General features: G+C 47.9%; 1 protein-coding gene across 2 annotated transcripts; it reads right to left on the reverse strand.

The window, feature by feature from the left end:
* Positions 1–26,038: 26,038 nt before the first annotated feature.
* LOC147081158 (uncharacterized) lies at positions 26,039–60,246 on the reverse strand. 2 transcript variants are annotated; one of them, XM_085980927.1, is made up of 2 exons: positions 59,648–60,227; positions 26,039–29,791 (listed from the first exon to the last, which is right to left on the reverse strand). In XM_085980927.1, exons 1-2 carry the CDS (start codon positions 59,662–59,664, stop codon positions 27,877–27,879), a joined length of 1,932 nt encoding a protein of 643 aa, XP_085837053.1. In that variant the 5' UTR covers positions 59,665–60,227; the 3' UTR covers positions 26,039–27,876. The 2 variants fall into 2 exon arrangements, 1 of the variants encoding a protein (XP_085837053.1); XR_015076815.1 differs by lacking the exon at positions 26,039–29,791 and adding an exon at positions 43,459–46,450 and having other exon boundaries at positions 59,648–60,246.
* Positions 60,247–61,218: the final 972 nt, after the last annotated feature.

A 61,218-nucleotide genomic window follows, 5' to 3' on the forward strand; every position in this document is an offset into this window, starting at 1 on the left:
CAAGAAACTGGAAAGTACTGCAGTACAAAGGTATCTGGGGGTCCTGGTGCACGAAACTCAAAAAGTTAGTATGCAGGTGCAGCAAGTGATCAAGAAGGCCAATGGAATGTTGGCTTTTATTGCTAGGGGGATAGAATATAAAAACAGGGAGGTATTGCTTCAGTTGTACAAGGTATTGGTGAGACCGCACCTGGAATACTGCATACAGTTTTGGTGTCCATACTTAAGAAAGGACATACTTGCTCTCGAGTCAGTGCAAAGAAGGTTCACTCGGTTAATCCCGGGGATGAGGGGATGGACATATGAGGAGAGGTTGAGTAGATTGGGACTCTACTCATTGGAGTTCAGAAGAATGAGAGGCGATCTTATTGAAACATATAAGATTGTGAAGGGGTTGGATCGGGTGGATGCGGGGAGGATGTTCCCGATGACGGGTGAAACTAGAACTAGGGGGCATAATCTTAGAATAAGGGGCTGCTCTTTCAAAACTGAGATGAGGAGAAACTTCTTCACTCAGAGGGTAGTAGGTCTGTGGAATTTGCTGCCCCAGAAAGCTGTGGAAGCTACATCATTAAATAAATTTAAAACAGAAATAGACAGTTTCTTAGAAGTAAAGGGAATTAAGGGTTACGGGGAGCGGGCAGGAAATTGGACATGAGTCTAGGTTCGGATCGGTCATGGCCCTGTGGGTAACGGAGCGGGCTCAGGGGCCGTGTAGCCTGGTTCTGCTCCTACTTCTTGTGTTCTAATTCTGTTAGATTCAGGAGATGGTTCTATTCCTGTTCCTGGCTGGGGTGGAGATCACCTTTTACAGAAGGTAGGTACTGTAGAAAATATAGGGACAGTGATCTCCTGGACGAGTTTCGATCGCCTAGATGGGTAGGAGAGGAATTTCCCAGATTTTTTTCTCCCAAATTGGCCATTGGGTCTCTATCTGGTTTTTCGCCTCTCCCAGGAGATCACATGGGTTCGGGTGGATGCAGAGTGATAGAAGATTTGAGGTTAGGATCAGATCAGCCATGATCTTATTGAATGGCGGAGCAGGCTCGAGGGGCCGATTGGCCTACTCCTGCTCCTATTTCTTATGTTCTTATGTTCTAGTCAGACTAGATGCGGGAAGGATGTTCCCGATGGTCGGGGAGTCCAGAACCAGGGGTCACAGTCTAAGGATAAGGGGTAAGCCATTTAGGACTGAGATGAGAGGAATTTCTTCACCCAGAGAGTGGTGAACCTGTGGAATTCTCTACCACAGAAGGCAGTGGAGGCCAATTCATTAAATATATCCAAGAAGGAGTTGGATATGTTTCTTAAGGCTAAAGGGATCAAGGGATATGGGGAGAAGGCAGGGACAGGGTACTGAGTTTGGATGATCAGCCATGATCTCATTGAATGGCGGAGCAGGCTTGAGGGGCCGAATGGCCTACTCCTGCTCCTATCTTCTATGTTTCTATGTTTCTCTCTTGCTTTGCTTAACAGCCTGGGATACATTTCATCCGGGCCTGGGGATTTATCCACTTTGAAAGATGCTAAAGCCCTTACTATTTCCTCTCTCACTGTGATTATTTCACCTAATATTTCACACGCCTCCTCCCTGATTGCGATGTCTGCATCGTCCCTCTCTTTTGTGAAAACAGACACAAAGTGTTCATTTCGGACCATACCCGTGTCTTCCGCCTCCACACATAGATTACCTTCATGGTCTCTAATAGGCCCGACTCTTTCTTTAGTTATCCTCTCGCTCCGAATGTATTTATAAAACATCTTTGGGTTTTCCTTGATCTTACCTGCCGATATTTTTTCATGCTTTCTGCTTTCCTAATTTCCTGTTTAATTTCCCCCCCTGCCCTTTCTCTGATCCTCTGGGGATTCTGTGGGATTGAGCCCTCGGGGACTGTCAGAAGCCTCCCTTTTGTTCTTTATCCTACCCGGTGTGCCCCTTGACATCTAGGGGGCTCTAGACTTGTTGGTCCCACCCTTTCCTAATTTCCTGTTTAATTTCCCCCCTGCCCTTTCTCCACTCCTCTGGGGATTCTGTGGGATTGAGCCCTCGGGGACTGTCAGAAGCCTCCCTTTTGTTCTTTATCCTACCCGGTCTGCCCCTTGACATCTAGGGGGCTCTAGACTTGTTGGTCCCACCCTTTCCTCATTTCCTGTTTAATTTCCCCCCCTGCCCTTTCTCCACTCCTCTGGGGATTCTGTGGGATTGAGCCCTCAGGGACTGTCAGAAGCCTCCCTTTTGTTCTTTATCCTACCCGGTGTGCCCCTTGACATCTAGGGGGCTCTAGACTTGTTGGTCCCACCCTTTCCTCATTTCCTGTTTAATTTCCCCCCTGCCCTTTCTCTGATCCTCTGGGGATTCTGTGGGATTGAGCCCTCGGGGACTGTCAGAAGCCTCCCTTTTGTTCTTTATCCTACCCGGTCTGCCCCTTGACATCTCGGGGGCTCTAGACTTGTTGGTCCCACCCTTTCCTCATTTCCTGTTTAATTTCCCCCCTGCCCTTTCTCTGATCCTCTGGGGATTCTGTGGGATTGAGCCCTCGGGGACTGTCAGAAGCCTCCCTTTTGTTCTTTATCCTACCCGGTCTGCCCCTTGACATCTAGGGGGCTCTAGACTTGTTGGTCCCACCCTTTCCTAATTTCCTGTTTAATTTCCCCCCTGCCCTTTCTCCACTCCTCTGGGGATTCTGTGGGATTGAGCCCTCGGGGACTGTCAGAAGCCTCCCTTTTGTTCTTTATCCTACCCGGTCTGCCCCTTGACATCTAGGGGGCTCTAGACTTGTTGGTCCCACCCTTTCCTAATTTCCTGTTTAATTTCCCCCCTGCCCTTTCTCCACTCCTCTGGGGATTCTGTGGGATTGAGCCCTCAGGGACTGTCAGAAGCCTCCCTTTTGTTCTTTATCCTACCCGGTCTGCCCCTTGACATCTAGGGGGCTCTAGACTTGTTGGTCCCACCCTTTCCTAATTTCCTGTTTAATTTCCCCCCTGCCCTTTCTCTACTCCTCTGTGGATTCTGTGGGATTGAGCACTCAGGGACTGTCAGAAGCCTCCCTTTTGTTCTTTATCCTACCCGGTCTGCCCCTTGACATCTAGGGGGCTCCAGACTTGTTGGTCCCACCCTTTCCTAATTTCCTGTTTAATTTCCCCCCTGCCCTTTCTCTGTTCCTCTGGGGATTCTGTGGGATTGAGCACTCAGGGACTGTCAGAAGCCTCCCTTTTGTTCTTTATCCTACCCGGTCTGCCCCTTGACATCTAGGGGGCTCTAGACTTGTTGGTCCCACCCTTTCCTAATTTCCTGTTTAATTTCCCCCCTGCCCTTTCTCTACTCCTCTGTGGATTCTGTGGGATTGAGCCCTCGGGGACTGTCAGAAGCCTCCCTTTTGTTCTTTATCCTACCCGGTCTGCCCCTTGACATCTAGGGGGCTCTAGACTTGTTGGTCCCACCCTTTCCTAATTTCCTGTTTAATTTCCCCCCTGCCCTTTCTCCACTCCTCTGGGGATTCTGTGGGATTGAGCCCTCGGGGACTGTCAGAAGCCTCCCTTTTGTTCTTTATCCTACCCGGTCTGCCCCTTGACATCTAGGGGGCTCTAGACTTGTTGGTCCCACCCTTTCCTAATTTCCTGTTTAATTTCCCCCCTGCCCTTTCTCTACTCCTCTGTGGATTCTGTGGGATTGAGCCCTCGGGGACTGTCAGAAGCCTCCCTTTTGTTCTTTATCCTACCCGGTCTGCCCCTTGACATCTAGGGGGCTCTAGACTTGTTGGTCCCACCCTTTCCTAATTTCCTGTTTAATTTCCCCCCTGCCCTTTCTCCACTCCTCTGGGGATTCTGTGGGATTGAGCCCTCGGGGACTGTCAGAAGCCTCCCTTTTGTTCTTTATCCTACCCGGTCTGCCCCTTGACATCTAGGGGGCTCTAGACTTGTTGGTCCCACCCTTTCCTCATTTCCTGTTTAATTTCCCCCCTGCCCTTTCTCCACCCCTCTGGGGATTCTGTGGGATTGAGCCCTCAGGGACTGTCAGAAGCCTCCCTTTTGTTCTTTATCCTACCCGGTCTGCCCCTTGACATCTAGGGGGCTCTAGACTTGTTGGTCCCACCCTTTTTCTTTAAGGGAACATCCTTTCGCTGAACCCTCACTCGCTCCTCCCACTGCTCCGACACGGATTTACCTTCAAGTAGCTGCTTCCAGTCCACTTTGGCTAAATCACATCTCAGCTCAGTGAAATTGGCTTTTCCCCAATTGAGAGCTTTTATTCCTGGTCTATCTGTGTCCTTTTCCAGAACTACCCTAAATCTAACTGAATGACGATCACTACCCCCACAATGCTCTCCCACTGATACCCCTTCCACCTGCCTGGCTAAGGTTAAGGGGAGATCTGATAGAGGGGTTCAAGACCATGAAGGGTTTGGATCGAGTAAATAAGGAGAAACTGTTTCCAGTGGCAGGAGGGTCGGTAACCAGAGGACACAGATTTCAGGCAAAAGAACCAGAGGCGACACGAGGAAACAGATTTTAAACACAGCCAGTGATGAGCTGGAACGCGCTGCCTGAAAGGGCGGTGGAAGCAGATTCAACAGTAACTTTCAAAAAAGTGGGTAAATACTTGAAGAGGAAACATTGACAGGGCGAGGGGGAAAGAGCAGGGGGGAGTGGGACTAATTGGAGAGCTCGACCAGAGAGCCGGCACAGGCACGGTGGGCCGAATGGCCTCCTTCTGTGCTGTTTCATTCGATGGTTCCGTCCCCATAATGAGACCTTCTCAGCCCCGGTGTCCTCCAGGTGAATCTGCCCGGCACCCCCTCCAAGGCCAGTGTGTCCCTTTCTGAGGTGCGGTGCCTGAAACTGAAGGCAGTCCTCCGGATGGGGCCTGAGCAAGGCTCTGGACAGCTGAGGCATGGCTGTGGATATCTGGAGTTGTGGTGTAGACAGTCCGACCTTGTCAAGTTAAGTGGGTGGTGATCAGGAGCAGGTGCCCTTTCCTCCCAGGGTGCTGTCACACTAACTTAGGGCTCATGGGATTGGGGGTAATATTAGCATGGACTGAGGATTGGTTAACGGTCAGAAAACAGAGAGTAGGAATAAACGGCTCATTTGCGGGCTAGCAGGCTGTAACTAGTGGGGTCCCGCAAGGATCAGTGCTGGGGCCTCAGCTATTCACAATCTCCATCAATGACTTAGATGAGGGGACCGATGTATCCAAGTTTGCTGACGATACAAAGCTCGGTGGGACAGTGAGTTGTGAGGAGGACACAAAGAGGCTGCAAAGGGATATCGACAGGTTCAGTGAATGGGCAAGAACATGGCAGATGGAATATAATGTGGAGAAGTGTGAAGTTATCCGCTTTAAACACAAGAACATAAGAAATAGGAGCAGGAATAGGCCACTTGGCCCCTCGAGCCTGCTCCGCCATTCAATAAGATCATGGCTGATCTTGGGCTCAAAGCCACTTCCCCGCCCGCTCCCCATAACCCTTCACTCCCGTAACTTGCCAAAATCTGTCTCTCTCCACCTTAAATGTATTTAATGACCCAGCCTCCACAGCTCTCTGGGGCAGAGAATCCCACAGATTTACGACCCTCTGAGAGAAGAAATTCCTCCTCATCTCAGTTCTAAAAGGGCGACCCTTTATTCTGAAACTGTGCCCCCGAGTTCTAGATTTCCCCACGAGGGGAAACATCCTCTCTGCATCTACCTTGTCGAGCCCCCTCAGTATCTTATACGTTTCAATAAGATCACCCCTCATTCTTCTAAACTCCAATGAGTAGAGGCCCAGCCTGCTCAACCTTTCCTCATAAGTCAACCCCCTCATCTCTGGAATTAACCTAGTGAATCGTCTCTGAACTGCCTCCAATGCAAGTATATCCTTCCTTAAATACGGAGACCAAAACTGTACGCAGTACTCAAGGTGTGGTCTCACCAATACCCTGTACAGTTGTAGCAGGACTTCCCTACTTTTATACTCCAACCCTCTTTGGTAGGAAAAATAGAAAAGCAGAGTATTTTTTCAATGGTGAGAGATTGGGAAATGTTGGTGTTCAGGGGGACCTGGGTGTCCTTGTACACCAGGCACTGAAAGTTAACACGCAGGTGCAGCAAGCAATTAGGAAAGCAAATGGTACATTAGTCTTTATAACAAGAGGATTGGAGTATAAGAGTAAAGAAGTCTTACTGCAATTATACAGGGCCTTGGTGAGACCACACCTGGAGTATTGTGGACAGTTTTGGTCTCCTTACCTAAGGAAGGATATACTTGCCTTAGAGGGAGTGCAACAAAGGTTCACCAGACTGATTCCTGGGATGGGGGGATTGTCCTGTGAGGAGAGATTGAGGAGACTGGGCCTATATTCCCAGGAATTTTTAAGAATGAGAGGTGATGTCAGTGAAACATACACAATTCTTACAGGGCTTGACAGGGTAGATGCAGGGAGGATGTTTCCCCTGGCTGGGGAGTCTAGAACCAGGGGTCACAGTCTCTGAATAAGGGGTCGGCCATTTAGGACTGAGATGAGGAGAAATGTCTTCACCCAGAGGGCGGTGAATCTTTGGAATTCTCTGCCCCAGAGGGCTGTGGAGGCTCAGTCATTGAGTATAATCAAGGCTGAGACATAGATTTTTGGACTCTCGGTGAATCGAGGGATATGGGGATTGGGTGGGAAGGTGGAGATGAGGTAGAAGATCAGCCATGATCTTATTGAATGGTGGAGCAGGCTCGAAGGGCCGAATGGCCTGCTCCTGCTCCTATTTCTGATGTTCTTAAGAAAGCTGTTTCCTATAGCCTGCTGCCCCACGACAAATACACAGAGGATTTCAGTTACGTGGAGAGACTGGAGAAGCTGGGATTGTTCTCCTTGGAGCAGAGAAGGTGCAGCGGAGATTTAATAGAGGTGTTCAAAACATGAAGGGTTTTGATAGAGTAAATAGGAGCATGGGAACAGGAGGAGGCCATTCGGCCCCTCCAGCCTGTTCCGCCATTCAATGAGATCATGGCCGATCTGTGTCTTAACTCCACCCACCTGCCTTGGCTCCATATCCCTTTGCTCCCTTGTCTAGCAAAAATCTATCGCTCTGGGATTTAAAATGATTAATTGAGCTGGCATCGACTGCTTCCTGTGGGAGAAGGTTCCACACTTCTACCACCCTTTGTGTGAAGAAGTGTTTCCCAACTTCTCTCCTGAATGGCCTGGCTCTGATTTTAAGGTGATGTCCCCTTGTCCTCGACTCCCCCACCGACAGAAAAAGGTTTCTCTCTATCTACTCTACCAATTCCTTTCAAAATCCTAAAATCCTCAATCACTCCTTAACCTTCTAGATTCCAGGGAATACAAGCCTAGTTTATGTAATCTCTCCTCATAATCTAACCCTTGGAGCCCGGGTAACATTCTGGTGAATCTGTGCTGCACTCCTTCCAAGGCCAGTATATCCTTTCTGAGGTGCGGTGCCCAGAACTGTACACAGTGCTCCAGGGAGTTCCTGGGAGTTAATGTGCGTAGGTCGCTGAAGGTGGCGGGACATAGTGAGAGAGTGGTTAACAAAGCATATGGGATCTTGGGCTTCATAAATAGAGGTATTGAGTACAAAAGTAGAGACGTTATGCTGAACCTTTATAAAGCGAAGGTTAGGCCACAACTGGAGTATTGCATCCAGTGCTGGTCACCACACTTTAGGAAGGATGTGAAGGCCCTTGAGGGGGTGCAGAGGAGATTTACCAGAATGATTCCGGGGATGGGGGATCTTAGCTACAAGGACAGGTTGGAGAAGCTGGATTTGTTTTCATTGGAGCAAAGGAGGTTGAGGGGTGATTTGATAGAAGTGTACAAGATTATGATGGGTTTGGATAGGCTAGACGGGGAAAGGCTGTTCCCAGTAGTTGATGGTACAAGGACTAGGGGGCACAGAATTAATGTTTTGGGCAAGAGATACAGGGGGGATGTGAGGAAAAACTTTTTTACACAGCGAGTGGTGAGGACCTGGAACTCGCTGCCGATGGAAGTGGTGGAAGCGGAGACACTCAATGTTTTCAAGGGGAGACTGGATAGGCACTTGAGGGAAATAAACTTGCAGGGCTACGGGGATAGAGCGGGGGAGTGGGACTGACTGGATTGCTCTACAGAGAGCCGGCACAGACTGGATGGGCTGAATGGCCTCCTTCTGTGCCGTTATGACTCTCTGGGGTCTAACCAGGGCTTTGTATAGCTGTAGCTTATAAGGAGAAACTGGTTCCAGTGGCAGGAGGGTCGGTAACCAGAAGACACAGATTTAAGGTCATTGACAAAAGAACCAGAGGCGAGGTGAGGAGAATGTTATTGACGCAGCGAGTTGTTGTGATCTGGAATGCGCTGCCTGAAAGGGCGGTGGAAGCAGAGTCAATAATAACGTTCAATGGGGAATTGGATAAACACTTGAAGGGGAAACATTTGCAGGGCTATGGGGACAGAGCAGGGGGAGTGGGACTAAATGGAGAGCTCTTTCAAAGAGCCGGCACAGGCACGATGGGCTGAATGGCCTCCTTCTGTGCTGTATGATTCTAGGAGCCACTCCTAGAGTGGAGTGGTGCCTGCAGGGATTGCCTGGCAGGAAATTGGGAGGAGGTGGTGCACACGCAGACAGCACCTGATTTCGAGACACTGTCCTTTTAAAATTGGCCCTCCACAGGCAAGGAGGGACTCGGTCCCTTTAATGAAAATCACTTTGAAAAGAAGAGTCCCTGTCCCTTTAAGAGCCCTCCGCCCACCATTCCCACCTTTTTCGTAAAGTCTTTGAAATTAATAATAAAAGTTCATGCAGAAAAAATGTGAGTGTGTGTCTGACTATATTTTAGTGAGTATCTGTGTCTGTGTGTCTGTCTGACTGTATGTGTGTGTGTCTGTGTAGAATAGCATCATAGAATGATACAGTACAGAAGGAGGCCATTCGGCCCATCGTGCCTGTGCCGGCTCTTTGAGAGAGCGATCCAATTAATCCCACTCCCCCTGCTCTTTCCCCAAAGCCCTGTAAATGTTTTCCCTTCAAGTATTTACCTCAATCTCTTTTGAATTATAATATTGAATCTGCTTCCACCGCCCTTTCAGGCAGCGCATTCCAGATCACAACAACTTGGTGTAAAAATCTCCTCATGGCACCTCTGGCCTTTTGCCAATCGCCTTAAATCTGGTTTCTGTCCCTTCAGCCATTGGAAACGGTTTCTCCTTATTTACTCTCTCAAAATCCATCCTGATTTTGAACAACTCTATTAAATCTCCTCTTAATCTTCTCTGCTCTAAGGAGAACAACCCCAGCTTCTCCCGTCTCTCCACGTAACTCAAGTCCCTCATCCCTGGTCCCATTCTCGTCAATTTCTTCTCCACCCTCTCCAAGGCCTTGACATCCTTCCTAAAGTGTGGTGCCCAGCGGAAGCCTAGCCAGTGTTTTATAAAGGCTTAGCATAACTTCCTTGCTTTTGTACTCTATTCCTCTATTAATAAAGTCAAGGATCCTGTATGCTTTATTAACAGCCTTCTCAACTTGTGCTGCCACCTTCTAAGATTTGTGTACATACACCCCGAGGCCTCTCTGTTCCTGGACCCTCTTTAAAACTGGACCATTTAGTTGATATTGCCTCTCCTCATTCTTCCTGCCAAAGTGAATCACTTCACACTTCTCTACGTTAAATTTAATCTGCCACGTTTCTGTCCATTTCACCAGTCTGGCTACATCCTCCTGAAGTCTGTTACTATCCTCATTGTTTGCTACATTTCCGAGTATTGTGTCATCTGTAAATTTTGAAATTTTGCCCTGGATCCCCAAGTCCAGGTCATTAATATATATCAAAAAAAGCAGTGGTCTGAATCAATGTTCACGTTAAGTTGCGCGGCCACGCAGCGGTCTGGAGGTCCCGCGCAGCCGGCTCACCGCCCTATAAATGGAATAAACGCGCATGCGCGGAAATTTGAATGGGTCGTGCAGCCCGTTAAAGGGGACAGGCACCTCAAAAAAAGAGGGAACATTGATCCTAATACCGACCCCTGGGGAACATCACTGTTTACCTCCCTCCAGTCTGAAAAGAAACCGTTCCCCACTACTCTCTGCTTTCTGTCCCTTGGCAGAAAATTGGGAGGGGGAGAGAGCAAACAGCACCTGATTTCTCGCCAAGCACTCACAGGAGCAGAGGATTTGCCCTACTTTAAATGTCAGTCTCTTAAATATACATTATATAAAAAGGGAGACGCTGTCCCTTTAAAATTGGTCATCCATGGGGACGCGGTCCCTTTAATGAAAACTCATAGAAAAAGAGAGGGCCTGTCCCTTTAAGAGAACCCCCACCACGCCCATATTCTCTTAAAGTGCTTGAAATTAATAATTAAAAACGCAGAAAATTAATATTTAAAAAATTAATTGAGGGAGAAAAAATATTTTTACTCACATTTGCTCCCCAGGGTTTCTTGATTCTGTTTCATCAATTTAAAAATGAACTGCGTTTTTTATGATCAGCCATGATCGCATTGAATGGCGGAGCAGGCTCGAGGGGCCGAATGGCCAACTCCTGTTCCTATCTTCTATGTTTCTCCTTTTAAAACAAGTATCTTCTGTAAAATAAAATTATTTTGAGCTGCAACATGGGAAAGGAACATTAAAAATAAACTTTCCCAGGCTCACAGATCCTGACCAGGCCCCTTTACAAAATGGCGGCGGGCCGATCCCAGGCCCCGCCTCCTCCTTCGCCGCGATTGGTTGGAGGACCAAAGCCCCTCGGTCGGTCCTCCAGGCTCCGCCTCCCCTCGCTCATTGGTGGAGAGCTCAGTGTCAGTCGGTGCACGCTGGCGACGTCGTGACGTTGCAGGGTGGGCGGTTGGAGCAGGCGGGAAATTAAATTCATTTAAATTAAATCTCCCGTCAGCCTCCTCTGTCCCCTCAGCCGGCGCAAGCCCCGCCCCTCGGGCTCCCCGATTGGTTGGAGGACCCGCCGCCGGCTCGCTCCTCCAGCCCCGCCCACTGGGTGCCGCTAGCCCCGCCCCTCGGACTCCGCGATTGGTTGGAGGCCCCGCCGCCGGCACGCTCCTCCAGCCCCGCCCACTGGGTGCCGCTAGTCCCGCCCCTCGGGCTCCCCGATTGGTTGGAGGACTCGATAGCAAAATACTGCAGATGTTGGAAATCCGAAATAACAACAGAAAATGCTGGAAAAACTCAGCAGGTCAGGCAACATCCGTGGAGAGAAACTTGAGGAAGGGTCAAACCCGAAACGTCATCTCAAATTTCTCTCCACGGATGTTGCCTGACCTGCTGAGTTTTTCCAGCATTTTCTGTTGTTATTTTGGTTGGAGGACTCGCCGCCGGCTCACTCCTCCAGCCCCGCCCACTGGGTGCCGCTAGTCCCGCCCCTCGGGCTCCCCGATTGGTTGGAGGACCCGCCGCCGGCTAGCTCCTCCTGCCCCGCCCCGCTCGCTCCCTATTGGTGGGAAGCTGCCGTCAATCAGGCGGCGGGCCCTGGTGACGTGTCCCCGAGGAGATCACGTGCGCCGTCCAAGTGCCGCCGCTCGGTCCGGGGCCTCGCGGACTCTGAGGTTTTTCTATTTCTCTCGATTCTCTCCCGATCCACCCCGCGCCATTCTCCACCCAATCGGAGCGGAGAAAACTCACTTCGCGTCACCGATCGCGACTCTGGAACCGACACCAAGGCCTTTCCCCGGAATGGCCCCGCGCCGACTCCGTCCGGCAGGATCCGAGTGCGTAAGCGCAGCTCCGAGTGGGGGAGGGGGAGCTGGTCTCCTCTGGGCATGCGCGGTCATTACCCGTGGTGACCGGGAGGGGTCGCTGTGCCGGACTCGGCCCAAACCGCCGCTCCGTGTGCGCATGCGCGGAATCTCGTCAGTCAATCCACCAACAGCCAGAAGAGGTCGCTGGTGAGACCAGTGAAGGAAGAAAGACTTGCATTTATATAGCGCCTTTCACCACCACCGGACGTCCCAAAGTACTCTACAGCCAATGAAGTACTTTTGCAGTGTAGTCACTGTTGTAATCACAGAATCACAGAATCACAACAGTGCAGATAGAGGCCATTTCGGCCCATCGAGCCTGCACCGACACATATCCCACCCTATCCCCGTAACCCCACGTATTTAATCCCCCTAACACTAAGGGTCAAGTTATCATAGCCAATCAACCTAACCTGCACATCTTTGGACTGTGGGAGGAAACCGGAGCACCCGGAGTAAACCCACGCAAACACGGGGAGAATGTGCAAACTCCACACAGACAGTCGCCCGAGGCCGGATTCGAACCCGGGTCCCTGGCGCTGTGAGGCAACAGTGCTAACCACTATGCCACCGTGCGGCAGTCAGTTAGCGCACAGCAAGCTCCCACAAACAGCACTGTGATAATGACCAGATAATCTATCATTTTTTTCTGTTGATTGAGGGATAAACATTGGCTCGGACACTGGGGATAATTCCCCTGCTCTTTCCCACATTACAACAGTGACTACTTCATTGTAGTGCTTCATTGGCTGTAAAGCACTTTAGGATATCTGGTGGCACTATATAAATGCAAGTCTTTCTTTCCTGAAATAATGCCATGGGATCTTTTACATCCACCTGAGAGAGCAAACAGGGCCTCAATTTAACATCTCATCCGAAAGACAGCACCTCCGACAGTGCCGCACTCTCTCAGCACTGCACTGGAGCGTCAGCCTGGATTTTTGTGCTCAAGTCTCTGGAGTGGGACTTTGAACCCACAACTTTCTGACTCAGAGGCGAGAGTGCTGCCCACTGAGCCACTGGCTGACACTAAAGAGCAAGCAGTTCTGACGAATGGTCATCGACCTGAAATGTTAACTCTGTTTCTCTCTCCACAGATGCTGCCTGACCTGCTGAGTATTTCCAGCATTTTCTGTTTTTATTAAAGAAACGAGGGAGTGATTGCTGACAGGAAGAATGTTGGGTCGTCCTGCGCATGCGCACCTCCCTGGCGGCTGAGGCGAAACACCGACTCGCCCCCACCTGAGCCGCTCACGCGCACCAGATGTTGCGGCTCCGCATGCACGCCCGATGTTCCAACCGCGGGGTTTTGTGTGCTGAGCATGCGTGTTGCGGACCGATCGGGACAGGCGATTGTAGAGCAGGAGGGAGAGCACGGGGGCCATGAGCACATGCGCGGGACTCAGAGTCAACAGAGCACTTTCTGCAGTGCTGGGGCCTTGTGGGTATTACAGCCGCCATTACTGCTGATCCTTTCAACCAACCTGTGCAGCAGGTGGGGCCTGAAAATCAGCTTCACTGCCCCTAGGTTCGGAAAGGGGAAAATTAAACAACAGTTTGCCTCTGATCCTTTTCTGATCTCAATTTACAGGGTTATAGAAGTGGAGCAGTTACAGGCGGGAAGCTCAGACCAAACATCACGTCAAGATCTGACAGAGTCGCTGGATTCATCAGGACCTGAATATCATCGACCTTTGCACATGGAAGGAGAGAGCAGGGATCGCAACGCAGACAAACCGCACACGTGTTCGGTGTGTGGAGTCGGATTCAGCCGATCGCCTGACCTGGTGAGACACGTGCACCGTCACACCAGGGAGAAACCGGGTAAAGGTGGGGACGGCAGGAAGGGCTTCAGTTCCCCGTCTGCATTGGAAGTTCAACGGCGCAGTCACACCAGGGACAGTCTGTTCACCTGCTCCGTGTGTGGAAAGGGATTTGTTTGTTCATCCCACCTGCAAACACACCAGGGAGTTCACACTGAGGAGAGACCATTTCAATGTTCTGACTGTGGGAAGAGCTTTAAAAGCGCTCGGTATCTGAAGGGACACCAGCTTGTTCACACTGATAAGAGACCATTTCAATGTTCTGACTGTGGGAAGAGCTTTAAAAGCGCTCAGTATCTGAAGGGACACCAGCTTGTTCACACTGATGAGAGACCATTTCAATGTTCTGACTGTGGGACGAGCTTTAAAAGCCCCAGGGAACTGAAGGGACACCAGCTTGTTCACACTGATGAGAGACCATTTCAGTGTCCTAACTGTGGGAAGAGCTTTAAAAGCCCCGGGGAACTAAAGCAACACCAACTTATTCACACTGACGGGAGACCCTTTAAATGTTCTGACTGTGGGAAGAGCTTTAAAAGCCCCCAGGAGCTGAAGGGACACTGGCTCCTACACACTGGGGAGAGGCCGTTCACCTGCTCCGTGTGTGGTAAGGGATTCACTAATTCATCCCACCTGCTGGTACATCAGCGAGTTCACACTGGGGAGACGCCGTTCACCTGCTCCGTGTGTGGGAAGGGATTCACTGATTCATCCCAACTGCTGGTACATCAGCGAGTTCACAGTGACGAGAGACCCTTTAAATGTTCTGACTGTGGGATGAACTTTAAAAGCTCCAGGGGTTTGAAGAGACACCAACACCTACACACTGGGGAGAGGCCATTCACCTGCTCCGTGTGTGGGAAGGGATTCATTCAGTCATTCCACCTGATGGTACATCAGCGAGTTCACACTGGGGAGAGACCGTTCACCTGCTCCGTGTGTGGGAAGGGATTCGCTCGGCCCTCCAGCCTGCTGGTACACCAGCGAGTTCACACTGACGAGAGACCCTTTCAATGTTCTGACTGTGGGAAGAGTTTTAAAAGCTCCGGGGAGCTCAAGAAACACCAACACCTACACACTGGGGAGAGGCCGTTCATCTGCTCTGTGTGTGGGAAGGGATTCACTGTGTCATCCAACCTGCTGGTACATCAGCGCGTTCACACTGGGGAGAGACCGTTCACCTGCTCTGTGTGTGGGAAGGGATTCACTCATTTACCCAACCTGCTGACACATCAGCGAGTTCACACTGACGAGAGGCCCTTTAAATGTTCTGACTGTGGGAAGAGCTTTAAAAGCTCCGGGGAGCTGAAGGGACACCAGCGAGTTCACACTAACGAGAGACCCTTTAAGTGTTCTGAGTGTGGGAATAGTTTTAAAAGCTCCGGGGAGCTCAAGCAACACCAACACCTACACACTGGGGAGAGGCCGTTCAGCTGCTCTGTGTGTGGGAAGGGATTCGCTGATTCATCCAACCTGCTGGCACATCGGCGAGTTCACACTGGGGAGAGAACGTTCACCTGCTCCGTGTGTGGGAAGGGATTCACTCAGTCATCCAACCTGCTGACACACCAGCGAGTTCACACTGACGAGCGGCCCTTTAAATGTTCTGACTGTGGGAAGAGCTTTAAAAGCTCCAGGGAGTTGAAGAGACACCAGCGACTTCACACTGATCATAGAATCTAACAGCACAGAAGGAGGTGATTTGGCCCATCGTGTCTTTGAAAGAGCTGTCCAATTTAGTCCCACACCCCAGCTTTATCCCCAGAACTCTGCAAACTAGTCCTCTTCAAGGACTCGTCCAATTACTGTTTGAAAGTTCCTGTGGAACCTGATTCCAGCATCCTTTCAGATGGTGCGTTCCAGATCTTAACAACCCTCTATGAAAACAATTCTCCTCATTTCCCCTCTAGTTCTTTTAGCAACTATTTTAAATCTGTGACCTTTGGTTACCGACCCACTTGCCAAAGTGAACAGTTTCTCCCTACTTGCTCGATCAAATCCCCTCATCATTTTGAACACCTCTATTAGGTCTCCTCTTAACCTTCTCTGCTCTAAGGGGAACAATCCCAGCTTCTCCAATCTCTCCACATAACTGAAGTCCCTCATCCCTGGTACCATCCTGGTCGACCTCCTCTGCACCCTCTCCAAGGCCTTGACATCCTTCCTAAAGTGTGGTGCCCAGAACTGTACACAAGACTCCAGCTGAGGCCAAAACCCTGCAGCTGTACAAAACCCTGGTTAGACCACACCTGGAGCACTGTGAGCAGTTCTGGGCACCACACCTTAGGAAGGATATATTGGCCTTGGAGGGAGTGCAGCGTAGGTTTACCAGAATGATACCTGGACTTCAAGGGTTAAGTTACGAGGAGGGATTACACAAACTAGGGTTGTATTCCCTGGAATTTAGAAAGTTAAGGGGTCATCTGATCGAAGTTTTCAGGATATTAAGGGGAACAGATAGGGTAGATAGAGAGAAACTATTTCCGCTGGTTGGGGATTCTAGGACTGGGGGCAGAGTCTAAAAATTAGAGCCAGACCTTTCAGGAGTGAAATTAGGAAACACTTCTACACACAAAGGGTGGTAGAAGTTTGGAACTCTCTTCCGCAAACAGCAATTGATGCTCGGTCAATTGTTAATTTTAAATCTGAGATTGATAGGTTTTTGTTAACCAAAGGTATTAAGGGATATGGGCCAAAGGCGGGTGTATGGAGTTAGGTCACAGATCAGCCATGATCTCGTTGAATGGCGGAACAGGCTCGAGGGGCTGAATGGCCTCCTCCTGTCCTATGTTCCTAACTAGTGATTTGTAAAGGTTTAGTGTAACTTCCTTGTTTTTGTATTCAATGGCACTATTTACAAAGCCAAGTATCCCATATGCTTTCTGAAACCTCACCAACTTGCCGCGGCACTTTCAAAGACTTGTGAATATGGACCCCCAGGTCCCTCTGCTCTTGCACCCCCTTAAAATAGTCCCATTTAGATTATACGGCCTCTCCCTGTTGTTTCTCCCAAAGTGCATCACTTCACACTTATCCTCATTTAATGTCATCTGCCTTGTGTCTGCTCATTTCACAGTCTGTCTCTGTCCTTCTGAAGTCTGCTACTACTACACTCACAAAACTTGGCAACATAGTAAATAGTATCATCCGTAAACTTTGAAATTGTTCACCTATACCCAAGTCCAGGTCAGTTATATATAACAAGAAAAGCAATGGTCCTAATCCCGACCCCTGGGGGAACCCACTGCATACCTCCCTCCAGTCAGAAAAACATCCCTCAGCACTGCTCACTGCCTCCTCTCCCTTAGCCAATTATATACCCAAATTACCATCAGCCCTTTAATTCCCTCTGCTTCTATTTTCAGAGTAAGTCTCTTATGTGGTATTTTATCAAATGCCTTTTGAAAGTCCGTATATACAACATCTGCTGCACTACCTTCATCAACCCTCTGTTACTTCATCAGAGAACTCAATCAGGTTAATCAGACACGATTTACCTTTAACAAATCCATACTGGCTGCCCCTTATTAATCCATGCTTCTCCAAGTGAGAATTAATTTTGTCCTTGACAATGGTCCCTAGTCGTTCACCGACCACTGTAGGGGTCGCAAAATCCCCTCAGCCCCCGAAGATTCGGAAATATTAATCCACATCGTAGATGAAGACTTGTGTGATTTAAATTGTCTCTGGGTTGGACAATGTTTTAAAACAGACCCAGAACCGCAAAAGGCTGCGTTAAAAAGCTCGTAAGCTAGGCAGCACTTGGACACTGGAATCAAAGAACTTTGTGAAAATCGCACACTTTAAGATTGTACATTTTATTAAAAGATGTAGTCTTGTGTTTTGGACTGTTTAAATTGCCCAGGGCATAAAAATGGCTGAACAGACCTCATGGAAACAGAATTTTAAAAGGCAGCAGAAAAGGACAGACAGGCTGTTAGCATATGAAAAGCTCAGCGCTGCCCTGTAGTAAGTTTGAATGGAGCCCGAGCTGTCAGTCACCCTGTGATATTGGATGGGTCCGGTAACCTACAAGCTGCTTGTTTACACTGGGGAGTAGCCCGTTTGAATCAGCCAATCATCGGACGGCAAGCACAATGGGTTGTTTACACACATCCATTCACTGAAATTGACTCTACTACGTGATGTCTCCATGTATGAATGGAGGAAGTTAAAAGCCCTTCTCTTGTGTATTCGGACTTTTCGGCGCAAAATTGCGCACGGACCTTTTCGGCGCAAAAACAACAGGGACTCCCAGGGTATAAAGATTAAGCCCAGGAAGTCCTCCGCCCCCTTTTTTGTCTCTTACTCTTTGGACTGCAGGTGAACAAGGTTTTGACCCACTCGCAAGACAATCTAGTGAGAAGTAAAGGGGTGGTAATTTAAGGGAAATGTTGCTAAGATTGTAAGGTTAACATTGTAGCCATTTATCCCTCGTTTTTGCCATCTGCCTTTCCCTGTTAAACAATTTTACCGTGATTACTTTGATCGTGTGGTGTAGTTTCTTTAGTTTTAATAAAATGTCATTGTGGTAAACCACTGTTTGTTATTGTTGTTGTTGTTGTTGCACACTGTTGTGCCTATGCATGCCTCAGCTGACTCCGCCCCTGGCTCCACCCACATGCCCGGGTATAAAGGTGACTGCTCTGCAGCCCCCTGCCCTTTTGGATACCAGGCAACCACGAGAGGCATGCTCTGTTCTTTGCTAATAAAAGCCTATTAATTAACTCTCTGTCTTTTATGAGGAATTGATAGCGCATCAATTTTATTAGCAAAACAAAATGTCGGGTCCAAATGCTGAACAGCAGGAGCTGCATCAACCGACGGCGCCAAACGTTGAGCAGCAGGCGCTGCTGCGAGCCCTCAGACCAACATGCCTGGACCTAGACCCCCCAAGAAGCGGGTTCGGCTACCAAATTCGCTCAATGGCTGCGTTGCTTCGAGGCTTACCTGGAAGCCTCAACTGTGACCCTAGACGAAAACAAGCTGGAAATCCTGGCCTCAAAGGTGAGCCACCAAGTTTATACACTAATCCAGGACGCGACGACCTACGCGGCGGCTATCGATCTGCTTAAAGGGCAATACGCACGCCCGGTAAATACGGTCTATGCCCGGCACCTCTTAAGATCCCGCAGACAGCAGCCCGGGGAATCGGTGGAGGCTTTCCTACGGGCACTACAGATACTCGGCCGAGGCTGCGATTGCAAAGAAGTATCAGCCGCAGCACACACGGAGGGACTGATCCGAGATGCTTTTGTTGCGGGTCTAAGGTCCGACTACTCCCGGCAGAGACTGTTGGAGAAGGGAGAAATAGACCTGAAAAAGGCAGTGTCCCTCTCGCTCGACGCGGCCCACAGGAATATGGACGCTTTCTCCCCTAACCGCTCCGCACCATGGACGCCGCAACCTTGGGTCATGGGACCACCACCTCCAACTGCTGCAGCGATGTCCAAGGCACAGAAATGTTATTTTTGTGGCCAGGCAAAACACCCCAGAGCACGCTGCCTGGCGAAAAACGCTACCTGCTCCGGCTGCAGGAAGAAAGGACACTATGTCAGTGCCTGCAAAGGTAAAACCGCTAACGCCAGCAGTGCCGCGTGCGAACCGTGGGGGCAGCCATCTTGTCCACCATCTTGTGCTCCCCCAGCTGCGTGGGGATCGGGATCATGGGCGCCGCCATTTTGTCCGCCATCTTGGACGCCTCCAACTTCAATCACGGGGGACCCGGACTCAACCACCGCCTCATCTGATGACCACATCGACTCGCTTGACCATACACTGGCCTCCGTGACGCTGGACCAATCTCTCCCTCATCAACTGTCCAGGTCCATGATGGACATTACGGTAAACGGCCGCGCCACTACCTGCCTTTTTGACAGCGGGAGCATGGAGAGCTTTATCCACCCCGACACGGTGCGCAGTTACTCTCTCCCGGTCCTGCCGATGCGCCATCGGATCTCTATGGCTTCCAAAGCCCAGTCAGTGGACGTCGGTGGCTACTGTATGGTGACCCTTTCAGTACGGGGCACAGAATACAAAAATTTTAAACTTCTGGTCCTGCCCCATCTCTGCGCTGCCGTTCTACTGGGGTTGGATTTTCAGTGCCACCTTAAAAGTGTCACATTAGCATACGACGGACCCCTCCCCCCACTCACAGTCTGCAGCCAGCAGCTTTTAAATCGCCCGCCGCGCACCATTTGCAGCCTCTCCACCCTTAAAGTCCCCCCCCCTCCTTGTTCGCTAACCTCACCCACGACTGTAAGCCCATCGCTACCAAAAGCAGGCGTTACAGTGCCGGGGATAGGAGCTTCATAAATCCGAGGTAGCAAGACTCCTGAAGGAAGGGATTATTGAAAGTAGCACCAGCCCATGGCGAGCACAAGTGGTGGCAGTGAAGACTGGTGGAAAACAGCGCCTAGTTATTGACTACAGCCAGACGATCAATCGCTACACCCAATTGGATGCATACCCACTCCCCCGCATATCTGACATGGTCAATCAGATAGCACAATACCGGGTGTTCTCGGCGATTGATCTGAAGTCGGCATACCACCAGCTCCCCATCAGGGCTGAGGACCGCCAGTACACAGCTTTTGAAGCTGACGGTCATCTCTACCACTTCCTCAGAGTTCCCTTCGGCGTCACCAACGGGGTTTCAGTCTTCCAACGGGAGATGGACCGGATGGTTGACCAGAACGCGCTCCAGGCCACTTTCCCCTATCTAGACAACGTCACCATCTGCGGCCACGACCAGCAGGACCATGATGTTAACCTAGAGAAATTCCTCTGTATGGCCCAGCGGCTGAATCTAACATACAACAAGGACAAATGTATGTTTCGTACCACGCGCCTTGCGATTCTTGGCTGCGTAGTGGAGAACGGAGTCATCGGCCCCGACCCCGACAGAATGCGCCCCCTTATGGAGCTCCCCCTCCCTCACTGCCAAAAAGCACTGAAGAGATGCCTAGGGTTTTTCTCTTACTATGCTCAGTGGGTGCCCAACTATGCAGACAAAGCCAGACCCCTCATCAAGTCCGCCTCCTTCCCCCTGACAGCAGAGGCATGTGCAGCCTTCACTCTCATAAAAAGAGATATTGCGAAGGCCACAATGCACGCAGTGGATGAGTCCATCCCTTTCCAAGTGGAGAGCGACGCATCCGACTTTGCCCTAGCTGCAACCCTTAACCAGGCGGGGAGACCCGTGGCCTTTTTCTCAAGGACCCTCCAGGGCCCCGAGATTCGACACTCCTCTGTCGAAAAGGAGGCCCAGGCCATTGTGGAAGCTGTGTGACATTGGAGGCATTACCTGGCCGGAAAACGATTTACCCTGCTCACTGACCAGCGGTCAGTAGCTTTTATGTTTAATAATAAGCAGAGGGGCAAAATCAAGAATGACAAGATCTTGAGGTGGAGAATCGAACTCTCCACCTACAATTACGATATCTTGTACCGGCCTGGGAAACTCAATGAGCCCCCAGATGCCCTATCACGTGGTACATGCGCCAACGCGCAGGTTGATAGACTGAAGACCCTCCACAATGACATCTGCCACCCGGGCGTCACCAGGTTTTTCCATTTCATCAAATCCCGTAACCTGCCCTACTCCATCGAGGAGGTCAGGACCTTGACCAGGAACTGCCAAATCTGTGCCGAGTGCAAACCGCATTTTAATAGGCCAGACAGAGCGAGCCTGATCAAAGCCACGCGCCCCTTCGAGCGGCTGAGCGACGATTTTAAAGGGCCCCTCCCCTCCTCTGACCGCAATGTGTACTTCCTCAATATAATTGATGAGTACTCCCGTTTCCCGTTTGCCATCCCTTGCTCAGACACGACCAGTACCACGGTCATTAAATGTCTGAATGACCTCTTCGCATTGTTCGGTTTCCCTAGCTATATTCATAGCGACAGGGGCTCATCCTTTATGAGCGACGAACTTCATCAGTACCTGCTCGCGAGAGGTATTGCTACAAGCAGGATCACCAGCTACAACCCCCGGGGGAATGGCCAGGTGGAAAGAGAGAATGCGACTGTCTGGAAGGCAGTCCTTTTAAACTTGAAATCTGAGGGCCTTCCGACCTCTCGCTGGCAGGAGGTCCTCCCTGCGGCGCTCCATTCCATTCGGTCACTGCTCTGTACAGCCACCAATGCCACCCCTCATGAGAGAATGTTCTCCTTCCCCAGGAAGTCCACGTCGGGGGTCTCGTTACCGACATGGCTGACTTCTCCAGGACTCGTCCTACTGCGGAAGCACGTGAGGTCCCATAAGACGGACCCCCTGGTCGAGAGGGTGAGCCTCCTCCATGCCAACCCTCTGTATGCTTACGTGGTGTACCCGGACGGGCGGGAGGACACAGTCTCCATACGAGACCTCGCACCTTCGGGTGCTCCCGAAACACTTCCTTCGCCACCCACCACTACCCACGCCTACCCCCAGTATGCTTACGTAGCGTACCCGGACGGGCGGGAGGACACAGTCTCCACATGAGACCTCGCACCTTCGGGTGCCCCTGAGACATCACCATCGCCACCCACCACTACCCACACCCCAACCCCTGTAGACGGCATGCCGCAGCCCCAGGACCCGCCATTGACTACACAACCTCTCAACGAGACGCCAGGTTCGGCGTTGGATGCTGCACCATCACCGCCGCTGCTACGATGATCAGGACGGCATACAAGGCCACCTGATAGACTTAATTACACGAACTTTTAGGTTACACGACCTTTTAGTACACTTCACCCCGCCGGACTCAATTTTAAACAAGGGGTGAATGTGGTAAACCACTGTTTGTTATTGTTGTTGTTGTTGTTGTTGCACACTGTTGTGCCTATGCATGCCTCAGCTGACTCCGCCCCTGGCTCCACCCACATGCCCGGGTATAAAGGTGACTGCTCTGCAGCCCCCTGCCCTTTTGGATACCAGGCAACCACGAGAGGCATGCTCTGTTCTTTGCTAATAAAAGCCTATTAATTAACTCTCTGTCTTTTATGAGGAATTGATAGCACATCAGTCACTTTCTTGCATCCAGACCATTTGTCCGTTTTTAATATATCATTAATTATCAGTTCCTCAAGTCAGAACTGGAGGGGGGGTTTAGCGATTCAAAACCGCTGATTGGAATTGGTCACAGTGCAGTGGCAAAGGCTGCCTGACCAGGTAAATTACCGTAAACCAGGTAAAGGATGCCCACCTACACCACTGACATGAGACTGATTGGCCTGTAGTTACCAGGTTTATCCCTCTTCCCTTTTTTTAAACAGGGTGTAACATTTGCAATCCTCCAGTCCTCTGGCACCACTCCCATATATCTGAGGGAGATTGAAAGATTGTGGTCGGAGCTTCTGCTATCTCCACCCTAGCTTCCCTCTGCAATCTAGGATGCATCCACCTGGACTGGGTGACTTGTTAACTTTGAGTGATGACAACCTATTTAGCACCTCCTTTCTATCCATTTTTATCCAATTTCTCTACTCCCCCCTCCTCTACTGCGACATTAACTTCATCCTCTTCTTTTGTGAAGACAGATGCTAAGTACTCATTCAGTACCTCAGCCACGCCCTCTGCCTCCGTATGATGAGCTCCTATTTGGTCCCTAATCGGCCCCACCATTCCTTTAACTATCCTTTTACTTTTCAGATGTTTATAAAAGATTTTTGGGTTCCCTTTTACATTACCCACTAATCTTTTCTTGTATTCTCTCCCTTGTGTCAGCTGTGGCTCAGTGGGCAGCACACTTGCTCTCTGAGTCAGAAGGTTGTGGGTTCTAGTCCCACTCCAGGGACTTGAGCACATAAAGCTAGGCTGACACTCCAGTGCAGTGCTGAGGGAGTGCTGCACTGTTTCTGATGAGACTTTAAACTGAGGTCCCGTCTGCTCTCTCAGGTGGATGTAAAAGATCCCATGGCACTCTTTTGAAGACAAGTAGGGGAGTTATCCCCGGTGTCCTGGCCAATATTTATCCCTCAACCAACATAACAAAAACAGATTACCTGGTTATTATCACAATGCTGTTTGTGGGAGCTTGCTGAGCACAAATTGGCTGCCGTGTTTCCCACATTACAACAATGACTCCACTTCAAATGTACTTCATTGGCTGTAAAGAGCTTTGAGATGTCTGGTGGTTGTGAAAGGCGCTATATCAATGCAAGTCTTTCTTTCATATATCCTTTTTCAATTTCCCCCCACTCTCTCTATTCTGGTTTTTGACTGCATTCTGTACCTGACATTTGTTGTAAACCTCCTTTTTCTGTTTTATTCTAACGTCTACATCCTTTGTCATCCAGGGAGCTTGAGCTTTGGTCGCCCCATCTTTCCTCCTTATGGGAATATGCTTGGTTTGTACCTGGTGTCAAATTTTGTTTTGTAACGCTCCCGTGAAGCATGTTGGGACATTTTACTACATTAAATACATTCTATAAATACAAATCGTTGTTATTGTCGGAAACTAACAAATTCCACAGAGGAAAAATAACATTATTTTTACTCCCAAATATTAAATATTTTGTTCCACGAGATTTATCTGCTTTTATTGATGAATTTAAAAAGTCTCTATTAAAACCTGAGCCAGTGTGTTGTGAGACAAAGAGCCTTGTGTCCAATGCGGGGAATAAAGGCCCACAGCCTCCCCGGGCCCCGGGCCCTGAACAAGGGACTGGAGAAAGGATGCCCCGGAGCATGGTACATCGGCGAGACCATGCAGACACTGCGACAACAGATGAACGGACACCGCGCAACAATCGCCAGGCAGGAGTGTTCCCTCCCAGTCAGGGAACACTTCAGCAGTCAAGGACATTCAACCTCCGATCTTCGGGTAAGCATTCTCCAAGGCGGCCTTCGAGACACACGACAACGCAAAATCGTCGAGCAGAAACTGATAGCCAAGTTCCACACACATGAGGACGGCCTCAACCACGATCTTGGGTTCATGTCACGCTACATGTAACCCCACCTGACGTAGGGTCACCCAGAGTCGAGTCGTCGTTGGCTTGTTCTCTCTACACAGATGCGGCCGGACCTGCTGTGATTTCCAGCAAAAAAAAATGTTTTTTTGTCTGTTTTTTGTTTTTCATACAGACCCCAGCATCTGCAACATTTGACCCCTTGTGACCCCACCTCATTGTTCTTTGATGTAATGTTTTCCTGACTAACCTGTTTGGACACCATTCACACCTTTGATCGCTGTGATTATCTCTCTGCCGAGGTGTGATAAATGGCAGTTAGAAAGATTACCTGTAATCATCTGGCATTATTCTCTGACTATATAAGCTGTGTCTTTATGCATCTCTCCTATTCTGCCCTTGCAGCGCGTTCCTATGCAGAGCTAGACAGGTAGCTAACAACTTGATATCTTCCCATAAAAATCACAAGGCTTGACTTTTCTTGTAAACTTTACTGAAAGATTGTTATTGTGAAACTGAAATACAATACAGAAATGGAAGCACACATTAGAATACAAGCACATAACTGATATGTATACACAAATTTAGGTACGTTTGAGCAACACAGTACATTTGGCATGTAACTTACCAAAACACGTGGACACACAGCTTACTGTGAATATACATTTAGCAAACTGAAAGGCATTCTCTTTAAATTAGCCCTGTACATAGTGCATCAAAATACAGCTACAAGTTAACCAGCTAGACAGAGAGCGAGCACTTCACGGTTAGCTGTGTAAGTTTGCTTACAGAGAAAAGTTACAAACTAAACATTTTCTGCAAAATATAGTGTACACGAATCATCTATAACATTCTCAAGTCCTTACAGACAAATAGTGTCCAAGGCTGGAGCGTGACAAGAATACAAAGGGATCTGGGGGTCCTGGTGCACGAAACTCAAAAAGTTAGTATGCAGGTGCAGCAAGTGATCAAGAAGGCCAATGGAATGTTGGCTTTTATTGCTGGGGGATGGAATATAAAAACAGGGAGGAATTGCTGCAGTTGTACAAGGTATTGGTGAGACTGCACCTGGAATACTGCATACAGTTTTGGTGTCCATACTTAAGAAAAGACATACTTGCTCTCGAGTCAGTACAAAGAAGGTTCACTCGGTTAATCCCGGGGATGAGGGGGTGGTCATATGAGGAGAGGTTGAGTAGATTTGGACTCTACTCATTGCAGTTCAGAAGAATGAGAGGCGATCTTATTGAAACATATAAGATTGTGAAGGGGCTTGATCGGGTGGATGCGGTGAGGATGTTCCCAATGATGGGTGAAACTAGAACTAGGGGGCATAATCTTAGAATAAGGGGCTGCTCTTTCAAAACTGAGATGAGGAGAAACTTCTTCACTCAGAGGGTGGTAGGTTTGTGGAATTTACTGCCCCAGAAAGCTGTGGAAGCTACATCATTAAATAAATTTAAAACAGAAATAGATAGTTTCCTAGAAGTAAAGGGAATTAAGGGTTACGGGGAGGAAATTGGACATGAGTCTAGGTTCGGAATGGTCATGGCCCTATGGGTAGTGGAGTGGGCCCAGGGGCCGTGTAGCCTGGTTCTGCTCCTACTGTGTTCTAATTCTGTGTTAGATTTCAGGAGATGGTTTTATTCCTGTTCCTGGCTGGGGTGGAGATGGCCTTTACAGAAGGGAAGTACTGTAGAAAATATAGGGACAGAGTGATCTCCTGGACGAATTTCGATCGCCTAGATGGGTCGGAGAGGAATTTCCCAGATTTTTTTCTCCCAAATTGGCCATTGGGTTTTTTATCTGGTTTTTCGCCTCTCCCGGGAGATCACATGGGTTCGGGTGGATGGAGAGTGATAGAAGATTTGAGGTTAGGATCAGATCAGCCATGATCTTATTGAATGGTGGAGCAGGCTCGAGGGGCCGATTGGCCTACTCCTGCTCCTATTTCTTATGTTCTTATAACTTCCCAGACCATGTGTGGCTGCAGGTCTGTGATATATAGTAGTTTACTTTACTGCGCTTTACTGCACTTGCTAGGTACCAAATATCCACTAGGTGGCGGCACACAATGGAAATCGACCCAAATTACTCAAACCCCTGAATTAACTGGAAAACTAACATAAATTCCTAAAGGAAGGCAGCACATCTCCACTTCACCTGACGAAGGAGCAGCGCTCCGAAAGCTTGTGATTTCAAATAAAACTGTTGGACTACAACCTGGTGTTGTGTGACTTCTTACATTTGTCCACCCCAGTCCAACTCCGGCATCTCCACACCATTGAATACAAAAACAAGGAAGTTACACTAAACCTTTACAAATCACTAGTTAGGAACATAGGACAGGAGGAGGCCATTCAGGCCCTCGAGCCTGTTCCGCCATTCAATGAGATCATGGCTGATCTGCGACCTAACTCCATACACCCGCCTTTGGCCCATATCCCTTAATACCTTTGGTTAACAAAAACCTATCAATCTCAGATTTAAAATTAACAATTGATCGAGCATCAATTGCTGTTTGCGGAAGAGTTCCAAACTTCTACCACCCTTTGTGTGTAGAAGTGTTTCCTAATTTCACTCCTGAAAGGTCTGGCTCTAATTTATAGACTATGCCCCCAGTCCTAGAATCCCCAACCAGCGGAAATAGTTTCTCTCTATCTACCCTATCTGTTCCCCTTAATATCCTGAAAACTTCGATCAGATCACCCCTTAACTTTCTAAATTCCAGGGAATACAACCCTAGTTTGTGTAATCTCTCCTCGTAACTTAACCCTTGAAGTCCAGGTATCATTCTGGTAAACCTACGCTGCACTCCCTCCAAGGCCAATAAATCCTTCCTAAGGTGTGGTGCCCAGAACTGCTCACAGTGCTCCAGGTGTGGTCTAACCAGGGTTTTGTACAGCTGCAGGGTTTTGGCCTCAGCTGGAGTCTTGTGTACAGTTCTGGGCACCACACTTTAGGAAGGATGTCAAGGCCTTGGAGAGGGTGCAGAGGAGGTTGACCAGGATGGTACCAGGGATGAGGGACTTCAGTTATGTGGAGAGACTGGGATTGTTCCCCTTAGAGCAGAGAAGGTTAAGAGGAGACCTAATAGAGGTGTTCAAAATGATGGGTTTTGATCGAGCAAGTAGGGAGAAACTGTTCACTCTGGCAAGTGGGTCGGTAACCAAAGGTCACAGATAGTTACTAAAAGAACTATAGGTGAAATGAGGAGAATTGTTTTCATACAGAGGGTTGTTCAGATCTGGAACGCACCATCTGAAAGGATGCTGGAATCAGGTTCCACAGGAACTTTCAAACAGTAATTGGACGAGTCCTTGAAGAGGACTAGTTTGCAGAGTTCTGGGGATAAAGCTGGGGTGTGGGACTAAATTGGACAGCTCTTTCAAAGACACGATGGGCCGAATCACCTCCTTCTGTGCTGTTAGATTCTATGATCAGTGTGAAGTCGCTGGTGTGTCAGCAGGTTGGATGACCGAGTGAATCCCTTCCCACACACGGAGCAGGTGAACGGTCTCTCCCCAGTGTGAACTCGCTGATGTAACAGCAGGTAGGATGAATTAATGAATCCCTTACCACACACGGAGCAGGTGAACGGCCTCTCCCCAGTGTGTAGGTGTTGGTGACTCTTGAGCTCCCGGGAGCTTTTAAAACTCTTCCCACAGTCAGAACATTTAAAGGGCCTCTCGTCAGTGTGAACTCGCTGGTGTACCAGCAGGTTCGAGGACAGAGCGAATCCCTTCCCACACACGGAGCAGGTGAACAGCCTCTCCCCAGTGTGTAGGTATTGGTGTCTCTTCAGATCCCCGGAGCTTTTAAAGCTCTTCCCACAGTCAGAACATTTAAAGGGCCTCTCGTCAGTGTGAACTCGCCGGTGTACCAGCAGGCTGGATAACTGAGTGAATCCCTTCCCACACACTGAGCAGGTGAACGGCCTCTCCCCAGTGTGAACTCGCCGGTGTCTCTTCAGCTCCCTGGAGCTTTTAAAGCTCTTCCCACAGTCAGAACATTTAAAGGGCCTCTCGTCAGTGTGAACTCGCTGATGTGTCAGCAGGTTGGATGACCGAGTGAATCCCTTCCCACACACTGAGCAGGTGAACGGCCTCTCCCCAGTGTGAACTCGCTGGTGTCTCTTCAGCTCCTTGGAGCTTTTAAAGCTCATCCCACAGTCAGAACATTTAAAGGGCCTCGCGTCAGTGTGAACTTGCTGATGTGTCAGCAGGTGGGATGACCGAGTGAATCCCTTCCCACACACAGAGCAAGTGAACGGTCTCTCCCCAGTGTGAACTCGTTGATGTGCCAGCAGGTTGGATGACACAGTGAATCCCTTCCCACACACGGAGCAGGTGAACGGCCTCTCCCCAGTGTGAACTCGTTGATGTGCCAGCAGGTTGGATGACACAGTGAATCCCTTCCCACACACAGAGCAAGTGAACGGTCTCTCCCCAGTGTGAACTCGTTGATGTGCCAGCAGGTTGGATGACACAGTGAATCCCTTCCCACACACGGAGCAGGTGAACGGCCTCTCCCCAGTGTGCAGGTGTTGGTGTTTCTTGAGCGCCCCGGAGCTTTTAAAACTATTCCCACACTCAGAACATTGCATGAGTCTCTCCCCAGTGTGAAGTCGCTGGTGTCCCTTCAGCTCCCCAGAGCTTTTAAAGCTCTTCCCACAGTCAGAACATTTAAAGGGTCTCTCGTCAGTGTGAACAAGTTGGTGTTGCTTTAGTTCCCCGGGGCTTTTAAAGATCTTCCCACAGTTAGGACACTGAAATGGTCTCTCATCAGTGTGAACAAGCTGGTGTCCCTTCAGATAGTGAGCGCTTTTAAAGCTCTTCCCACAGTCAGAACATTGAAATGGGCTCTCATCAGTGTGGACAAGTTGGTGTTGCTTTAGTTCCCCGGGGCTTTTAAGGCTTTTCCCACAGTCAGGACACTGAAATGGTCTCCCATCAGTGTGAACTCCCTGGTGTGTTTGCAGGTGGGATGAACAAACAAATCCCTTTCCACACACGGAGCAGGTGAACAGACTGTCCCTGGTGCGACTGCGCCGCTGAACTTCCAATGCAGACGGGGAACTGAATCCCTTCCCGCCGTCCCCACCTTTACCCGGTTTCTCCCTGGTGTGACGGTGCACGTGTCTCACCAGGTCAGGCGATCGGCTGAATCCGCGTCCACACATTGAACACGTGTGCTGTTTGTCTGCGTTGCGATCCCTGCTCTCTCCTTCCATGTGCAAAGGCCGATGATATTCAGGTCCTGATGAATCCAGCGACTCTGTCAGATCTTGACGTGATGTTTGGTCTGAGCTTCCCGCCTGTAACTGCTCCACTTCTATAACCCTGTAAATTGGGATCAGAGGCAAACTGTTGTTTAATTTTCCCCTTTCTGAACCTAGGGGCAGTGAAGCTGATTTTCAGGCCCCAGCTGTTGCACAGGTTGTTGAAAGGATCAGCAGTAATGGTGGCTGTAATACCCACAAGGCCCCGGCTCTGCAGAAAGTGCTCTGTTGACTCTGAGTCCCGCACATGTGCTCATGGCCCCCGCGCTCTCCCTCCTGCTCTACAATCGCCCGTCCCGATCGGTCCGCAACACGCATGCTCAGCACACAAAACCCCACGGTTGGAACATCGGGCGTGCATGCGGAGCCTCAACATCTGGTACGCGTGAGCGGCTCAGGTGGGGGCGAGTCGGTGTTTCGCCTCAGCCGCCAGGGAGGTGCGCAGGACGACCCAACATTCTTCCTGTCAGCAATCACTCCCTCGTTTCTTTAATAAAAACAGAAAATGCTGGAAATACTCAGCAGGTCAGGCAGCATCTGTGGAGCAAGAAACAGAGTTAACGTTTCAGGTCGATGACAATTTGTCAGAACTGCTTGCTCTTTAGTGTCAGCCAGTGGCTCAGTGGGCAGCACTCTTGCCTCTGAGTCAGAAAGTTGTGGGTTCATAGTCCCACTCCAGAGACTTGAGCACAAAAATCCAGGCTGACACTCCAGTGCAGTGCTGAGGGAGTGTGGCACTGTCAGAGGTGCCGTCTTTCGGATGAGATGTTAAATTGAGGCCCTGTTTGCTCTCTCAGGTGGATGTAAAAGATCCCATGGCATTATTTCAGGAAAGAAAGACTTGCATTTATATAGTGCCACCAGATATCCTAAAGTGCTTTACAGCCAATGAAGTACTACAATGAAGTAGTCACTGTTGTAATGTGGGAAAGAGCAGGGGAATTATCCCCAGTATCCGAGCCAATGTTTATCCCTCAATCAACATAAAAAATGATAGATTATCTGGTCATTATCACATTGCTGTTTGTGGGTGCTTGCTGTGCGCTAACTGACTGCCGCATTTCCTACATTACAACAGTGACTACACTTCAAAAGTACTTCATTGGCTGTAAAGTACTTTGGGACGTCCGGTGGTGGTGAAAGGCGCTATATAAATGCAAGTCTTTCTTTCTTCACTGGTCTCACCAGCGACCTCTTCTGGTGGTTGGTTGATTGACAGCCGAGAGTCCGCGCATGCGCACACAGAGCGGCGGTTTGGGCCGAGTCCGGCACAGCGACCCCTCCCGGTCACAAAGGGTAATGACCGCGCATGCCCAGAGGAGACCAACCCCCCTCCCCCACTCGGAGCTGCGCCTGCGCACTCTGATCCTGCCGGACGGAGTCGGCGCAGGGCCATTCCGGGGAAAGGCCTTGGTGTCGGGTCCAGAGTCGCGATCGGTGATGCGAAGTGAGTTTTCTCCGCTCCGATTGGGTGGAGAATGGCGCGGGGTGGATCGGGAGATCCCGGACCAAGCGGCGGCACTTGGATGGTGCACGTGATCTCCTCGGGGACACGTCACCCGGGCCCGCGGCCTGATTGACGGGAGCTTCCCACCAATAGGGAGCGAGCGGGGCGGGGCTGGAGGAGCGAGCCGGCGGCGGGTCCTCCAATCGGGGAGCCTGAGGGGCGGGACTAGCGGCACCCAGTGGGCAGGGCTGGAGCAGTGAGCGGGCGGCGGGTCCTCCAACCAATCAGAAAGCCCGAGGGGCGGGACCAGCGCCGGCTGATTGTCTGATCCGCAGGGAGAGTTTCTCCAGTCCCTTGGTCGGGGCCCGGGGAGGCTGTGGGCCTTTATTCCCCGCATTGGACACAAGGCTCTTTGTCTCAGGCATAGGGCGACGTCGCACTGAAACTTTCCGCTCTCCTTTACAAAGATGGCTGCCGTTAACCTGGACCTGTAAGGGGAAGGAATCCCCACAACTGCAAACACGGGATCTTCAGCTTATTATTGGGGGCTTGCCTCCTGCACGAGTTGTTTATGAAGCCTACCTACCGGTCTATTACTCCCTCCGTCGCGAGTTTTACCCGCTGCACCATCGCCCTCCCGGCTTCAGCTCCTCTCCATCTCCAGTAACGCACTGCGCATGCTCAATATACCGGCCCCTCCCGCGCCTGCGCTCTTGTAGTCTGGGTGCGGCACGTGGTCCACCGCGGGGAATGCTGGGTAAAAGACCAGATTAGTGAATGGAACATGATTTACTGTGATCAGATTGAGGACTGAACCATGTTCATTCGAGTAGTCATGGTTTGTTTCTGCTGATCTTAATAACCCCTGTATCTGCACTGGAGATTAATATTCTGTTTAAATAGTGAATAAATAAAGCTCGAGGAACAGCACCTCATCTTTCGATTTGGCACTTTACAGCCTTCTGGACTCAACATGGAGTTCAACAATTTCAGACTTTAACCCTTACTCCCATTTTTCATGCTGTATGATTTTGCCATCCCCATTTGCAACATTTTCCAAGACTCGGTTTCACAACCACATCTCTTTCCTCAGCACCTGTCTCCGGTTCCAACTTATTCCACGTGGATTCCAACTGAACTTCCACCCTTCCTGTTTCAGATCCACCCAGGATAACTTTCCTGCCTCTTACCTTAGTAATATCTGTTACATCTCCAGCTTTTTCCAATTCTGATGAAGGGTCCCAGACCTGAAACGTTAACTCTGTTTCTCTCTCCACGGATCCTGCCTGGCCTGCTGAGCATTTCCAGCATTTTCTGTTGTTATTTCAGTGAATAAATAAGCTTTGTTTCAAACACACAGTGTGTCAAATATTTGATTTCTCCATGATAAGAGAAGACAAATTGATGTTCTGTTCCAGACTGTTTAATTTTTGGGCCTTTTCTTACTCTAGATTATTTCCGTTCTCATCTCGTTCGCCTTCTACCACATCAAATCCCAAACTTGCTCCATTTACATAGAAACATAGAAGATAGGAGCAGGAGTAGGCCATTCGGCCCCTCGAGCTTGCTCCGCCATTCAATGAGATCATGGCTGATCATCCAAATTCAGTACCCGGTCCCTGCCTTCTCCCCATATCCCTTGATACCTTTAGCTCTAAGAAATATATCTAACTCCTTCTTGAATATATTTAAAGACTTGGCCTCAACCGCCTTCTGTGGTAGAGAATTCCACAGGTTCACCACTCTCTGGGTGAAGAAATTCTTCCTCATCTCTGTCCTAAATGGCTTACCCCTTATCCTTAGACTATGACCCCTGGTTCTGGACTCTCCGACCATCAGGAACATTCTACCTGCATCTAATTTGTCCAGACCTGTCAGAATTTTATAAGTTTCGATGAGATCCCCTCTCATTCTTCTAAACTCCAGCAAGTATAAGCCCAATCGACCCAATCTCTCCTCATACGTCATTCCTGCCATCCCAGGGATCAGCCTTGTGAATCTTCGCTGAACTCCTTCCATGGCAAGAACATCCTTCCTCAGATAAGGCGACCAAAACTGCACACAGTACTCAAGGTGTGGTCTCACCAAGGCCTTGTACAACTGCAGCAGGACATCCTTGCTCCTGTACTCAAACCCTTTTGCTATGAAGGCCAACATACCATTTGCCTTCTTCACCGCCTGCTACACCTGCATGCTTACCTTCAGCGACTGGTGCACAAGGACACCCTGATCTCGTTGCACTTCCCCTTCTCCCAATCTATTGCCATTCAGATAACAGTCTGCCTTTCTGTTTTTGACACCAAAGTGGATAACCTCGCATTTATCCACGTTATATTGCATCTGCCACACTTCTGCCCAATCACCCAACCTCTGGGATCTCAGAAAACACCATGAATATACAACTGGTGGATTTGGCTGCTGTTTTACAATCATAATTCTCCATTTGTGTGTGTGCCCGTGCATTATAACTATCAATCAGCAGCCTTTCCTTTCCCCACTGTGGAAATGTAAAAGCGATTGTTAATTCAGTACCAGTTTGAGTCTTTGTAAAATTCAGTACTTTGCTGTTTCACTAACGCTGCCACTAGTGTAATAAACACACAACAGCAACAGAGGGGCAAGGAGAATGTATGAGAAATGATTAGTGGTAACATAATAGGGAACACCAACACCTTTTATAAACATATAAAGCGTGAAAGAATAGTCCAAGGAAAGGTGGGGCCGATTACTGACCAAAAAGGCAATCATCTTGTGGAAGCAGAGGACATGGCTGAGGTACTAAATTAACAGTTTGCCTCCGTATTCACTAAAGGAGAGGATGCTGCCAATCGTACAGTAAAGGAGGAGGTGTTAGAGAAATTGGACAGGATATAAATCGATTCGGACGATGTACTAAATTGGTTGGCAGGGCTCAAAGTAGAAATGTCACCTGCTCTGCCACAATCTTCCAATCCTTAGATATGGGAAAGGTGCCAGAGGACGGGAGGGCTGCAAACGTTACTTCCCTGTTCAAAAAAGGAGAGCGCGATGAACCAAATAACTACAGGCGACTCAGCTTAACATCGGTGTTATTTCCGAAACACAATTAACCGTCACTTGGAAGAACATGGGTTTATTAGCGACAGACAAAATGGATTTTAATTAAAGGCAAATCAAACCTGGCTGACTTGAATGAGCCAATGGATGAAATAGGAGAGGGTTGATGAAGGTAGTGCAGTTGATGTTCTGTTTCTGGACTTTCAGAAGGCCTTTGATAAAGTACCTCATAATAGACTGGTGAACAAAATTGGAGCCAATGATATTAAAGGAGCAGTGGCAGCGTGGATACTAAATTGGTGAAGGGACAGAAAACAGACAGTAGTTGTGAACCGATATTGTTCACACTGGAGGGAAGTTTACAGTGTCCCCAGGGGGCGGGATTAGGACCACTGCTCTTTTGGATTTATTTCAGTGACATGGACTTAGGTATACAGGGCATAGTTTAAAAGTTTGTCGATGACACGAATCTCGGAAAAGTCGTAAACCGTGAGGAGGATAGCAGAAGACTTCAGGAGGAAATAGAGACACTGGTGAAATGGGCAGACACATGGCAGGTGAAATTTAATACAGAGAAGTGTGAAATGCTGCATTTTGGAAGGAAGAATGAGGCGATGCAATTTAAACCAACTGGTACAATTTAAAAGGGTTGCAGGAACAGTAAAACTTGGGGTTATAGATACAGAAATCTTTGACGGTGGCAGGACAGGGCGAGGAGGCTTTTAGAAACGTATATGGGAGCATTGGCTTTATAAATAGAGGCACAGGAACATCGGAACAGGAGTAGGCCACTCATTCGTTCCAGCTTGTTCCTCCATTCAATTCGATCATGACTGAGCTGTATCTTAACTCCATCTCCCCGCCTTGGTTCCATATCCCTAAATACCATTGCCTAACACAAATCTATCAATCACAGTTTGTCATTTTCAATTGACCGAACCTCAACAGCTTCTTGAGGGCGAGTGTTCTAGATTTCCACTACACTGTGTCTGAAGAAATGCTTTGTAACATCACCCCTGAACGGCCTCGCTCTGCGGTTAAGGTTACGTGGACCCCTAGTTCTCTCTGCCCATCCACAGTTCCTAACTTCTAACATCACCCCTGAACGGCCTCGCTCTGCGGTTAAGGTTACGTGGACCCCTCGTTCTCTCTGCCCATCCACAGTTCCTAACTTCTAACATCACCCCTGAACGGCCTCGCTCTGCGGTTAAGGTTACGTGTGTTGTGTATGTAACCGTTTACCTTTAAGGGAACTATAGAATGTAACCGTTCGCCTTTAAGAGCACTACTTTCGGTGTGGCACTATTTGTTGGCTCATGTATACTGTAATACCAATAGTGACCACACCAGTATATAAGGGTTGTGATACGTTAACTAGGGCAGAATCGCCCGAGCCTCTGAATAGTAAAGACGTGTTTTATTTTGTTAACAGTGGAGTCTGTGATTATTTATAATACAACCCACAGACTTAACATTGGCGACGAGTCAGGATTCGAACCCTGCGGCAGTTGTTCCACGGCGGCTTCGTCCGAAGACAGGACGTTGAAGAGAGGTTTCAATCCTCACCAGTCTGGAACCGACAGGCTGGAAGCAACAGGCATTAGGACCCTGAAGCCTCCATAACCTCATGGGTAAGCCGCAGCGTTGGCTGCAAAGACAGGGCCACCGATCGGGAGAGCTGATAAGGGCCGCACTCAGGCTGAAAGACAGCGTCGGGGGACGGGTGAAGACCGTCAAGCGCGGGAAAACCGCCATTGAAGTGGGCGGGGAGAGCGAGAAGCGCGGGAAAGCCGCCATTTTTCGCGGGAAAACCGCTGGGGAAGAAGGCAGAAGCGGGAAACCGCCATCTTAGAAAATTAATTAGAATTTTCAGAAACAAGAAATAAGTAAAGCAATACTTGTGGTGTTCTCAAGAAGAGAAGAAAATTAATAATAAGTAAAGAAATACTTGTGCTGTTCTCGGAAAGAGAAGAAGATGCCTAAGCGAGGAAATATTAATGATTTTAATGCTGAAATAGAAGACAGGGCCACGTATGGGGAACGCATAGGAATATATTGCGTAGCCATATACGACAAGGCAATAACTTTGTTAAATTCGATGGGAGCAAAAACATACGGGCTCTTGAAACATCTAATAGCACCAGTTAAACCAGTGGACCAGACCTTCGAAGAGATCGTAGCAGTGCTGAAGGATCAAATTACTGCAAGCACTTCCAAATGCTACCGTTGTGGAAAGACAACGCACGACCAGAATCAGTGCTGGTTTAAGAACCAAGAATGTAGGAAATGTGGCAGGATCGGGCACATAGCAAAAGTATGCCGGTCAAGAATGACGGACAACAAGAGGGAGTCCGCAAAAAAAAGGGTACAAGGAGAGTCCAAGGGAACAAAAGTCCGACTCACACTTCAAATACAAGGGACTGGACAGTCTAAAAATTCACAACGTGAACAACGAAGCTGACAGACAAACCATTTGGATGACGCTGCGGATTGAAAAGGCCAAAGTCAAAATGGAAGTAGACACGGGATCGGCATTGACGGTCATGAATAAGCATGACTATAAAAAGTTTTTCAAACATATTCCACTACGGAATACAGAATTAGTACTACAGACATACACGGGACACAAAGTATTCCCTATTGGGAAGGCAGGAGTTAATGTGCGATACAAAGACAAAAATTACCGCCGTCTGGATCTGTATGTACTGCCTGAGGGAGGTCCACCACTTCTAGGACGGGAGTGGATCCGAAAAATAAAGATGGATTGGCATGAGCTAAACGCCATGTCGGTGGAGCACGAGAAAGAGGACGTCAAATCTGAACGGTTGTCCCGAATATTAGATGAAGCGAAAGTAGTATTCCAACAAGGGCTGGGTAAGCTGCGAGGTATTAAAGCAAGGGTTAAGATTGCAGAACATGCAAGCCCAAAGTTTTGTAAGGCCAGGTCGGTACCGTATGCAATACGACCAGCAGTGGAGGCAGAACTAGAAGAACTTGAACGATCAGGGGTTCTGTCAAAAGTAGACTACAGTGAGTGGGCCACGCCCATTGTACCCGTCATGAAATCCTCACCAAGTAGTAAGCCAGGGGGACCGGGGAAGGTCCGTATCTGCGGGGATTTCAAGATCACAGTGAACCCAGTGCTTCATTTGGTGCAATACCCGCTGCCAAGGATTGAAGATATTTTCGCTTCGTTGGCTGGAGGAAAACACTTCACGAAGATAGACCTAGCTCAGGCATATTTGCAGATGGAGGTTGAGGAAGAGTCACGCCAATACCTAACTATCAATACCCACAGAGGTTTGTACCGTTATAACAGACTGGTCTTTGGAGTGGCTTCGGCACCAGCAATTTGGCAGAGGGCCATGGAACAGGTGTTACAAGGAATTCCAAGCACACAGTGCTATTTGGATGATATCCTAATCACGGGAATGGATGAAGAGGAACACCTCACGAATTTGAAACTGGTACTCACCAGGTTAAAGGAGTATGGCCTTAGGGTTAACCGCAATAAGTGTGAGTTTTTCCAAAAACGAATCTCATACTGCGGTCATATCATTGACCGCGAGGGACTACATAAATCACCGGAGAAGATAGAAGCGGTCGTGAAGGCTCCCGCTCCAGGGAACGTGTCACAGTTAAGATCATTCTTGGGGTTGATCAATTACTACCACAAGTTCCTACCAAATTTGTCCACGGTGCTGCATCCACTGAATGAGCTGTTGCGAAAGGAGACACCATGGAAGTGGAGTGAGGAGTGCAAAAAGGCTTTTCGCAGAAGCAAGGAGTTGATTACCTCCGAGGAAGTGTTGGCTCATTTCAACCCAGCATTACCCCTTCGGCTGGCGTGTGATGCTTCACCGTACGGAATTGGAGCAGTACTTTCGCACAGGCTTCCAAATGGCTCGGAAAGGCCAGTGGCTTTCGCGTCCCGATCTTTGACAACCGCGGAGCGAAATTACGCCCAGATAGACAGGGAGGCCCTCAGTCTTGTGTGGGGTGTGAAGAAATTCAACCATTACTTGCAATGTAAGAGGTTCACATTGCTGACAGACCACCAGCCGTTGGTGTCCATATTTAACCCGAACAAGGCCGTGTCCAACATGACAGCACAAAGGCTACAAAGATGGTCAGTCTTACTTGGGGCACACCAGTATGACATTGAGTACAAAAGGTCAACAAAACACGGAAATGCCGATGGGTTATCACGCTTACCATTGCCGACAGTAGAAGAAGCGAGTACAGGGGACCCAGTGGAGTTGTTCCACTCGTCCATTGTGGAATGTCTGCCGATAACAAACTCAATGATTGAGAAGGAGACAAGGAATGACCCGACTCTTTCACGAGTCTATGACTTAACGGTGAAGGGATGGCCAGCACAGAGCGAACCAACACTGCAGGCATTCTCACAGAGGAAAGAACAACTGTCGGTGTGCCGAGGAACCCTAATGTGTGGGTCGAGAGTGGTGATTCCGCCCAAACTCCAAAAGAAAGTACTCAAGGAGCTGCACGAAGGACATCTGGGTGGAGTAAAGATGAAGAATTTAGCGAGAGCATTTGTGTGGGGGCCAGGCATCGACGGGAACATAGAGGAGATCACCAAGAATTGCCTAGGATGTCAGAGGGTTCAGAATGCACCACCACCGGCTCCTCTGCACCCATGGGAGTGGCCCTCATCTCCTTGGCAAAGAGTACACATCGACTTTGCTGGTCCATTTATGGACTCGATGTTCCTGATAGCGGTAGATGCCCACTCCAAGTGGCCGGAAGTAATTAAAATGACCACCACCACGACGGAGAAAACCATCAAGGTGTTAAGAACCATGTTTGCTCGGAATGGCCTGCCGGAACAGATCTGTTCCGATAACGGACCACAATTTGTGTCCGAGGAATTCAAGAAATTCCTAAAGAGCAATGGGGTTAAACATTACACATCAGCCCCATACCATCCCGCCTCCAATGGGTTGGCTGAAAGGTTCGTCCAGACCTTCAAGAAGGCCGTAAAGGCCATGAGTAATGAAGACATAAGTCTACAACATAAGGTAGACAGTTTTTTGTTGGCATACCGAAATGCAACACATGCGGTCACAAATCAAACTCCCGCAATGATGTTTTTTAACAGACGCTTAAGATGCCGGCTGGATCTACTTAAACCCAATGTCAGAAGGGACGTGGAGAACCGGCAATTCCAGAACATCAATGACAGGGCAACTAGGTCTTTCAAGATGGGGCAACAAGTTTTGGCCCGGGACTATCGTACAGAAAAATGGCAGCCTGGAACTATTAAAAAAAGGCTAGGCCCGTTGATGTACACGGTGAACATTGGGGACAATGTAATAAGGCGCCATGTTGACCAGCTCATAGAGTCCGCCACAAATGAGCACTCGACTTCACCACCTGACCCGAGTAATGTTGAAACTGAAATACCTAGAACACCTACTGCTGATCTAGTAACATTGGATTCAGATGAACCTGACACTGTTGTTCCAGCTGAATCGATTTTGCCAGGCACCCCTACTGGGCCGCTAGGAATGACGACACCACTTCGGCGTTATCCAGAGAGGATCCGGAAACCTCCACAGAGACTAAACATGTAAACTGTTATATGACGTTGACTCCATCGAGAGTATATCTGTAAACTGTTATATGAAGTTGAAGATTGTATGTTTAAAGGGGATTCTGTAAGTAATAAGCTAAAAAGGGAGGAGTGTTGTGTATGTAACCGTTTACCTTTAAGGGAACTATAGAATGTAACCGTTCGCCTTTAAGAGCACTACTTTCGGTGTGGCACTATTTGTTGGCTCATGTATACTGTAATACCAATAGTGACCACACCAGTATATAAGGGTTGTGATACGTTAACTAGGGCAGAATCGCCCGAGCCTCTGAATAGTAAAGACGTGTTTTATTTTGTTAACAGTGGAGTCTGTGATTATTTATAATACAACCCACAGACTTAACAACGTGGACCCCTCGTTCTCTCTGCCCATCCACAGTTCCTAACTTCTAACATCACCCCTGAACGGCCTCACTCTGCGGTTAAGGTTACGTGGACCCCTAGTTCTCTCTGCCCATCCACAGTTCCTAACTTCTAACATCACCCCTGAACGGCCTCGCTCTGCGGTTAAGGTTACGTGGACCCCTCGTTCTCTCTGCCCATCCACAGTTCCTAACTTCTAACATCACCCCTGAACGGCCGAGCTCTGCGGTTAAGGTTACGTGGACCCCTAGTTCTCTCTGCCCATCCACAGTTCCTAACTTCTAACCATTTAGAACATTCTCTGATCGATCCTTTTTAGGTCCAACGTGAATGAGCTCATTTCTTTCTGAAGTGAGGGGAGTGCGACAAACTCGTTCAATCCATTCCAGGAGGGTGGGTTCTCCGGCGTTCTGAATGTTATTTAATATTGGTGTCGCGAGTCTAACGCCCTCGAACGTCTATGTGGACACGGTGTCAAGATGTAATGAGAGTGGGAGGAGGCTCCCGTGGAGTATAAACACAACATAGACCACTAGAGCCGAATGGACTGTTCCTCTGCTGCAGTTTCGATGTAAATCTAATCTGCCCCGAACTGTCACAAACTCCAATCTCTGTGACTGTGACCATGGTGTGTAACCCTTCCTTGTCCATCATTCACCTTCCCACAGCATTCGATATAGTCTCATCTGGCATTCTTTTCCATGTCATGGCCTCCACTGTCCATCCCATAAAACTGATCCTCATGTGCTTCCTGTCCTAGCTCCCTGATCGCAGATCGCAAATCTCCAGCAATGGGTTAACTTTTGTCTTTCTATCCACACCTATATTGTTGGCCAATATTGAACCGATGATGCTGCTTCTGGTGCATAGTAACCGATTACTGTAGCGCCGGAGGCAGATTGGATTGTTTCAATATCTGCTTCTTGGGATTTGCTGGTGGATTGAAATCTCGGTGCCGAGATCGTCTCATCAGGCACCTCCATTGACTAGGCGAGGCTGCATCATAGACCCATAATATGATACAGCACAGGAGGTCATTCAGCCCATCAGGCACCTCCACTGACTGAGTGAGGCTGCATCATAGACCCATAATATGATACAGCACAGGAGGTCATTCAGCCCATCACACCGGTGCTGACTCTTTGGAAGAGCTATCCCATTATTACCACTGTCCCTCTCTTTCCCCATAGCCCTGTAAATGTTTTCCCTTCAAGTATTTATCCAATTCCCTTTTCAATGTTACAACAGAATCTGCTTCCTCCACCCTTTCGGGCAATGCATTCCAGATCACACTAACTCGCTGTGTAACACAATGTTACCTCACCACCCTTTCGGACAATGCATTCCAGATCTCACTAACTCGCTGTGTAACACAATGTTACCTCACCACCCTTTCGGACAATGCATTCCAGATCTCACTAACTCGCTGTGTAACTGTGGTGATTATTCCTTGTTTAGTAAAAGTATTGTGATTGGTTGTTTGTTAACTGCCTTGGGATATATGCTGTAATCTCATTGGTAGTTGATGTCACATGATGTGTGGTGGCCACCTTAAATTCAGTTCTTTTCCAGCTTTGGTTGGGACTGGATGTGGAAAGATGTGCTGCAGATTTTAAAGTTAATAAAGCCTAGTTTTGGAAGGCAAATCTATTCTTTATTTCAATTTATTAACTTTATGTTAGAATGGAGCGATATCTTCAACCAGAGCGATTCAAGGCTGACCCCAATTCTGCTGGAGTGGATGATAAATGGAAACATTGGTATTGTACATTTAAAAACTTTTTGGGTGTGTTGGATCAAGAGTCTCTAAATAAGCTGAATATGCTGATCAACTACATTGCTCCGGATGTATATAAATATATTTTGGACTGTAAAACTTATGAAGTGGCTATTTCTACATTGGAAAAGATTTTTGTTAAACCAAAGAATGAGGTATTTGCATGTCACCTTCTATCTGCCCGTAGGCAGCAGGTGGGAGAATCTTTGGATACTTATTTACAAGCACTTCGGTGCCTTAGTGTTAACTGTAATTATAAGGCCGTGACGGCTGAAGAATATAAGGAAGAATCGGTACGGGATGCTTTTATTAATGGATTACTGTCTAGATCAATTCGTCAGCGGTTGTTAGAAAATAAGACTTTGGATCTTAAAAGTGCTTTTGAGCAAGCTTCTACATTGGATGTGGCTCAGAGAAGTTCGGATTCTTATGCTCTTTTTAATCGGCCTGCGACTATGGTTTCGGCAGTTTCGGATGAAAAGGAATTATGTGGACTTAATGGGAGTGGTTTACTAGATTCTGAAACAGTTTCTACTTCGGCGGCTGTTGCCTCTAGGATTCAGAAGTGTTATTTTTGTGGGAATATCCGGCACCCTCGTCTGAAGTGTCCTGCTCGGGAGGCTGTGTGTAGTAAATGCGGCAAGAGAGGTCATTATGCACGCGTGTGCAAATCATCAGGTTCAATTACCTCCTCCACCACCTCCTCCTGTGACTATTCAGCCTTTAGATAGGGCGTTTATTGCATCAATTTCTGCTGCATTTGCTCATGGCCTAAACAAAGCTATAGTTACGGCTCAAGTTAATGGGTTGGCAGTGAAGGCCCTTATAGATACGGGCAGTACTGAGAGTTTTATAAGTCTTCAGTTTGCGAAGGAGAAGCATTTGAAAATTTCGCCTGTTACGTATCAGGTGTGTATGGCTCAGACGACCCTTACTTCACAAATAGCTGGTTGTTGCTTTGTGAAAATGATTCTTCTAGGTAATACATATACTGATATACGCCTATCTGTTTTGCCTAATCTCTGTGCGGATATTTTGATTGGACATGATGTGCTTCAGTTACACGAGTCTCTTAGTCTTTCATTTGGAGGGACTAAGCCACCTTTATCTATTTGTGGATTAACCTCTTTATCCATTTCTCCATTATCACTTTTTTTTCCAATTTGATGCCAGATTGTAAGCCAATTGCTACCAAGTCAAGAAGATATAGTAGTCAGGATAGAGAATTTATTAATTCTGAAGTTCAACGTCTCTTATTGGAAGGAATCATTGAACCTAGTTGTTCACCTTGGCGAGCACAGGTAGTTGTCACGACTAACGAGAGACACAAGAAACGAATGGTGATAGACTATTCCCAAACTATTAATAGGTATACTCAATTAGATGCGTACCCTTTGCCTAAGATTGATGAGCTTATCAATAAAGTATCTCAGTATAAGGTTTTTAGCACTATTGACTTAAAGAGTGCTTATCATCAGATTCCTATTGTTAAGAAGGATCAACCATATACGGCCTTTGAGGCTGGTGGAAAGCTGTATCAGTTTTGCCGAATACCATTTGGTGTTACTAATGGTGTTGCTTGTTTTCAACGGGCAATGAATGCTTTTATAAGTGATAACTCCCTCTCTGACACCTTTTCATACTTAGATGACATCACAGTGTGTGGCAAATCAAGGGTGGAGCATGATTCTAATTTAAAAAGATTCCTTCAAGCTGCGGAAAAAGTTGGTTTAACTTTTAATAGAGAAATGTATCTTTTCGACTACTGAGGTAAATCTATTGGGGTATATTATCTCGGGAAACAAGATTAAACCAGATCCAGAACGTCTGCGACCATTGATTGATTTACCTTGTCCTACTAATTCTAAGGCTTTGCAACGAGTTGTTGGACTGTTTTCTTATTATTCTAATGGATTGCAAATTTTTCACGGAAGATCCGGCCTCTTATTCGGGTTACGACATATCCTCTATCATGGGAGGCCAGGACATGTTTTGAGAATTTTAAAAAGGATATTTTAGGAGCAGTTGTGCATTCTATTGATGAGCAGGTTCCTTTTGTGATAAGAGACGGATGCTTCTGATTTTGCAATTGGGGCTACTCTGATCCAAAATGGAAGACCTGTGGCCTTTTTCTCACGTACTTTGAACAATAGTGAAAAAAGACATTCTTCAATCGAGAAAGAGGCATACGCAATAGTAGAAGCATTGCGTAAATGGAGACATTTCACGTTGGTAACTGATGAAAAATCTGTGTCCTTTATGTTTGATGTTAAACATTTTGGAAAGATCAAAAATGATAAAATAATGAGATGGAGGATTGAGTTGGCATGTTACCATTTTGACATAGTTTATCGTCCGGGGAAGGATAATGTTGCTGCTGATGCACTGTCGAGGGCTTATTGTTCTGTGATTCACAGAGATACGCTTATTAATCTTCACAATGCCTTATGTCATCCTGGGGTTACGAGGATGATACACTTCGTACGCAGTAAGAATTTGCCCTTTTCAGTTGAAGACGTCAAGCGGATGACTTCATCATGTTCTATCTGCGCTCGGTGTAAACCGAATTTCCTTAAGCCTCAACGAGCTCATCTTATAAAGGCTACTTCTCCTTTTGAACGTCGATTTTAAGGGGCCTCTTCCTTCAACTACTCAAAACCGATATATATTTACTGTTGTGGATGAGTTTTCAAGGTTCCCTTTTGCTTTTCCTTGTGCAGATGTATCAGCTGCTACAGTTATCAAATGTCTGACTCAACTTTTTGTCATCTTTGGGATGCCTGCGTATATCCATTCGGATCAGGGAAGTTCTTTTATGTCTTCCCAGTTGAAGGAATACCTTCAGAGTCGGGGAATTTCTACTTGTAGAACTACCCCGTATAATCCCCAGGGTAATGGACAGTGCGAACGATACAATGGGGTGATCTGGAAGGCAGTTATGTTGGCTTTGACATCCCAGAACCTTAAGAATACACAGTGGGAAATGGTACTGCCTGATGCCCTGCATTCCATTAGATCATTGCTTTCAACGGCTACTAATGTGACCCCCCCATGAAAGGCTCTTTAACTATCCGCGGAGATCTACTACGGGATATTCGGTACCTTCATGGCTTACTATGCAGGGACCTGTGCTGCTTCGACGCCATGTTAGATTGTCAAAATATGATCCTTTAGTGGAGGAGGTGGAGCTGTTGGAGGCAAATTCCCAATATGCTCATATTCGATTCCAAGATGGGAAAGTACCGTTTCAATTAAAGACTTGGCTCCTTGTGGTGGCCAGCCCTCTTGAGGATATTAACAATAGTCATGATTTAGATAATGTGGATACTGTTACAGATACTACGAATGTCTCCAATCCGATTGCAGATAATTATACTTCTATTAGTCAGCCCTTGATGGATGTTTATGACCGTCCCAGTTTACCTTCTGATGGGATTTCTAATCCGGAAACCGTTGAAAATCGGGATATGGATAGCCTTCCTGCTGAAGATACTTCTGTGCCTTCTGGTGTGGGAGGGCAAGGAATTTCACCAAGGTTAAGAAGGTCGACACGAACAAGATATCCGGTCGACCGATTGAAAATGGACTTTTAAATTGATAGTAATGTTTTAAAATTGTTGAAATATTATAGTATATTGTTTTAGTTGAGAGATACTTAATACTTATGTGCAATGTTATTATTTGTTGTTCACTTAGTATTGTGTCATGTAAACAGTTTTACTCTTGTTGTGCATAGTTTTAGTTGTAAATAATTAATTATAAATTGTAAAGGTTATTTAGGTTGGAGTATATTTTAAAAGGAGGGGTGAATGTGGTGATTATTCCTTGTTTAGTAAAAGTATTGTGATTGGTTGTTTGTTAACTGCCTTGGGATAAATGCTGTAATCTCATTGGTAGTTGATGTCACATGATGTGTGGTGGCCACCTTAAATTCAGTTTTTTTTCCAGCTTTGGTTGGGACTGGATGTGGAAAGATGTGCTGCAGATTTTAAAGTTAATAAAGCCTAGTTTTGGAAGGCAAATCTATTCTTTATTTCAGTAACACAATGTTACCTCACCGCCCTTTCGGGCAATGCATTCCAGATCACACTAACTCGCTGTGTAACACAATGTTACCTCACCTCGCCTGTGGCTCTTTCTCCACTCACTTTAAATCTGCGTCGTCTGGTTACTGACCCCTTCTGCCAATGGAAACAGTTCCTCCTTATTTACTCATCAAAACCAATCATGAGTTTCAACAGCTCTATAAAATCTTCGTTTAACCAACTCTGCTCTAAAGAGAACAAACCAGCCTCTCCCCAGAACTGAAGTCCCTGATCCTTAGTACAATTCTCTCAAATCTCTTCTGCACCATCTCCAAGGCCTTGATATCCTCCTTTAAAGTGTGGTGGCCAGAATTGAAAACCAGACTCCAGCTGAGGCCTAACCAGTCTGTTATAACAGTTGAACATCACTTCCTTGCTGTTATTCGCTATTCCTCCTGTAATAAAGCAGAGGACATGGCTCATGGTGTCAGCACTTGACTAATGAGCACTGTCGGAGGCGAGGACATTCACCACTGCTCCACTAATATTAACAGTGGGGTCACTTTAAGCAGATTGGTGACGCAATATCTGGAAATGTCAAATACATAACTGGTTTGATTGATCTAACTGCTGTTTTACAATTATAATTCTCCACATGTGCACGTGTCCCACTGTGTCTAACAAACTCTCAGTCAGCGTCCTTCCCTTTCCCCACTGTGGAAATGTGAAAGCGATTCAGTCCCGGATCAGTAATTTCTCCAAACTTAAGTTGATGTTATTCGCCGGCATTAAGTTATAACCCAATTTGAGACCTTGTAAGATGGAGTTTTCTGCTGTTTGACACACGCAGACTCTGGTATAATAAACACACGACAACAACAGCAGCACCGTAGGGAATCAAGCTGAATACAGAAAGTACAGAGGAGAAATCAAAAACAAACTAAGAGGGGCACAGAAAAACTGAGGAAAGATTAGTGGGAATATAATAGGGAACATTAAAATCTTTCTTAAACATGTAAAGCCTAAAAGGAGAGTCAACGGAAAGGTGCGATGATTAAGGACCAAAAGGGCAATCTTCTGGTGGATGCAGTGGGCATGGCTGAGGTACTGAATGAGTACTTTGCATCTGCCTTCACTAAAGAAGAGGATGCTGCCAATGTTACAGTGAAGGAGAGGGTGGTAGTGAAATTGGACAGGATATAAATAGACCAAGAGGATGTAGTAACAGTTGACAGCGCTCAAAGTGGAAGTGTCATGGTCTGGATGGGATACATCCTGGGTTACTGAGAGAAGGAAGGCTCTGGCCACAATCTTTGAATCCTCCTTGGATAGGGGAGTGGTGCCACAGGACTGGGGATTTGCAAATGTTACCCCCTCGTTTAAAAATGGAGCGTGTGGTAAACCAATGAACGACAGGCGAATCAGTCTAGCGCCGGTGTTCAGGAACCTTCTGGAGATAAATCATTGAGAACCTGCTAAGATATCATCTCTCCTTACAGCAGTAATTGACTCCTTGATTAATATTGCAACACCCACTCCTCTTTTACACCCCTCTGTCTTGCCTGAAGATTCTATACCCTGGAATACTGAGCTGCCAGTCCTGCCCCTCCCTCAACCATGTCTCTGTGATAGCAACAATATCATACTCCCATGTGTTCATCAACACCTTGAATTCATCTGCTTTACTCGCAAGACTCCTTGCATTAAAATAAATGCCATCCAGCCTTGCCATACTCCCTTGTGCCGTTACATATTTGCTCTGCCTTCCAGGCTGACTTGTTTTTTCCTCTATATTTGGCTGTGCATCACACCCTACTATAGCTCCACTCTGTATCCCATCCCCCTGCCAAGTTAGTTTAAACCCCCCCCAACAGTACCAGCAAACCTCCCTGCAAGGATGTTGGTCCCGTTTCGATTCATGTGCAACCCATCCGACTTGTACAGGTCCCACCTTCCCCAGAAGCAGAGCCAGTGATCAAAGAAACTAAAGCCCTCCCTCCTGCACCAACTCTTCAGCCACGCATTCATCTGCTCTATCCACCTATTCCTATAATAATCACTAGCACATGGCACCGGGAGTAATCCAGAGATTACAACCTTTGAGGTCCTGCTTTTTAATCTGCTACCTAGCTCCCTAAATTCTTGTTGCAGGACCTCATCCCGCTTTCTACCCATGACCTTGGTACCAATGTGAACCACGACCTCTGACTGTTCGCCCTCCCCCTTCAGAATGCCCTACAGCCGTTCAGTGACATCCTTGACCCTGGCACCAGGGAGGCAACATACCATCCTGGAGTCACGTCTGCAGCCACAGAAACGTCTATCTGTTCCCCTTATGATAGAATCCCCCATCACTATTGCTCTCCCACTCTTTTTGCTCCCCTCCTGTGCAGCTGAGCCACTCGTAGTGCCACGGACTGGGCTCTTGCTGCATTCCCCTCAGAAACCATCTCCCCAGCAGTATCCAAAACGGAAAATCTGTTGGAGAGAGATGGACCCAGGGGACTCCTGCACTGCCTTCCTAGTTCTTTTACTCTGTCTGGCAGTCACCCATTTCCTGTCTGCCTGTGCATTCTTCACCTGCGGTGTGAAGACCTCGTTAGACAAGCTATCCATGAAGAACTCAGCTTCGCGGATGCTCCACAGTGACTCCAGCCGCAGCTCCAAAACGCAGAATGCGAGTAGCTGCAGCTGGAGACACTTCCTGCACACATGTTCGCCCTGGACACCAAAAGTGTCCCTGACCTCCCACATAGCACAGGAGGAGCACTCCACACTGCTGAGCTGCTCTGCCAAGTCCTATCCTTAATTTACTCCTTTTAAATAATACACTAGGGACCTTACTTCCCTTTAAACACTACTTACGCTAAACTAGAGACCTTACTTTAACGACTGGACTGTAGAAATACTCACCAGGTCCTACTTACCAATCAGCTCCTTCCCTGGTTGTGATGTCACTTCAGCGGTTTTGCAGTTGTAGTTTGGCTGCTGCCGCTCTCAGATTCTTTCCTGCAGTCCTGTGACGTCACTCCTTGATTTTGCTGTTCTTTTGGAATTCGCCGGATATGTATCGGCCTCCTCACTGCTGCCAACTCCTCGCAGGTCCGCGTTGTCCTCCCGCTGTTCAGCGAACGAGGCCCGACCAGAGCGGACCTGCGAGCGAGCAGCTGAGGAGTTTCAAAAACCGGCGGCAGTTGGGGCACGGCGGCTGATTCAGCGAACGAGGCCCGACCAATTCAACAGCAGGGGAGAGAGGTAAAAAGTAATCAAATTGTGACGTCACCAGGAAGCAGGTAAGTGATTGGTTGGTGAGTATTTCTCTCTTTTTTAAACTTTAACTCTGGTTTATAGTTTCTAAGGTCTCTCTAGTGTAGCAGGGACTGTTGGTAAACCAGTTAACTGTAGTGTAATTAGTGGGATTGATTAATTAATTGAATTTTAAATTAAATCAAAGGGTAAGTCATGGCAGGACAGCCAGGCCCCGTGATCTGCTCCTCCTGCAGTATGTGGGAACATTAATATATATTGTGAACAGCTGGGGTCCTAGGACCGATCCTTGCGGTACCCCACTAGTCACTGCCTGCCACTCGGAAAACGACCCGTTTATTCCAACTCTTTGCTTTCTCTCCGCCAACCAGTTCTCTATCCAAGTCAATACCTTGCCCCCAATCCCATGTGCCTTAATTTTGCACGCTAATCTCTTATGCGGGACCTTATCGAAAGCCTTCTGAAAGTCCAAATACACCACATCCACTGGTTCTCCCTTATCTATTTTACCAGTTACATCCTCAAAAAAAATTCCAGTAGATTAGTCAAGCATGATTTACCTTTTGTAAATCCATGTTGATTTTGTCCGATCCAGTCACTGCTTTCCAAGTGCTCTGCTATTACATCTTTTAGAATGGACACCAGCATTTTCCCCACTACCGATGTCCACTTTACCGGTTTATAATTCCCCGCCTTTTCTCTATCACCTTTTTTGAATAGTGGGGTAACATTAGCTACCTGCCAATCCATGGGTACCGTTCCAGAGTCTATGGAGTTCTGGAAGATGACCAGCAATGCATCTATTTCTAGGGCCACTTCCTTAAGTACCCTGGGATGTAGATTATCAGGCCCTGGGGATTTATCGGCCTTCAGTCCCATCAATTTTCCTAACACCATTTCCCTGCAAATACTGATTTCTTTCAGTTCCACCCTTTCATCAGACCCTATGTTTCTCGGCATCTCTGGGAGGTTATTTGTGTCCTCCTTTGTGAAGACAGAACCAAAATATGTATTTAGTTGGTCTGCCATTTCTTTGTTCCCCATTATAAATTCCCCCGATTCTGACTGCAAGGGACCTACGCTTGACTTCACCAATCTTTTTCTCTTCACATATCTATAAAAGCTTTTACAGTCAGTTTTTATGTTCCCTGCAAGCTTACTCTCATATTCTATTTTCCCTTTCTTAATTAATCCCTTTGTTGAATCCTAAACTGCTCCCAATCCTCAAGATTATTGCTTTTTCTGGCCAATTTATATGCCCTCTCCTTGGACCTTGTGCTATCCCTAATTTCCCTTGTTAGCCACGGTTGGGTCACTTTTATTTTTATGCCAAACTGGGATGAACAAATTCTGTAGTTCGTCCATTCGGTCTTTGTTTGCCATTGCCTATCCACCGTCAACCCTTTGAGTGACATTCCCCAATCAATCCTACCCAACTCGCTCCTCAGACCATCGTAGTTTCCTTTATTTAAATTGAGGACCCTAGTCTCCGAGTCAACTACTTCATTCTCCATCTTAATGAAGAATTCGATCATATTATGATCGCTCCGACCCAAGGGGCCTCGTACAACAAGATTGCTAATTAATCCTTTCTCGTTACATAATACCCAGTCTAAGATGGCCTGATCTCTGGTTTATACCTCGACATATTGGTCCAGGAAACCATCCCATAAACACGCCAGGAATTCCTCCTCCCACAGTATTGTTACTAATTTGGTTGGCCCAATCTATATGTAGATTAAAGTCACCCATGGTGATTGCTGTGCCCTTATTGCACGCTTCTTTAACTTCCCTTTTAATGCCATCCCCAACCTCCGCCTTACTGTTTGGAGGTCTATAAACCACTCCCACTAACGTTTTTTTCCCCTTAGTATTTCTCAATTCTACCCATACAGATTCCACCTCATCAGAGCTAATATCCTTCATTACAATTGTGTTAATCCCTTCTTTAACCAGTAATGCTACCCCACCTCCCTTTCCTTTTTGCCTATCTTTCCTGAATATCGAATACCCCTGGATGTTGAGTTCCCAGTCCTGGCCATCCTTGAGCCACGTTTCTGTAATCCCAACCAAATCGTATTTGTTTACTTCTATTTGTGCAGCCAATTCATCCACCTTATTACAAATGCTCCTCGCATTAAGACACAAAGCCTTCAGGCTGGTTTTTTTAACGCTCTTAGACCTATTAGAATTATTATTTACTGTGGCCATGTTTGATTTAAACCGTTGATTTCTCTGACTGCCACTTGTGTTTTTCTCCTTCCTATCTTTTGCTTTTATCCTTGTTTCCCTTTCCTCTGTCTCCCTGCTCAGGTTCCCAACCCCCTGCCATTTTAGTTTAAACCCTCCCCCACAGCACTAGCAAACACTCCCCCATGGACATCGGTCCCAGCCCTGCCCAGGTGCAAACTGTCTGGTTTGAACTGGTCCCACCTCCCCCAGAACCGGTTCCAATGTCCCAGGAACTTGAATCCCTCCCCCTGGCACCATTTCTCTAGCCACATATTCATCTGAAGTATCCTTCTATATCTACTCTGACTAGCACGTGGCACTGGTAGCAATCCTGAGATTACTACCTTTTGAGGTCCTGTTTTTAAATTTATCTCCTAACTCCCTATATTCCGCTTTTAACCTATATCGTTGGTGCCTACATGCACCACGACAACTGGCTGTTCACCCTCCCCTTCCAAGATGTTCTGCAGCCACTCGGAGACATCCTTGCACCAGAGAGGCAACACACCATCCTGGAGTCTCGTTGAATTTTAAATTCTTTTAATAGAGGTGCTCAAAATCATGAAGGTGTTTCCATAGAGTAAATAAGGAGCAACTGTACCCACTGACAGAAGGGTCGGTAAACAGAGGAGACGGATTTAATGTAATTGACAAAACGCCAGAGGTGAGGTAAGATAAGATTGTTTTTAGGCATCGTGTTATGATCTGGAATGCAATGTCTGAATGAGTGATCGGAGCAGCGACAATAGTAACTTTTAAACCTGAATTAGTGAAATACACGAAGGGGAGAACATTAGCAGTGCTCTGGGCACAGAGCAGGGGAGTGGGACACATTGGCCTGCTCTTTCAAAGAGCCGGTACAGGCCCGCTGGGCCCAATGGCCTCATTCTGTGCTGTCTGGTTCCCAGTTTCTATGGTATCAACCTCTAACTCTTTGTTCCTAACCGTGTAAACGATAAATGTACCTGAATGCTATTTACAGAAGCAGACCTTCAGCGTCTGAAATTGCATTGGGAAGTTTAATTCTGTTAACCAGCAAACGATGACCGAAAATTGATAAAAAAGGGAGAAAATCGACTGAGTGTACCAGCAAGAAACATTTAAAAATTGTAGGAGCTTCTGAAAGTAAGTAAACATGGAGAGTAGCAAAAGTAAGCATTGGTCCCTTAGAGGCTGAGACAGGAGAAATTATAAATGGGAAATGAGGAAATGGCAGATTTTAAACAAATATTTTGTATCGGTCTTCACAGTAGAAAACACAAATAACGCACCAAAAATAGCAGGGAACCAAGGGACTAATGAAAGGACTGACATCAATTACTTTAAGTTCCTTAGAGGAAAAAAAGTACTTGAGAAACTAATGGGACTAAAATCTGACAAATCCCCAGGACCGGACGGCCTACATCCTAGGGTTCAACAAGAGGTGGCTGAAGAGAGAGTGGATGCATTGGTTGTGATCTTCCAAAATCCCCTAGATTCTGGAACAGTCCCAGTGGATTAGAAGGTAGAAAAAGTAACCCCGCTATTCTAGGAAGGGGGAAGAGAGAAAGCAGGGAACTACAGGCCAGTGAGCCTGGCGTCAGGAAAATGCTGGAATCCATTATTAAGGGAGGGGTAAGAGGGTACTTAGAAAATCATATGATCAGGCGCAGTCAACATGGTTTTATGAAAGAGAAATCATGCTATTAGTGTTTTTTGAGGATGCAACTAGCTGGATAGATAATGGGGAACTGGTGGATGTAAAATATTTGGATTGCCAAAAATAAATCAAAAAAGGTGACTCAACCGTGGCTAACAAGGGAAATTAGGGATAGCGTAAGATCCAAGGAGAGGACATATAAATTGGCCAGAAAAAGCAGTAAACCCAAGGATTGGGAGCAGTTTAGGATTCAGCAAAGGAGGACAAAGGGATTAATTAAGAGGGGGAAAATAGAATGAGTAAGTTTGCAGGGAACATAAAAACTGGCTGTAAAAGCTTTTATAGATATGTAAAGAGAAAAAGATTGGTGAAGTCAAGCGTAGGTCCCTTGCATTCAGAATCGGGGGAATTTATAATGGGGAACAAAGAAATGGCAGACCAATTAAATACATACTTTGGTTCTGTCTTCACAAAGGAGGACAAATAACCTCCCAGAGATGTCAGGGAACATAGGGTCTGATGAGAGGGAGGAACTGAAAGAAATCGGTATTTGTAGGGAAATTGTGTTAGGGAAACTGAAGGGATTGAAGGCCGATAAATCCCCAGGTCCTGATAATCTACATCCTAGGGTACTTAAGGAAGTGGCCCTAGAAATAGTAGATGCATTGCTGGTCATCTTCCAGAACTCAATAGACTCTGGAATAGTTCCCATGGACTGGAGGGTCGCTAATGTTACCCCACTATTCAAAAAAGGTGGTAGAGAGAAAACAGGGAATTATAGACCGGTAAGCCTGACATCGGTAGTGGGGAAAATGCTAGAATCCATTACAAAAGATGTAACAGCAGAGCACTTGGAAAACAGTGATATGATTGGACAAAGTCAACATGGACTTACAAAAGGTAAAACGTGCTTGACTAATCTACTGGAATTTTTTGAGGATGTAACTGGTAGAATAGATAAGGGAGAACCAGTGGATGTGGTGTATTTGGACTTTCAGAAGGCTTTCGATAAGGTCCCACATGAGAGATTAGCATGTAAAGTTAAGGCACATGGGATTGGGGGCAAGGTACTGACTTGGATAAAGAACTGGTTGGCAGACAGGAAGCAAGAGTTGGAATAAACGGCTCTTTTTCCGAGTGGCAGGCAGTGACTAGTGGGGTACCGCAGGGATCGGTCCTAGAACCCCAGCTATTCATATATATATATAAATGATCTAGACGAGGGAACTAGATGTAATATCTCCAAATTTGCAGACGACACAAAGCTGGGTAGGCGTGTGTGCTGTGAGGAGGATGCCGAGAAACTCCAGTATGATTTGGACAGGTTGGGCGATTGGGCAGAAGCATGGTAGATGCAGTATAATGTGTATAAATGCGAGGTTATCCACTTTGGTGGCAAAAACAGGAAAGCAGATTATCTGAATGGCAATAGATTGGGAGAAGGGGAAGTGCAAAGAGACCTGGGTGTTCTTGTGCACCAGTCGCTGAAGGTAAGCATGCAGGTGCAGCAGGCGGTTAAGGCGGCAAATGGTATGTTGGCCTTCGTAGCGATAGGGTTTGAGTACAGGAACAAGGGTGTCCTGCTGCAGTTGTACAGGGCCTTGGTGAGACCACATCATGAGTATTGTGTGCAGTTTTGGTCACCTTATCTGAGGAAGGATGTTCTTGCCATGGAGGGAGTGCAGCAAAGATTCACCAGACTGATACCTGGGATGGCAGGAATGACGTACGAGAAGAGATTGGGTCGATTGGGCTTATACTCGCTGGAGTTTAGAAGAATGAGAGGGGATCTCATTGAAACTTATAAAATTCTAACAGGACTAGACAGACTACATGCTGGAAGGATGTTCCTGATGGTCAGCGGGTCCAGAACCAGGGGTCACAGTCTAAGGATAAGGAGTAAGCCATTTAGGATAGAGATGGAGGAATTTCTTCACCCAGAGAGTGGTGAACCTGTGGAATTCTCTACCGCAGAAGGCAGTGGAGGCCAATTCATTAAATATATTCAAGAAGGAGTTGGATATATTTCTTAAGGCTAAAGGGATCAAGGGATATGGGGAGAAGGCAAGGACAGGGTACTGAATTTGGATGATCAGCCATGATCTCATTGAATGGTGGAGCAGGCTCGAGGGGCCGAATGGCCTACTCCTGCTCCTATCTTCTATGTTTCTAAGAGGCATTTGATAAGGTGCCACATAAAAGGCTGCTATGCAAGATAAGGACTCATGGGGTTGAGGGTAATATATTAGCTACAAGGACAGGTTGGAGAAGCTGGATTTGTTTTCATTAGAACAAAGGAGGTTGAGGGGTGATTTGATCGAGGTGTACAAGATTATGACGGGTTTGGATAGACTAGACAGGGAAAGGCTGTTCCACTAATGGATGGTACGAGGACTAGGGGACACAGATTTAAGGTTTTGGGCAAGAGATACAGGGGGCGAATGAGTGTAAAAACCTTTTTACACAGCGAGTGGTGAGGACCTGGAACTCGCTGCCGATGGAAGTGGAGACATTCAATGTTTTCAAGGGGAGACTGGATAGGCACTTGAGGGAAATAAACTTGCAGGGCTACGGGGATAGAGCAGGGGAATGGGACTGACTGGATTGCTCTACAGAGAGCCGGCACGGACTGGATGGGCCGAATGGCGGCCTTCTGTGCCATTATGACTATTAGCATTGATAGAGGATTGGTTAACTGACAGAAAACAGAGTGTAGGGATAAACAGGACATTTTCAGCTTGGCAGGCTAGTGGGGTGCCACAAGGATCAGTGCTGGGGCCTCTGCTATTTACAATCTATATTACTGACTTAGATGAAGGGACCGAGTGCAATGGATCCAAGTTTGCTGCTGATACAAAGCTAGGTGGGACAGTAAGCTATGGGGACACAAAGAGCCTGCAAAGGGATATGGGCAGTCTAAGTGTGCGGGCAGTAAGGTGACAGATGGAATATAAATGTGGGGAAATGTGTGCGTATTCACTTTAGTAGGAAGAGTAGAAAAACAGAACCTTTTTTAAATGGTGAAAAATTATTAAATGTTAGTGTTCAGAGAGATTTAGGTGTTCTCGTACAGGAGACAAAGTTAGCATGCAGGTACAGCGAGCAATTGGGCAGGCTGATGGCATGTTGGCCTTTATGACAGGGGGTTGGAATACAACAGTGAGGAAGTCTTGCTACAATTGTACAGGGCTTTGGTGAGACAACACCGGAGTACCGTGCACAGTTCTGGTCTCACATCGATAAAGGATGGGATAAAGACAGTAGGGAGAAATCATCTTAGCTCCAAAAATAAAGTAAAAAAATCAGTTTGGATGGAGCCAAGAAACAGCAAGGGGCAGAAAACATTGGTTGGAGGTGTTTATAGGCCCCCCAAACTGTAGTTGTAATGTAGGGCGGCGTATAGTTCAGGGAACTAGAGGTGCATGTAGCAAGGGTAATATATTAATCATGGGGGATTTTAAGCTATGTATAGATTGGGGAAACCAAATCTGCAGTAATAGTGTGGGGACATCATCTGAGTCAATGGGACTCTCTGACCTTTCTCCCCAGTCCATCTCCAGGACCAGTGTGTATCTGAGTCAATGGGACTCTCTCTGACCTTTCTCCCCAGTCCATCTCCAGGACCAGTGTGTATCTGAGTCAATGGCACTCTCTCTGACCTTTCTCCCCAGTCCATCTCCAGGACCAGTGTGTATCTGAGTCAATGGGTCTCTCTCTGACCTTTCTCCCCAGTCCATCTCCAGGACCAGTGTGTATCTGAGTCAATGGGACTCTCTCTGACCTTTCTCCCCAGTCCATCTCCAGGACCAGTGTGTATCTGAGTCAATGGGACTCTCTCTGACCTTTCTCCCCAGTCCATCTCCAGGACCAGTGTGTATCTGAGTCAATGGGACTCTCTCTGACCTTTCTCCCCAGTCCATCTCCAGGACCAGTGTGTATCTGAGTCTATGGGACTCTCTCTGACCTTTCTCCCCAGTCCATCTCCAGGACCAGTGTGTATCTGAGTCAATGGGACTCTCTCTGACCTTTCTCCCCAGTCCATCTCCAGGACCAGTGTGTATCCGAGTCAATGGGACTCTCTCTGACCTTTCTCCCCAGTCCATCTCCAGGACCAGTGTGTATCTGAGTCAATGGGACTCTCTCTGACCATTCTCCCCAGTCTATCTCCAGGACCAGTGTGTATCTGAGTCAATGGGACTCTCTCTGACCTTTCTCCCCAGTCCATCTCCAGGACCAGTGTGTATCTGAGTCAATGGGACTCTCTCTGACCTTTCTCCCCAGTCTATCTCCAGGACCAGTGTGTATCTGAGTCAATGGGACTCTCTGACCTTTCTCCCCAGTCCATCTCCAGGACCAGTGTGTATCTGAGTCAATGGGACTCTCTGACCTTTCTCCCCAGTCCATCTCCAGGACCAGTGTGTATCTGAGTCAATGGGACTCTCTGACCTTTCTCCCCAGTCTATCTCCAGGACCAGTGTGTATCTGAGTCAATGGGACTCTCTCTGACCTTTCTCCCCAGTCCATCTCCAGGACCAGTGTGTATCTGAGTCAATGGGACTCTCTCTGACCTTTCACCCCAGTCCATCTCCGGGACCAGTGTGTATCTGAGTCAATGGGACTCTCTCTGACCTTTCACCCCAGTCCATCTCCAGGACCAGTGTGTATCTGAGTCAATGGGACTCTCTCTGACCTTTCTCCCCAGTCCATCTCCAGGACCAGTGTGTATCTCAGTCAATGGGACTCTCTCTGACCTTTCTCCCCAGTCCATCTCCAGGACCAGTGTGTATCTGAGTCAATGGGACTCTCTCTGACCTTTCTCCCCAGTCTATCTCCAGGACCAGTGTGTATCTGAGTCAATGGGACTCTCTCTGACCTTTCTCCCCAGTCCATCTCCAGGGCCAGTGTGTATCTGAGTCAATGGGACTCTCTCTGACCTTTCTCCCCAGTCCATCTCCAGGACCAGTGTGTATCTGAGTCAATGGGACTCACTCTGACCTTTCTCCCCAGTCCATCTCCAGGACCAGTGTGTATCTGAGTCAATGGGACTCTCTCTGACCTTTCTCCCCGGTCCATCACCTGGACCAGTGTGTATCTGAGTCAATGGGATTCTCTCTGACCTTTCTCCCCAGTCCATCTCCAGGACCAGTGTGTATCTGAGTCAATGGGACTCTCTCTGACCTTTCTCCCCAGTCCATCTCCAGGACCAGTGTGTATCTGAGTCAATGGGACTCACTCTGACCTTTCTCCCCAGTCTATCTCCAGGACCAGTGTGTATCTGAGTCAATGGGACTCTCTGACCTTTCTCCCCAGTCCATCTCCAGGACCAGTGTGTATCTGAGTCAATGGGATTCTCTCTGACCTTTCTCCCCAGTCTATCTCCAGGACCAGTGTGTATCTGAGTCAATGGGACTCTCTCTGACCTTTCTCCCCAGTCCATCTCCAGGACCAGTGTGTATCTGAGTCAATGGGACTCACTCTGACCTTTCTCCCCAGTCTATCTCCAGGACCAGTGTGTATCTGAGTCAATGGGACTCTCTGACCTTTCTCCCCAGTCCATCTCCAGGACCAGTGTGTATCTGAGTCAATGGGACTCTCTCTGACCTTTCTCCCCAGTCCATCTCCAGGACCAGTGTGTATCTGAGTCAATGGGACTTTCTCTGACCTTTCTCCCCAGTCCATCTCCAGGACCAGTGTGTATCTGATTCAATGGCTCTCTCTGACCTTTCTCCCCAGTCCATCTCCAGGACCAGTGTGTATCTGAGTCAATGGGACTCTCTCTGACCTTTCTCCCCAGTCCATCTCCAGGACCAGTGTGTATCTGAGTCAATGGGACTCTCTCTGACCTTTCTCCCCAGTCCATCTCCAGGACCAGTGTGTATCTGAGTCAATGGGACTCTCTCTGACCTTTCTCCCCAGTCTATCTCCAGGACCAGTGTGTATCTGAGTCAATGAGACTCTCTCTGACCTTTCTCCCCGGTCCATCTCCAGGACCAGTGTGTATCTGAGTCAATGGGACTCTCTCTGACCTTTCTCCCCAGTCTATCTCCAGGACCAGTGTGTATCTGAGTCAATGGGACTCTCTCTGACCTTTCTCCCCAGTCCATCTCCAGGACCAGTGTGTATCTGAGTCAATGGGACTCTCTCTGACCTTTCTCCCCAGTCCATCTCCAGGGCCAGTGTGTATCTGAGTCAATGGGACTCTCTCTGATCTTTCTCCCCAGTCCATCTCCAGGACCAGTGTGTATCTGAGTCAATGGGACTCTCTCTGACCTTTCTCCACAGTCTATCTCCAGGACCAGTGTGTATCTGAGTCAATGGGACTCTCTCTGACCTTTCTCCCCAGTCCATCTCCAGGACCAGTGTGTATCTGAGTCAATGGGACTCTCTCTGACCTTTCTCCCCAGTCCATCTCCAGGACCAGTGTGTATCTGAGTCAATGGGACTCTCTCTGACCTTTCTCCCCAGTCCATCTCCAGGACCAGTGTGTATCTGAGTCAATGAGACTCTCTCTGACCTTTCTCCCCAGTCCATCTCTGGAAGCTCTTTGAATCGGAAGAGTTCTCTCCAGTTGGTGCTCTCACAATCCTGTGTTGGTTCACCTGCTGTCGCTCCTCAGTCTACAATCCCGGTTTACTCTCAGCTGTGAACCTCTCTCAATCACTCAGTCTTTCACCGGGAGATCTAATTATAGCAGGACAGAAAATAACTATCAACAGTGTGAAGTAATGTAATATAGACATTTCTTCCGCTTCATAAAAATAAAAGTTTGGGTCCGAGTGCTTCTGTCTGATGTTGTCCCTTTTCTCAGAGCCCCGCCACGCCCGCCTGGGCTTCCAGCAAATCACCAAAGTTCTGGATAGAAATGTACAATTTCCCTGTGCTTTAGGCAAACCGAAGCTGGGGCAATCTTTCCCAGGTAACACACTGACTGATCTCACTGGGCCCATCCTCCCCGGGTTACACACAGTCTGCACTGGGCCCACCCTCCCCGGGTTACACACTGTCTGATCTCACTGGGCCCATCCTCCCCGGGTTACACACTGTCTGATCTCACTGGGCCCATCCTCCCCGGGTTACACACTGTCTGATCTCACTGGGCCCATCCCCCCCGGGTTACACACTGTCTGATCTCACTGGGCCCATCCCCCCCGGGTTACACACTGTCTGATCTCACTGGGCCCATCCTCCCCGGGTTACACACTGTCTGATCTCACTGGGCCCATCCTCCCCGGGTTACACACTGTCTGATCACACTGGGCCATCCTCCCCGGGTTACACACTGTCTGATCTCACTGGGCCCATCCTCCCCGGGTTACACACTGTCTGATCTCACTGGGCCCATCCTCCCCGGGTTACACACTGTCTGATCTCACTGGGCCCATCCTCCCCGGGTTACACACTGTCTGATCTCACTGGGCCCATCCTCCCCAGGTTACACACTGTCTGATCTCACTGGGCCCATCCTCCCCGGGTTACACACTGTCTGATCTCACTGGGCCCATCCTCCCCGGGTTACACACTGTCTGATCTCACTGGGCCCATCCTCCCCGGGTTACACACTGTCTGATCTCACTGGGCCCATCCTCCCCAGGTTACACACTGTCTGATCTCACTGGGCCCATCCTCCCCGGGTTACACACTGTCTGATCTCACTGGGCCCATCCTCCCCGGGTTACACACTGTCTGATCTCACTGGGCCCACCCTCCCCGGGTTACACACTGCCTGATCTCACTGGGCCCATCCTCCCCGGGTTACACACTGTCTGATCTCACTGGGCCCATCCTCCCCGGGTTACACACTGTCTGATCTCACTGGGTCCATCCTCCCCAGGTTACACACTGTCTGATCTCACTGGGCCCATCCTCCCCGGGTTACACACTGCCTGATCTCACTGGGCCCATCCTCCCCGGGTTACACACTGTCTGATCTCACTGGGCCCATCCTCCCCGGGTTACACACTGCCTGATCTCACTGGGCCCATCCTCCCCGGGTTACACACTGTCTGATCACACTGGGCCCATCCCCCCCGGGTTACACACTGTCTGATCTCACTGGGCCCATCCTCCCCGGGTTACACACTGACT

The sequence above is a fragment of the Somniosus microcephalus genome, unplaced genomic scaffold (genome assembly GCF_052327205.1).
Source record: "Somniosus microcephalus isolate GS21.2 unplaced genomic scaffold, FLI_Smic_1.0 scaffold744, whole genome shotgun sequence".
Lineage (NCBI taxonomy): Eukaryota > Metazoa > Chordata > Chondrichthyes > Squaliformes > Somniosidae > Somniosus > Somniosus microcephalus.